The 72089-nt window shown below is 35.2% G+C and overlaps 3 protein-coding genes across 3 annotated transcripts; 1 reads left to right on the top strand and 2 right to left on the bottom strand.

The window, feature by feature from the left end:
• Positions 1 to 23079: 23079 nt before the first annotated feature.
• Positions 23080 to 26746, top strand: LOC133338078 (lipase 3). Its single transcript, XM_061546262.1, has 3 exons — positions 23080 to 23214; positions 25537 to 26265; positions 26351 to 26746. The coding sequence occupies exons 1-3, from the start codon at positions 23080 to 23082 to the stop codon at positions 26735 to 26737; spliced, it is 1251 nt and encodes a 416-aa protein (XP_061402246.1). The 3' UTR covers positions 26738 to 26746.
• Positions 26747 to 36000: 9254 nt separating this feature from the next.
• Positions 36001 to 37145, bottom strand: LOC133338077 (lipase 3-like). Its single transcript, XM_061546261.1, has one exon. The coding sequence runs from the start codon at positions 37087 to 37089 to the stop codon at positions 36001 to 36003; it is 1089 nt and encodes a 362-aa protein (XP_061402245.1). The 5' UTR covers positions 37090 to 37145.
• Positions 37146 to 51162: 14017 nt separating this feature from the next.
• LOC133338076 (lipase 3-like) lies at positions 51163 to 53571 on the bottom strand. The gene is made up of 4 exons (XM_061546260.1): positions 53467 to 53571; positions 52799 to 53389; positions 51628 to 51759; positions 51163 to 51558 (listed from the first exon to the last, which is right to left on the bottom strand). The coding sequence occupies exons 1-4, from the start codon at positions 53569 to 53571 to the stop codon at positions 51163 to 51165; spliced, it is 1224 nt and encodes a 407-aa protein (XP_061402244.1).
• Between the last annotated feature and the right edge of the window lie 18518 nt (positions 53572 to 72089).

The raw sequence follows: 72089 nt of genomic DNA, 5'->3' as shown, positions 1-72089 counted from the left end.
CGTCTTGAATCTAATTTCCAAAATGGATTAGTCCCAAGGCAATTTAAGTTGCGACAGTTGTCAATTTAATTGCCTAATGTAAATCAATGGATAAGTTCCGTTCCAGAACCTAAAAGAATCTACTAATTTTACAAGTTCTGCCACTTTTTACTCGAAAACCGTTCCTGAACCCACAAAACTAGTAAAACATTGAACCAAATTTGAGAGAACACAAAACAAAATGGCGTTATCTTTGTAAACATTTTACTCGAAAAAAATTTCCGAGTAAAAATGGTAAACAGGACTGCCAACTTCTTATTGGCTGTTATGTTGATTTTGAAGTATTGCCATCTAATTTTGGCATATTTACTAGCGTTCCCCAACTATTGAAATTAATTAGTGAAATGAAAAATTATGAAAATTAGTGATTTTAAAATGTCTCCCTTTTACTAGATTTACTATTAAAAAAGTCCTGGAACAGACCAATAATTACTTTATAATTTAACACTTCTAGTTTTCAGTCAAAATCGATCATACCCAAAAGCAGTTGAAATTTAGTTCAGTTAAAATAATACATCTGAGCATGGATACAAATAATAAACGCATCAATTGTCGACGTTTCAAATATACATTTGTTGCCAATGAAACAGAAGTTTCCGTAGAAAAATGTAGCAGCTGTATTTTGAGTAGAGTCTGTTCAAAAATATTAAAAACTTGTTTTTCCTCCCAATTTTGAGCTTTGAGCTTAGCAATGAAAAAGATTTGGCGCGTATTGTCAATGACTGGTTTGTTCCATTGTTCGTGTTTCAGTTCAGTGCATGGGGGAGAAGAGAACACGACATTCTAAGACTTTGTGTTGAGGATTTTTTTTTTTAAATTTTTTCTTATTCTTTGCGGCAGGTGCAATTTTGAGCCGAGGTCATATGAAATAACCAATTGAGGTTTTGTCTGCCATTTGGCGGGTTCAATGTTGCGCCATATTCGCATTTTGTTTCGAATGAGATTTTTGGTGTTGCCTTCTAAGCGATATCCTGAAATGTACTTTATGAAACAGGTGATTAATTCGACATTCATATAAATGTATGTTCAAGGACCTGGAAGAATGTAACTACTTGTCCGTCATTTTATCGACAAATAGTACAAGTTAGTAGTTTCTTCAAGTACGTGAACATACCAATACAAGGCTTGAAGCTAATTCCATGCCATGGTATAATGATATAAGGTAACAGCAAGTGCTGTTGCACAACAAACGATACAACAACCACATGGAAATTTGTTGTTGTAAGTTATACTATTGTCAACATCATTTGACAGAAAATTTAAGCAAACAAACAAATTATATTTATTTTGAAAATTAAATATTTTCGAATCCTCAAAATAAAATTTGAAAAACATGAATGAAAACCTATCAAATTTATATTAGGTGTGTCTGGTTACTTTTCCAGTAACATTTACTCAGTAAGTTCTAGTTCAGAGAGTAAGCCGCTTTTACTCTCTTTTGCGATAATACTGAGAAAAGTAAACAGACAACATTTAGTAAGATTCAGCAAATAAACAGGCGATTCAAGAAAACATTCTTATTTGCGCCAAAATAAACAAACAAACAAACAAAGGGCGAATACAACTATTTGTATTGCATTTAATATCAAAAATAAAATGAAATGAACAATTGATTTTGTATGTTTCCCCTGCATCAATACATTGCCCTGTTTCTGGAAGTTGCCTAAAAAATATATATGGTTAGTTTCTAATTTAATGAAATTTTCAATTTTCAAATTGATATCGACACTAGTATTACGTTGAAATCAAATCAGGTGGGATTTGCTGTTACCTTTCATAATTGTACCATGATTCCATGTATCGATACAGTCTTTTTACTCGATGTGATTTCTCTCCATAAAACATTAAAAAATTAAAACACACTTCATTTTATATTTCAATTTTTATTTACTTAATATTTCTTAAGATAGTTAACATAAACAACTTACAATCTAAAACACGTATGATATGTTGCTATAAATGGCCAATATTAAAGGATATTCTTAATAGGAGTTCATCTGATGAAACGGGTCTATTTTAATGGATGTGATAAATATGAGTATGTGTATAGGTGAGTATATATCGCTCTTTTGCTGTAAGACCGGCATAAATCAAAATTAGTGATGTTTGAGTTGATGATGCAGAATTTTTCGCCATTTCAGACTTCATGTTGTGTAAACAATTCGTATCAATATCTTGCATACACTACGATTAAGAAGATGTAGAATTTCCCCTGTTCTATGTAAGATGATAGGCAATTAATTGAATACTATAAACGATTTTTCTGCAAATTCGATTTTTGTTGACTTATGCCGGCCTTGCAGCAAATGAGCGAAATGTAGCGTAACAATGAATTTCTATGGCATAATTATTGAATGAGTGATAAAAGGTAGTTTTATTATGCATTCAAGTCTTATTCGGGGATTCCAGCACCTTATTGATACCAGTTGTTATATCAGTCAATATTCTCAAATGTGGTGGATAGTGATTTAATAACTGTCTTAGTTTTTGTTGCCAACCGCGTGGTTATTATCGATGCAGATGACAATATTTATCCCAACGTTTCAAATTAGTATTTACATAATAACAAAATTTAATGTCATTGCTTCAGCTACAAACATTCTTCGTTTTCTTCCAAAGCAATGGCCACCGATGCTGGCAATTCGACATCTAATAATTTAGCAAATGTTTCGGCATCTTCCTCGTCTAAATTGTCCTTGCCACAACTGCGTTCTTGCATTTCTATGTCCAAGGTACCATGCTGTCTTTGAAATGAGATAAGAAATATGGAAACCGATATTACGATGAAGAGAAATGCCGTTCCCGAACTTAGAATTATTATGGTGGTGGACCTGCTAGAGCCGTCATTTACGGAGACGGGCAAAGCTTTGCCTATACCTGCTGACTCATCAGCTAAATTCCCATTGAATGTCTGACCAGCGTCCTGAGGAGGATACGTTTCGAACATTGTTGCTACCGCATCATCGTCAATCAGTGCTGTGTTAACAGAGCGAGAACCTTTAATGGGTTTAAGATCATTAAAATCGTCGATGTCAGGAGTACCTTCCGTTGTGCTAGCGTAATAGGAATAATTTGTAGATTCCCCTTCTGGCAGATTGCTTGAGGTGACAGAACTAAATTCGGTTGTCGTAAATATATCACTAAGGTCGTCTATATTGAGGTAAGTTGTACTAGGTTTTAGCTCTTTGCCAGACTTCTTATGTTCAAGTGTAACATTTTCAACGTATACACTGGCTTCAGTATGATCACCCTCTTCAGAACCATCTTCCATTTGTGTACTTGCTTCTATTTCACTTTTAATTGATTTCACATCCTCGTTCTCTTCCTCATTGGTTGATTGAATCTCGGCATTATGAACATTGTATGCATTCTCGTGTAGACCAACATCAACAACTCCTTCCTTGTTCTTCTTATATTCCTGTGTAACAGGCAATTCCTCAACAATAACAATCGGATGTGGAACTTCAATAATAACATCAGACTCTTTCTCGGTGACTGTTTCCGATTGCATAGTAGTTTCAGGTACATTCACAAACATATCATTGTCGTCCAATACCTTCTTTATTACGACATGTTCTGTTTCGTCGGGCATTGCTGTAGTTTCTTCCTCAGCAATTATTCCCAAAGATGTCCTTTGAACAGCTTCTTCTACTTCCTTGAGAGTTTCATCCTCATTACTGGCCACAGTAGAAGATAGAGATTCGTCAAGGACTACAGATAGGGCTTCGTCATTTTCATCCAACTTTCCAATGACATGTTCATTCTCCAATAAAGCCATGTCGGAAGAAGTGGTGTCGTTGAATTCTAGAATTTCTCCACTTGTCTCCGGTAATAGTAAATTGGGACCTGCGCCATTTTCTGTTTTACTGGAATATTCCTGCTCACGATTTTCTTTTGTACTATCTTCGTATTCTATCGCATCATCTTCAGCAGTATTTTTATCTTTACCTTCGAGCGTAACCTTTGCTTCGTCTGCCTCTGTTAATATATCGTCATCATGTCGGGTGCCATATTCGGTTTCAAGTCTATCTGCAGCACTGGAGTTGGAGGCTGACTGCAGCGCTTCATTAGTTAACTCGTTTGAATTCTCTGACGACTTAAATCCGGATGTGTCTTCAACGGAGGCACCTTTTTCCAAATTTCGAGCTCCGCGAATATTGGTATCGTCAGATACTTGCATAGGTAAATCGGAATTTTGAGATAATTGACCTGAAACGAATGCCATTTACGTAACTACATAAATGTTAGAAAATTGATTGAATGTTTACCTTCGCTCAATACATAATCTTGGGTTTCGTCACTCTTTTGTGTTGTCGATTCTAGGTAATTGCGAATAGATTCTGAATCATTTAGATCTTGCCTTAGAGTTTCTCGAATTTCAGGCTCTGAAATGTCTTTCAATATTTCTAATAGGGGAGAAGGTTCCAATCCCTGCTCCAATTCCACTTCCGTTTTAACAGAATCTCTTATGAGCTGTTCCAAATTTATGGAGTCTGTAGACTTGGTCTCCGGTGGCACAACAACAGACGGTGACAGCGGTATGGTGTCGTTGTCTAAGAATATATCGTTATTTAAATCTGAATCATCAGCAGTTATAGAGGCTTCGGTCAAGTTTTGGTCATCTGCTGCAAAATCGAGTAAAAGTAAAACATATTATCATGTAAATAGAGATATGAAATATAATAATAAAAAATTAATATATACATCTGAATCGACTAAACAGTCTTGTAAATTTATATTGTGATTACAGTTATACGGCATTTACTTTCGAACTTTTTACAGGGTTAAACGGCATATACATTAGAACTTTTTATTGGGTTAACCTACTTTACGAGGATTTATTTGACATATATGCAAAGGAGTTGACAATTGAAATCGACTGAACAGTCTTGTGAATTTATATTGTGACTAGCTAAGTGCCCGCTACTTCGTATGCGGAAAGGGAATACAAAAAATATTTCATATGGTATCGTAAATACTGTAAATTTGTTGTACTATAGTTTGCGATTTAGTACTCTTCACACACATAAGCACTATTTTCCGAAATCTCTCTTACTTCCATTAAACAGATTAAAACCAGTAAGGAAAGTAGTAAAGTGCAAAATTTCGTGCAAGTCGAAAGATATATAGGGACTTTGGTACACCATTTACATTAAATCGGACGAAGTTATATATGAGAGCTATATCTAAACCGGAACAGATTTTCACGATGTTTAACACACATCGTTCTAGACGTAATTCAGCCCGCTGTGCCTAATTTCGTGTAAATCGAAGTTTGGTTCACTATTTACCTAAAATCGGACTAAAATATATATGGGAACTAACTATAAATTTGAACAGATTTTTCCCAATTTCAATAGGGTTCGTCCTTGGGCCAAATATGTGACGAATGCCAAATTTCATCCAATTCGGATCATAAATGCGACCTGTACTTTGTTTACAATTTAACATGGACAGACAGACGGACATGCATAAATCGACATAAAATGTGATTCTATGCATACAATGTGATTCCGTTGCCGAAATCGAAATTTAGTGCATTTGCTATTCTATTTACTATTCATACAAATCAATTCGAGTTTCCATAGTTATCTCTATAGCTAAATACTGCACTTCAACAGTAATCTAAATTCCAAATCGCAGGATCCAACCAAATCCAAATGGTTCAAAATATAGTACCATCATTTCTAAAACTACATCAATCTCACTCTCCAACAGTAATATTAAGCCCAAATTTAGTACTTTTCGTACTCATAAGTACGAATTTCCAAATATACCTCAATCCTTATTTCAAATAGTAATCGTAAGTCAAAATTTAAGAATTCCAGCTCTGTCTGTTCATCAAAAACCAAATTGTACCAGATTTGGTACCATTCTGTACTTTTCGTACCCATATTCCAAAATTTATCAAATCTACACTCCCACAGTAACCTAAGTTGCAACTTTCGGGATTCGAATTCTACCCCTTCACCAATGTCCAATTTGTACCAAATTTTGTGCTCTTCGTACCCATAAGTTCGAATTTCCAAAACTACCCCAAAACTACTCCAATAATAACCTTTAGTCCACATTTAAGGATTCCAGCTCTATCCGTTCACCATACTCCAACAGTAATTTTAATCATAAATTTCAGGATCCCATCCCCATCCGTTCACATGAATCCAAATTGTAGCATATTTAGTACCATTTTGTACTTTTCGTACTTTAAGTTTGAATTTTCTACTCTGTCTCAATCCTGTACCTTAACAGTAATTTTATTTTCAAATATAAGTTTTTATCTCAATCTAAATAAACTTAGTACCATTTAGTACACATAATCATGCATTTTCAAAACTACCTCCATATCTCAATTCTACACTCCACCCTTAAATTTGATTCAAAATTTTAGAGTTCCCGCTCACACAAAACGAATTGTACCCGAATTGTAATAGTACCATTTAGTGCTTCTTCTATCCAAGAGTACGAAATTCCAATACTACCTTAATTGTGATTTGTGGTTTGCATTCTAAATTTAAGTTTTCAATCTCTATCCATTCACTCTGATATAAACTGTACCAATTTTAGTACCATTTAGTACACGAAATGACAAATTTTCAAAACTACCGACATATTTCAATCCTGCACTCCAACAGTAATATTAATTTGATCAAAATTTCTGGATCTCAACTCTATCCATTGGTACCATTTAGTACTTTTTGTTTCTATAATTAAACTACGTCAATCCTACACTTCAAAAGTAATTTTAATTCCAAAATTCTGGAGTCCAACTCTATCCACATAATCAAGTTGTACCAAATATAGTACCATTTAGTACACATACGTACTATGCTTCCATACCTTATTTCTATATTTTAAAAGCAACCATTACTCCAAATTTTAGGTTTCCAGCTTTCTCCGTTCACCCGAATCCAAATTGTACCATATCTAGTGCCGTTTAGTACTTTTGGTACACACAAATACGAATTTCCACAGATGTCTCTATAGCTCAATCTTCAACAGTAATCAGATTTCCAAATTTCAGGTTTTAAGCTCATCCGTTTAAGCAAATTGTACTATATTTAGTACGATTTAGTACTTTTCGTACCAATAAGTGCGAATTTCTAAAACTACCTCAATTCTACACTGCAACTGTCATTTTAATTCCCAATTTCAAGAGTCCAGCTCTATATGTGAACCGAAATCCAACTTGCACCACATTTAGTACCATTAAGGGAACCCCCCCCATTCTCGATTTATTATTTTTAAGATTTTAAATGGGCTGGTAAATGAATACCAATGCTTGTTAAGGTTTGTAACTTGGCACATATGTATTTGAAGATTTAAAAAGGAAGAAAAATAATTTACCAAAATTTGTTGTTGTTGTTTTGTTGTTGTCCATATTTTCGATGGCGGGCATGATAACTCCTCACTGGAACATCGGAATCCGAAAATTCCAACTGTTTTAGAAAGAGGACATGTCTGGCTCTCGTATGAACTAGGATTATTGACTTCGCACAACAATTAACAAAATGGCGGAACTTTGAAAACAATTTTATGGAAAATCGCCTATTTTTTACCACAAACTAAGTTAAAAAATAAGGAAGATCTTCACCGATTAGCTTTATCCTAGTTCATACGAGAGCTACACACTCCCAGAGAAACGTGTCAAAATTTGAAACCGATTGGATTATTAGTTTTTGAGTTATCGTGCCCGCCATTCGTTTTGAGAAAAACGCGTTTAAAGTTTGAGAAGCCCTTTAGCCGTCACTTGATGCTAACACAATAAATCGGCTATATCTTTAAGAGTTCTTGAGATTTTCACTTGAAATTTTGTAGAGACATTCTAGAATTAGAGTAGATTCGAATTAAATCAAAAAAAAAATTTGACACCGAGAATGGGGAGGGGGGTCCCCTTAAGTACTTTTCGTACACAAAGGTACGATTTTTTAGTACCATTTAGTACTTTTTAAAAAACATAAGTACGAAAATCATAAACCATTTCTATACATAAACACCACTTCCCAACCTGTATTCCATATACAATTTCAAGATTTTAGCTATATATGTTCAATATATGTAGAATTAGAACTAAATTTAGTACTTTTAGTACACTTATGGGTCGAATTTCCAAAAACCCTTTTCTACATCTTTCTAACTTTCCATCAGTGACCCACATGCCCAAATTTCAGAATTCTAGCTCTTCCCGTTCGCCTAATACAAAGGGTACCATAGTTCGAATTTCCAAAAACCTAGCCTTATCTCACGCCTAACCACCAACAACAACCCTCACTGAAAATTTCAAGCTTCTAGCTTTAGCCGTTTGGTCTGGGCGATGATCTGTCAGTCAGTCAGTCACTCACTCACTTAACACTAATAGTACGTTTACATTTAACCGGATTTCGTTAACCCAGTGGGTTTCAATTGTCAATTCCTTTGAATATATGCCAAATAAATCCTCATAAAGTAGGTTAACCCGGTAAAAAGTTCTAATGTATATGCCGTTTAAGCTCTTTTATATATATATAGATTACAGTTATACGGCATTTACATTAGAACTTTTTACCGGGTTAAACGGAATATACATTAGAACATTTTACCGGGTTAACTATCTTTACGAGGATTTATTTGACATATATGCAAAGGAGTTGACAACTGAAATCCACTGGGTAATGAAATCCAGTTAATTGTAAACGTACTATTAACTTACCCAGTTTACCCAGTAGGTTTTAATTGTCAATTCCTTTACATATTTGTCAAATAAATCCTCATAAAGAAGGTTAACCATGCAAAAAAGTTCTAGTGTACATGTCGTTTTACATATATTCAAAGTAATGGACAATTTAAACCCACTGGGTTAACCAAATCCGGTACAATGTAAACGTAAACGCAACTGAATACAACAGAACTATTTCAAGGCAATAATTATGTTTCAGAATCAGCAATATGATTTTTGCTACAAATATTGTGATATGACATGATTTAATGGTATTACCATGGCCTTGTTGTCAACACGAATTCTACAAATTCGCCTCCCTGTTAACTTTATGAATAAACATTGGCAAGGCCTATATAAGGTCGGCCAGTAAGCGAATTCATAGACAAAACTTAAGTTTAACGCAAGGTAGATATACAAGGTAGCCGCATCGGTGAATTTCTACAACAAACATCGGTTGTTGTATTTTGATATGTCAAAAATATTTTGCCAAAACAAACAGATTGACTATATTTTTTACACTAATTCTTATAGAAAATGTTAATAAAAGTATTACCAAAAAGCTCTTCAAAATTCGGAGATTTTCATTTATAATTTTGTTTTTTTTTTTTAATTTTTATTTCAACATTTTTGACATTTATTTGCACCAACAGTTGTGCCGATGCGGCTACCTTATTAAATATACCATGGTTTAACGCAATTTTTTTTGCCGAGGCGAAAACTAATTGCTTCGCTTTTAAATAAAAATCACAACTCAGCTGAGCTTACTGTCCGACCTTATGACATAACTTATTTATGTAAAAAACAAAACCACGAACATAACATCAAGAATATACGATTTGTTCAATAAAATATTTTTACAAATGTTATAATTTTTCAATCTTATTCCTCGATTTTGTTTAGTTTGGTTGGAGATATGAATTCGACGTATTTGGGTAATATTTTCGTATAGAACATATTGCCGGTGTGGGGAGGTTGTATATTTTTGTACGCCTCGTCGAAATGTAGGTAACGCTGTGATAAAAACTTACCCTCATTGTCTAGCACTGGAGGGGTGGTTTGTGTAGCCAATACCTCTTTTTGGTCGTCTCCGTTATTATCGGCCTCGAGTTTATTGTTGGTGGAGTTTGTCTGTGCTAACTCAATATAGTTTTCTATAGGCACGGTGTTGCCATATGGTTCAGCATCAATGCTGAGCGTTGTGGTTGTTACCGGGATCGCAACTTCAGTGGTTGTTGTCTCCACAGTCTCTTCACACAAAATGTTGTTATCTAGATACATGGATGAAGTTATTTATTATTGTTATGTGTTCATATATATTCTTGTAAATATGTCTTATCTAAATTTATTTGCAAATATGGATTGGCGATATCCGTTTATCCGGATATCAATCCATATTAATCGGTTATCCTGGTTGCATTGCAGAAAAAATAAAAAATCCGAAATCCTATGCTAAACCGAAACTAAATCGAAAACATTTTGGTAATCAAGTTTTAGAGATATTTTTAATAAACTTAAAAAAATCCATTATTACATCATTTAGAAAATGTGCGGGTAATGTGGTCTATGTGAATTTATTTGAAAATGAATTAATTATAATATTTGTATTAACAAATAGTATAGTACTTAATTTCAAGTTAATATTTTACCAATTCATCCTTCAGTGATGCCGATAAAATTAGAGGACAGTCAATGATAGTTGACAGGATATAGTTAATTGTGTTTTCGTTTGTAGGGGACATTAAATGTCTTTAAAGTAATAATGATGGTCGGAACTTGCATCATAATCCTTAGAAAGTATAAGAAACCAATTACTATATGTCCTAATTGGTATACCAACACAAGCACATATGCATATCTAAGACGTCCATACAATTGATGAACGCGCTGTTTACTCGTTCCACACTCACGCAAGTACACAACACATTGCCTGTTCTATTTCACCGGGTAGACCTGCACACCATATTCAAGTTGCCACAATCTAAGAAGCGGAATGAACAGTGACCTTAATCGTAAAACATGTTTAAACGGGAATCTAAAAAAATGTGTGCATCAACTGCTCACTTTTGAGCGTGTTAATGGTAGGTGAAATTTTATTAGACGACATTGCAGGTACGCGCAGATCGAAAGGGCAACAACGCTGTGTAGAAATCTGGCATTTGGCGCTTTCGCGCAAGGTTGCGTTGTCTTCACCCACAATGCTATTTATGTTTTGTCTGTCTACGTCACTTGCATTTTAATTATTCCCCAAAACATTATTTACGATGTCGGGCCAAGGAGGGGCAGACACATTAATTGTATCAAGGTGTATTTAATAAGGTGTATGCATCAGCTACAACAAATAACATTTTACAAAAACAACATTGCTGTTATAGAAATTAAATTGTCATGTTGACAATTAGTTTTTGACAAAAATAAACAAAAACAATTATTAATTTTTGTCGAGAACTATTCTTTGAAGAATAATTAAGGAATTTGTATTTTCTTGGATTTTTGGCAATTTTAAGTTTAAGACCCGGCCACGAATTATTTTGAAATGTTTCCAACGTGTATCCCTTGGTTCCTGGTGATGTTGCTTATATTGTAAATTATTTTTTTTTCGAAGAATTGCCTTCAAATTTATATAGGCTACGTATGTGCAGCTAGGATTTATGAACAGATTTCAACACGGGATACAAAACATAAACTATTTGGATCAAATCAGCGAAAGGGTTTAAAACTGATTTAAGCCTAGGTTTCCTTTTCGTCCTCTCTATGAACATATTTTTTATCAAAATCCTAAATTTAAATTCAATTTTGTAAATGTTTTTGACAATTTACTTTACAAGCAGTAAAGAAAAAAGTTTAAAACCATATGATTGCCACTTACACCTTATTTAATACACCTTGAATTGTATTATACGCCCAATATTTTTAACAACTGTCAAATAAATATCGAATAGAATCATATGTCCTCAAAAAATGTCATTGGAATTTGTTATATACAAGGAATTTAGGTATCTAAATGAAACGAAATTGAAAAGTGAACTTCGTCGATTGGTACTTTTTGGACCAGTTTTGGGACCAAGATGACTTGTCGCGTTACTTGCCGTTAATCCAGATCAGTTTATTGATGTTTCAAAATGTTTTGCATTGCCAGATGTGAAAATGCAACCGCCATTCTGTGTTGATGGCATATGTCGGTATCAAGGTTGTTAAGGTGGGATTAACAAACACATTCATACACACATATCGCTATGCATGTATCCGGCAACCAAAGCAAGAAACACATCTCACACACTGTGTAGGGCATAAATTGTTACAACGTTGTGTGTGCTGCCATCGCCTCCTCGCCTATGCCATTCATTGTAGCTGAGGGAATTCAAAAAAAGAAATGGAAAACAATTCGAAGAATATATTTTAAGAACAGCATTAGTGCACACTCGACAACAATAACAACAAAGACAGCTCGGTGTGGAACGAATGCCATTCAAATAATCTTTAGAATTTCAATTTGGTGTTGTTTTCAATCGGCCAATGGGGAATGAAAAAAGGCCTACCATTCTTTTGTTTCTTCTATAGAGGGTTTCAGTGCGATGCCCAAATGGACGAGAAATGCAGGCGGCAGCAGTCACCACGTTAGACCAATGTGCTAGTGGTTGTGTTGTTTACACACAAACAACCATGTAACGAAGTAGTGCAGGAGCGGAGGAAGAGATAAAGTCTGTGAAAAGGGCGCTTTGTTTAATAAAGACAAATGGGGTATCGCGAATGGTTTATAACGTTACTTTTGTCCTCGTGTGTAATCGATTCTACTGAAATCCTTCAATTTTCTGTATTTGTTTGCTATCTCTATAAATAATCTAGAGTTTGCTATCCCAATTATGATGACTGATAGGGAACAACATCCATCGCTTATCTTTACATGTTGGGATGTCGAACCGAAAGATCGTATGTGGAAGTTGTCAGCAAAATTAGTTCTGCAGCTAGTAAACTGAAGCGCTACAACTCCATCAATGTAACAAGCATGGAATTTACGATGCACAAATGGTCGATGCACATATGTGTACCTGCGTGCTGGTGGAATGGGGAGCGCTTTATGGCCCACACCCTGAGGGTGGCTTTTAATACGACAATCCCGAGTTGCAGCACAATGAACATTACATTGAAACGCCAAAAGAAACCAAAACTCCCAGTAACATACACTTAAGTAGGCGATATGAACCAGCTTGTGATTATTTGGAAAACAAAATAATGAGTCATTAAAAAGTATGACAGGCTGAGTAAATCAACAATTGTGCATACCGACAACCGATTCTAGAGTTCTCCAGTATAGGCAGCTAAGGCTGCTATGAACAACAAAACTCGCAAACGATTAAGATGCAATATTTTCATAACTTTGACTACAAAACAAAACAAATAACTTTGACCTGCAAACAAAATTTTGTATTTTACGAAATTAATATTAAGTGTTTACGGATGTCACCAACTCCCATGCGATAAACTACAGTTCGGACGTTTTACCATTCACTTGTATGCGTCTCTTGGAACTTGGTTGATATTATTATCTTGGCGACATAATAATTTGTTTGACTAATAACAAATTTATAAATATTTATACGAATTTTCGCATTATGATTTACACTAATGAGGGAGATAAATATCTATGCTAAATAACAATCCAACATTTCAAAAAGGAGGAGAACCTACATGTATGCATTATAATTAAATGTTGGATACGCGGAAAAGTATTTGCAACGCTGCAACCAGCACACTCTAATACACTTCAATGGCAGATACTTACGAGATAGTAAAAGTGCCACAGCAACAAACACAACCAAAGATATCTCGTAAAATGATTTCTTGCGGCTTCTGGAGGTAAACCTGTGTCGCTGCTGATGGCGTTGATGTTCGTCTACGTTGTGAGCATGGCGATCTTGAGGCATGTTGCAGCTGCTCGCCATTTTCAGTAGCAGATTGGGTTGTCGCCTTTTATTCTTAACGTTTTGCTATAGCACAGAGCGTAATTGAATAGTCGGTTCAAATTTCACTCTATCGAATGGAACAAATTTCTGGTCAGAGACCTGCGAGTTATCATCGCCAACTGAATCCAAATGAACAAAAAACACCTGTAGCTTATGATAAATTAGCCATACAGTAGTGCTTCGAGTGCCGACAATAAGGCAGAACTACAAATCAATATTTTTTATTCACTCACGCACTCACGCATATCGATCGCGGAATGAGGGAAGTCGCGGAAGTCACTTTCGTTTCGTTGTTTGTTTTAGCCGTAATTTCTGTACTTAACACCACTTTTAAATTATTTGGAAATAATTAAATTGTTATTTGAATAATATTTTATTATCTGAATCACTATTTTATTTTTATTAAGAAAAAAAATAGTTGCAGTTAAATAATTTCTTTCGTGATGAACATGCGGCGGTTTAGAACTGACTGACTAAATATTTCTCAACTCCAGCCAAGAACTGCAAATGCGCCTAGTACGGAGTTTTGAAGCAGCATAAATTGTGTACACACACACACACACACACATACGTTTTGTTGGCCGATCATGTCTTCTTCTTATGCTGAACAGAGTTACCAGAGCAAATGAAATAAGTGATAGCAAATATTCGTTGGGCATAATTTGACCGTGGCATATTGTGTGCCATCGAACATTCATAATTCTATGACCATTAATGCTTAATTGACTTTGTATTTGATTTTCATCCGACCGACAAGTATACACCTATTATATAGAGGACTTGTAACTATGCCTATACATGAGAACTTGGAGAACTAAAGGGCATGAACAATAATTGACACAATTTTGTTGCTGTTGTTTTTTTTTTTTTTTTTGACAGCGGATATGAAGTCCTTTGGCATGGTATGAACTAGGATTATTAACTCACACAAAAAATAACATATAAAATTAGTTTTTTGGGAAATCTCCTACTTTTGTCGTAGATTGATGCAGACACAAATAAATGGGCTGTCTTAAAGAGCTGTTGAGATTTTCACTTGAAATTTCAAAGGTACGTTACTGAATTAGTGTATGTTTAAATTTAATAAATAAATAAAAAACTGTTCGCTATAAATGAAGTTTGTAATAACCGGTGTAATCGATGGCATTTTCATGCAACTTTATTTAGAAGTTTTCCTTAACAAATCCACTAAAACCTTGTTTTTATTATTCGTGATTTCGTTCGTCTAAATTATGGCGGCGACAGGTAATTTCTCCAAAAGACCAGCTGCAGATCATTTACCTTATTAAATCTGTCTTATGATATATATCAAACTTCGGCATATCTTCAAGAGTCTATGTAACTACTCTCTGGAGGTACATGAACGTTGTACACTAATCTGGCAACTCTTTTTTCCATTCTCTCAATTTCCTTTGTTCCACTCTTTTCCACAACAAAAGAAATTTCATTATGAATTTGTCATGTGTTGTTTTTGTTTAGGTCGTGAGAGTGCAGAGAGACCACATAGAAATGAGAGACCATAGCAATTGGTTATCGACTATCGGTATCTACTGGATATATTTCGACATCGTGTTTGCCACAGCTGTGGCTGTGTGTGCATAGTTGTGTCGTGAAACGCATTCATCATCACTGTGCCATCTCGCTGTGCGGGGCACATAATTATAAATATGTAGACAAGAAGGAAAATGGTAGGCCTACTGAATCTTTGAATAGCTAACAAAGACGTGCAGTAAAAGTGACGTTCACGTTCATTATATCAAAGACATACATACATATATAAATATGTAGATAATGACAATTCGAATGTTACAGGGTCAAAGGGACAACTTGTGGGAATCTGTTAGGAATATAGACCAATCTGGACATATTTTTATATTAAAATAGCACTATCAAGTGTCTCTCATTACAGAATTCATGACTATTTAGAACTATTGATACCAACAACTTCTACTTAGTTCTATTGAATTTTCGAATTTAGGCGACAAAAAGGCAATGCTATAATATTATTAACACTAGATTTGCTGAGTGAGCCAATTTGTCTCATTTCAAATTTGATCACTGTGTATCTTTTCAATTTTAATATTTATTTCATGGTATAATAATAGAAGGTAACAGCAAGTGTTGTTGTACAAAAAAAAAGATACAACAACCACATTGAAATTTGTTGTTGTAAGTTCTACTAGTGTCAACTCATTTGACAGAAAAATGTAAACAAACAAACAAATTATCATCAAATTATTTTTATTTTGAAAATGAAATATTTTCGAATCCTCAAAGTAAAAATTGAAAAACATGAATGAAAATCTATCAAATTTATATTTCTATCGCTTCCACATCTTTCCTATAATTGAGTCATCGCCATACATATGTGTAACACATATGAAAATGCTGGGAATAGCGAGTTTTTCCTTGAAGAAAGATTTGCTTCCTCAAACTTTCCCAGCAGACAGATTGAGTAAATTGAATACAGGAGCACATTTAATAAAGAACAATTTCAAATTGTATGCGTTCCCAATTTTCCTGTTGGGTGATTTTTAAAAACATAATTTGTCAAATTCATATTGACACTAGTATTACGTTGGAATCAAATCAGCTGGGATTTGCTGTTACCTTTTATATTTGTACCATGTATTTATTTTTAAAAATATAGCTTGGTTTTTAGTTAAATGTTTTTTGTTGTAAGGATTTGGCTTGGATTTCTCTAAATTTATAAATTTTGGACCGGGTTGGCAATCTTGAACTTAATGACTTGCTGCAGTAAAACAGTAATAAAATATTTAAAGCGAACTTAAATTATGTCATATATATATTCAGTGTAAAGTTTACATTACATTTAGTTAAAATTTATAAAAAAGCAAAAATAAAATTAACAATTTTATCAGGCTGGAAAGGAAACAGGGTTCAAAGCTGCCCCGCAAAACTAGGTATATACCATACAGCTGCAAATCTAGTGTTAAGAATGTTATATAAGTTCCGTTCCAGAACCCAAATCTACTAATTTTACAAGTTTTGAAATTGTTTACTCGAACCCCGTTCCTGAACCCACAAAACTGGTAAAACATTAAACCAAATTTCCGAGATCACATCATCATAAATCCAAACGGACGTAACTACAGAAAAATTCGAAATTGACTTTTAGTTTGATTATTGTTCGTCTAATTAAACTACATGTTTACACAACAATTTTGACATCAAACGTCAAAAACAGTGATCTAATTAAAAAAATCAAACGGTCGTAACTACAATAGTATGTTTTTATTAATGCAAACAGACGTAACTACACTCCTGTAAAGCTCACAATATTGAAGATAGAAATTCTGAATTTTGTACTACAATTGTGTTGTAGTTACGTCCTTTTGTTTCAGAAAATATCACCTTTAAAACCCAAAAAAATATTTTTTTCAAAAATAAATACGGCTTTATAGTGCGGTTAAACGCCTTGATATGCTCTCTGTCCAGAATTTTGCGACCGTCAGTGACCGTTCATAAACTTAAGAATTATTGTCAATAATATAAACATAGTCGTTGAAAATTGCTTTTAATATATAAAAAAAAATAATGAAATTGAATTTTTCTAACATTGGAAGATATTAGCCTCACCTTCAACTAAATTCTATTCTGCTATTCGTATTTTAAATACTGCCAAAAATTACATATTTATACATTTTGCATTCATTTTATTTGATTTTCAAAATCTGATTTCACATTTGTAATTAGTGGCCATAGGTCTACAAAACGTGTTCAAAACTAATCATATGTTCCCAAAACAAAATTGTCATTTCATTCATTTTACACGATGATTTCCTAATTTAGTAAAAGTGTAAAAATATGTCGAATAAACATAGCAACCTGTTGGATTGTAAATAAGACCTTATATTACACGTGATTTCAGTTTTTATTAATTTCGTCAAGTAATCATAGTTTTTTTCCAATTCAATTTTTTCTAGATTTTCTAGACGGGTTCCAACGTTTTTATATCGAAGACGTAAGCAGCAATTTATTTTCATATTGCTACCTCTAATCCCAGGCCAAAATGAAATAATTGAATGTCATATATAGAAAACATTTGTCAAAATGGTTTGGACAACTGAATGTTGTCAGAAAACAATGCAACTAGTAAAACGCCTTTAAAGTTTACGAAGCTCAATTGATGTCATCTGACGCTTCCACTATAAAAAGACGACACGTTCCATATCAAATATTTTGATAATTATAGGTTCGACTTAAAAGTGTACATATGTACATAGTAAATTGTCTACAATGCAAGTAGTAGTGGATTCATAATCTATGAATTCCCATTACATTATGCAACAAAATAGAACTCAATATGTAGAAGTTTTCAAATTGCAGGTTTTTCATGTTTTTCATTCAGTTTGATTTTCGGAGCCTCAGAAAATGCAGAACATAATTTATTTAATCTGAATAAAATTGACTATATAGTAAGGTAAAGAAAATACAAAAATTACAATGCATACAATTATGACGACCAATATAAATACATCAACAATCTAGATCTTGGAAATTTGGATTGAGGATCATTGATTTTTTGACATTCGAACTAAAGGTATCCGAAAAGTACTAAAATGTACTAAAGATGGTACAATATGTACTCATGTGTACGAAAAGCGCGATATGGTACTATGTTTGGTACTATTTTTACAAATGGAGCTGGAATCCTGAAATTTGAAATTAACATTAACGCCGGGGTGTAGGATTGGAATGTGCACGTAGTTTTGGAAATTTACTTATGTGTACGAAAAGTTCTGAATCGTACTATAATTGGTGCAATTTGGATTTGGTTGAACCAATACAGCTGGGATGCTGAAATTTGGAGTTATTATCATTGTTGGGGTGTAGGATTGGGGTATGTAGTTAATTTTGAAAATTCGTACTAATGTGTGCTATATGGTACCAATGAACCGATTGAGCAGGAATCCTGAAATTTGGAGTTAGGATCATTGTTGGTGTGCAGGATTGGGATATGTAGAAACTATTGAAAATTCCTACTAATGTGAACAGATAGAGCTGGAATCTGAAAATTTGATGTTAGGATCACTGTTGGTGTGTAGGATTGGGCTTTGTAGAAAGTTTTGGTAATTCGTACTTATGTGTATTAAATTTTGTACAATTTAAATTTTGGGTAAACCAATGCAGCTGGAATCCTGAAATTTAGAGTTAGGATTACTGTTGGGGTATAGGATTGGGATATGTAGATAATTTTGGAAACTTGCACTAATGTGTACCAAATGTGGATTTTGGTGAACCGATAGAGCTGGAGGACTGAAATTTGGAAATAAGGTTACTGTTGGAGTGTAGGATTGGGGTATGGATGCAGTTTTGGAAATGCATACTTACAGGTACTAAGTGAACTGATAGAGCTGGGGTGTTGGATTTGGGTATGTAGGAAGTTTTGGAAATGTCTACTAATTTGTACTAAATGTTACTAAATTTGGCACAATTTGGATTAAAATTGAACCGATAGAGCTGGAATCCTGAAATTGAGTAATAAGGTTTCCATTGGATTGCATGATGTAGGTAGTAATGGAAATTTGTACTTATGTGTTGTAAGTGGTACTAAATGTGATACAAATTGGATTTAGGTGAACCGATAGAATCCTGAAATTGGGATATGTGGGAAGTGTTGGAAATTCGTACTTATGATTGTTAAAGTAGGTAGTTATGGTAATTTATATTAATGATTACTAAATGATACTTAATTTGGGTGAAGCTAAGTTTTTTTTTTCCAAATAACACCAAATTTGGTATAGAGGTAGATTTCTGTTGCAATCAGATTTGGTGTGTAGGGTTGAACATAAGTACTAAATGGTTCTAAAATTTTAATAATGGTCGGTATTGGATTTTAAATACTTCCTACATTCGCTAACGAAGTATGCTAGTATGTGACAAATTATAATCCGCTGAAGCTAATGTTTGGAACTATTCTGTGCGATCATTACTCATTATTGTGTAATGAGCAAAATAGATATTTCGCCGTGTCGTGTTTTTAAGGAAAAAGTCATAAAGTCATAATATTATTGTAATGCAAATGACATTATTTTGTAATGCTTATGGGGGCCTTATAACTGAAAAAGGTAACGCAATTGTGTCACACCTTAGTACGTGCACAAACGTTTTAGTTCAATCGCACTGGACGCTGCTGCCGGCAACGAAGAAAGAAGAAATTTCACGAATTAATGTCATTCGTGTTCACAAATCAATTGGAGTCATGTCATGAATAATCAAGTTAGCCAAAAAGCCATTCTAAAGTGAAATTTTCAAATTATTAGCATTGTTTCTTCAGCGACAAACGAAAGCGAATTATTTATATTTTATGTTATTCAATTTTAATAATTGAAACATCGTTCGTTACCTTCTTGTTATGACCCGTTGTGGCCGTACTTGGCCCATTCTGAAACACATTTGCCATTGCCACAGTTAGTCAAATGAGCTTCTGCTTGGAATTTGTGTCTTTAACTTATAGCGTTTGTGTTCGATGGTTGCAGTGCGAGCCGAAGAGGGTTTCGTCTCCTCGTGCCCTGTGTATTAAACTATTTCCCTAAATTATAGGAATTGACAAAGACAACCATTTCGTTAACATATCGCCTAATAGTTATTTTCCTAATTGTGACGGGTGTCATTAAAAGTTCGTTAGGGCCAAGAGGGTTGTTTATATGCGCAGTAATAACCGATACCAAATTGGGAAGGTGTAATAAATTGACGTCGGTCGTTTAAAACATTACGAAGTCAATTAAGCCTTAGTCATTTCCAGTCGTCGGCGTCTCCTATTACGGAGACAGTGTTCTTTATTGAATACACCTCTGTATGGCTGTGCCTTGTATGATGCATATGGCGTCTTTGTTAAAAACAAATGCGCCCAATACTTCCAGTACTTATTTGTTTGTTTGTGACTGGAAAATGATGTCTAACTAAATGCGGCACGTACTACGGCCTTCTCAATTATATGATCAATTCTACTGAACACTTTAGTTAAGCGGCAGTCAGCATTCGCCATCAAATGACCTGCAACACTGGCAAACTCTTACGTACGCATGTGTAACAACGTACACACATATTATTTATGGTTATAGAAATGTATAAACAGCGAATGTTTACCTATTATTTGCTCATGACCTGTGATACCTCCATAAAACACATTATTTTTTACCTGTGTGTTCAACCCTTTTAAGGGCAAGGATCTTTCATAGAAGCACATTTAGGAGAAGACCATAGTGTTATTTATTAATTTATTCGACCTAAAACAAAGAAGGCAATAATTATTAAAACAATTATTACTAAAACAAACTACTAGATGCAAATAATAGGTACGAACAGGGGCACTGTTAGTGTACTTTCAGGAAAATTAAAGACGTACTAAGAGTTTTGATGGTCTTAGAAGTTTTACTCAGGAGTAGTTGCTGTTAATAGAAACCCCTATTATTAAATTTACCATAACATTTTTTCGCATTTTTTCTAAATGCTACATTTAAATATTTTTCTTCTCCAATCCTTCGTCCTCCATCTTTGAATTCGAGGCATATACTAATATGTGTTTGTAACATACAAAAGAAAAGAAGATAGACCCATAGCTACTTTAGACTCTAAAAATAAACAAACCAAAATATTTTATTTATCACCTAGAAAATTTGACTCTTTTAAACTTTATGTATTTAAAACTTTTCAAAATTGGGCACATATTTGCCCTCATTGGCTAAGGGTATAGCCAAATTCGTGTCAGACAATTTGGAGTCGATTTACAAATTTCCGTCCGTCAGTCTGGCCGAACGCATGTATTAACTGCTCTTCAAAACGTGGTTGATGCAAAATTTAATCTAAATATTATAAATGTCCCAAGAAGCAAAACTTTCAGCGGAGAGTGATATAAGCTAAAGATTGTTGGCAAGAAGAGGCAAATTAAAAATCGTTCATTTGATCTTAAAATTGATCCGAAATTCGGTAAATTGTCGGACGTTTTGACATTTTCTACAGTTCGAAGAAAGAATTTCCCGAATCATAATGTTTTCGAAATAAAGTTGTCATTCATTCAAAGGCGGCATTCCATTACATCGTTGCATCTACTGTCTCCATTGCTGCTGACACTGACAATGTAGGTTTATTACTTTCTTGTACATACATATTTATGTGTGTACTAGTTTCCAGTGAATCACAAGCCGTAATCGTTCCAAGCCGCGCCGGCATGTTTAACAAAGCAAACACTTTGACAAAGAAGCGTGTGGCAATGTTTGTTTACATTTGTGCTTTTGGACTTTTTAGCTGACACCGACTGTCGGACGACCGAATGCCGAACAATGTTCGCCGACAACAGGTTTTCGCCTGCCCACATGGATGCTCTGTCGGTTGCGAGAGGGTCAGACAAAATAGTAACATGCCGAAATCAGAAAACAGTTATCCGTTCATTCATTATTCGCACACAACATACACACACACGTGTTTGCCATACGACAAGTGAACAAGTAATAAGCAATTGGCCCTTACTGGCATCGAAGCTATGTATGACGAAAAAGCAATCACCGCATACAAACGCATGCCCATTGCCCGAAAACTTTAACAAGAGGAAGACGAAGCAATCGACTAACATCGTTGTGTAGTGGCGGCGGCGGTATTCGCTTTAGTACCAATGCCAGGTCTTGCCCAGTCAGTCGCTTATAGACTCTTGATCATACATTACCGTTCGCTTCTTAACTTGGCCCGAAAACCGAATAAGTCGTAAAAAGTTTCTACGGGATGCAAGTCAGTGTTGACGGAGCACGTGCAGGAAACACCGTCCGCTTATAAGGAACTACGATCATTACTAGTTTTGTAGTTGTTGTGAAAAGGTTCAGAAGGTGGAGGCAGTGGCGGTTTATCGTTGCTGATCCTCGTCCTCATCACTGCCGCCAGTGAAGAAGTCGTTGCTAAAAGAACCGGTTAAATGTGTTACATACGATCATTTCTGTATTTGTTGTAGCGATTTTCTCGTTGCTATAATCGTGATTGTTGCCTCAACTCGATGCAATTGTCGAGCCGTGCACGTATTGTTTCATAATCGAATAAAAATCGATGGTCGAATAAAAATTGCCGCAATGCAAACAAACCAAACTGAAATTCGAATGCCATGTTAATTTAGCGACAAAACAAACTAAAGATAGTACACAACAGGGAGGAGATGACCACTAACATAGTACATATGTACAAGCAAACAACGACGACACTACCCTACTTATCATCAATAGCAAAAATCGCACATAAATAAACGACTCGGAAGATAAATAAAAACATCTGGTTCCTTTATTGTGAAAGGTCAAAATAAACCAACGATACCAAAAATTCACCCACGCCATATCTATCAAACCTAACGAATTCTAAGTGAGCGGGGTTGGTAGGAGGATGCTGTTCTTTCGATGGCGACCATCTAAACAAAGCCTTATTACCCTTGTCATTGTCTGCAGCTGTGTTTGGCAGCCACTGGATGCAGTATTTTCTCCACATCGGCAGAATCGTGAGATCATCATAACAGATGCGGTAGGTTTTGAAAATGTCTAAATTATCATCTGCACATTGCCGTTACATGTACGAAGGCATGCATGCAGATTCATTTCCCTAATGCGATCGATTTATATGCAATTCATCAGGCGGAAGCCAATCGTGTAGCCAATATGTGTGTATGTGTGTGCGTGCGCGTTTACGTATGTACCCAAAAGTATTTCAATATGTGTGTATGTGTATTAAAAAACACACACACACAATTTAAGTCAATAATTGTGTAAGCTAATTGCCGCCAATTGTGTTCTTCATTCGATTTATTAATTGACTGTAATTACCGGCTCAGGGCGAATCGAAATAAAATCGAAATCGAAAAAAATATGGAAGGACAATTAGTCGTCTACATCATATTCTTCCTAATGCCCACAACCCAGCTTGAAGCGTGTGTCATTTTGGACAAAATTGTGTTCAACGAAAATATGAAATACAGTGGAATTCCGGTTTGACGATAATGCGATTTAACGATGGAGCAATTCAATTACATTGTGTACCTTATATAACAAAAACGAAAAGGCCTAGTTGTCCATTACACTCTTAGTTCGGCGAAAAACGCAGAGAAACATATAGAATCCGTCACAAACCCAGTTTTTTTGTTGTATTTCGGATTTCTTTCGAACTAATTTTACTTGTCATTCCATTTTTTGAAAAAAGTTTCCAGAAATAACAAGCGTTTACGCTGAGTAATAGAGTGCCCTTTAAAGAAATTATCTTTGGCGCATAAATCTTTGTCTGAATTGAAAATTGTAAAATCAGGATTCGATCTTCCGTTTTATTGCGTCATGACGCCTAACACAAATCTAGGCCAATTCAATGAGATTAATTTATAAAATAGATTTGTTTTGGAACGAAATTTCCCTTGAAGATTCCTGATTGGTTAGAATACTCGACGGACGTCATAGAATCGAATGTCATCCAACTTTCGAAATCGAAATAGTTGTGTGACAGCTTCAAGCAGAAGCTATACGCCAAAGCCTACAACAAGCTACTTCTTACTTTTTAAATTTTGTAAAAACTATTTAGTATTCTTTAAAAAAAAAACCAATAAAATCAAAAATGATATGCACATTTTTATAAAATACTAATAATAATCAATATTTATATATAAATTATAATATTGCTTTGTTCTGCGCTTTGGACATTCGCTATGACTATGAGAGCTGCCAATATATAAATCGTTATATCAAGATTTTTCTGTATAGAGCTTTAAGACACGTGCCCGTATTTAAGTAGCCAAATACGCTTTGTCCGTACGTATGTATGTCTGTCTGTAGTGTGGGCATAAATTCCGGAGTTAATTTTTACAACTGACACACACACCGACCAAGCGTCTAGCAAATGTTTTGGCAGGCGGCTCTCGTTCATATTTCAAGGTGTTTTTGTCGTCTAAATTACGTTTCGTTTGGACTTTGAGGCCATATGCCATATTGCAGTAGAACAGTCGAAGCCATTTAAATGCGACATATCGGATCAAATATTTGCCATGATTTAGCATTCACAGCTATAACGAAATCGAAATCCCTAAAGATGAAATACACAATACCTATATTTATATAATTTGGAAAGGAAATCAAATAGTTTATGTATTTCTGGTCGCACTATCAAAATCACGTTGTCCTGAGCTGACTGTACGTTTCGACACACTTTAGACATTAGGATGGTAAATTACAACCACCTGGTTTGTGTTATTGTTAATAAAATTGCACTGACAAATGTGTGCAACAAAGTGTGCATTGCAAAATGTGTCTATAAACGTCGATCAGTGGTTGGCATTAGTTCGTATGAAGACATACGGGCTTGACCCAAAAGTTCGCCATGAACATCATAACATGGTCTCCGATGTATATTTTGTTGGGACCACTCGGACCATGTCCAATACCTCTTTACCAAACTGGGTCGTACTGAGAAGGCATCCGATTAAGGAGAATAAATTGACTGATCGCTGTGTTGGTATTAGCCGCGATTTACTTTCGCCGTGCATGGATGCATGATTGGATACATATGTATGTACGTACGTATGTTCGCATGTTTATTTTGGCTGCCATTGAAATACAAATTCAATTTTTTGTGCTCAACAAACGTTGCTGGAGTTGTGAATGGACGTGAGTCACGTAAAAATCTCCAGTTGTCGTCAAATATGTCGCGCCGAGAGTATTTCACGGACACTTGTAACATGTACAGTGGCTGTGGCATACCAACACACGATTACTGCTATTTGTACACACCCATACACACAAACACGCTCATATTTTAAAGTGGGTCAAGTTTATTGAATACAAATTCAAATAACAATTCGGTTTACAGGTTAGGCGAATACGTCACGACGGCTTTCCGGTGGAACATCACAAAGTGCAGACAAGGGATGGGTATGTATTAACTATGCATCGTATTCCATTCCTCCAGCGGTTCTCGAATGGAAGGGCCCGCGTTTTAAGACGGCCAGTGGTTTTAATGCTGGCTGGCATATATGCTTCCTCGGATGCCTGGCTTTTGAATGGGCCGGAGAACTCGTTGCCCTATTTGCTTTCAAGGAATGGATTTGATGTGTGGCTCGGCAATAACAGGGGCAATGTTTACTCTCGCCACAACGTCTTCCTAAATGCAAGTGACCCTGCGTTTTGGAAATTTTCGTGGCATGAGATGAGTGTTTACGACATGACTGCCATGGTGGACTTCATTCGTGTGTACACCGGCGAGAAGCAAATGCACTTCGTTGGGATTTCGCAAGGCGGTACGGTTTTCCTAGTCCTGAACTCCATTATGCCACAATACAATGAGGCCTTTAAGACTGCCACACTGCTGGCCCCCGTAGCTTATGTGAGCAATACCAAAGGTGCGTTGGCAAAAGTCTTTGGTCCCCTGCTAGGAACGAGGAATTATGTGTCCAAGGTATTAGAAGGAGTGGAAATGGTGTCCACCAATAAGTATGTGAAGAAGCTTCTGTCAATGGCATGTTTGGAAAATGAACGACCTCTGGTGTGTGTTAGTCGCTTATGGCCAGCAGCAGGCTATGACACAGAACTCTTAAACAAGGTCAGTCGAACTTTAAGTATACGACATGGAACCAAGTCTCATCTATGAAAGTGTAATATCCCTTTTTTATTGATTTCATTTGCAGACACTCCTGCCTGATATAATGGCAAACTTTCCCGTCGGTGGATCCTTCAAACAGATCATGCACTATTTCCAAGGATATATGTCGAAAAAATTTCGGCAGTATGACTATGGGCCCGAGCAGAATTTTCTACGGTACAATCAACTGGAGCCTCCAGATTATTGCGTAGAAAATGTGGCAGTACCCACAACCATTTACTACGCTGAAAACGATTACATAGTTTCCGTAGAAGACATTTGGAGACTAATTCGTCGGCTCAAGTCCATTCAAGCCATCTATAAGCTACCACACAAAAAATGGAATCACTTTGACTTCATTTGTGGCCTGGGGGTGCGCCAAATAATATTTGACAATGTCGTCAATAACCTCCTGTCCTATGAGTACGGTTAGTTCCGCCAAAAGGAATTATATTATTTAGATATTTCAGAGACAGCAACAACCTCGATTATTTTATTTTGTAGTATATATCGATATTTTATGTGATAAATTACAATATGATATAGGTTTATATTTATCTATGTAATAGCTAATTTAAATCTAATGTCCATAAACAATGTTACAAAAATTTCATAATTATATTTATGTGGAAGTCGCGGTATGTATTTACCTTTAAGTACTTAAGCACGTCAATCCTAATCGCGGATCATTTAGAAAATATTACACAACAAGCTTAAAAGTCAAATTTAATCAGTTTTTGTTTTTCGACGTATAACATCATAATCAAAATGTTTATCTTTCTTAGATATTTAATGTGTCATGTTATCGTTTTATAGGCTTTTGCGCAAACAAACAACATCCAGTAAAAATGTGTACAAGGAATTGAGAAACGAAAGCACGACGAAGAATGTCGCGAGTTCATATGGGACTTTTCGGTTTACTCCTTCTAGTACCTCCCCCACAAAGGGTCAACATTTTGAAAACTTTACATCTCATATGAAGCAACCTTTCAAAAGAATTGAATGTCTGATTTGATCCAAACTGTACTACTTTTACGAAACATAAATTAGTCCCAAGGGATTGTATATTTTTTTGTTAGGAAAAATCTTACGGCTACGGCTACTTCAAATGTGAATTTTAAACACTATATCATAAGCGAATTTTGATTCATAATCTTTAAACCGCAATTCGTGCTGGTTTTATATGAAAATTGCAATTGCAGAAAAAATTGTATGCGTACGTCCCTGGAGGCTACACCTAAAGCGGGACCAATATTGATTACATCGTGTTGGAATTGCCGACATTTTTTTTTTTAAATAGATGATTGTCCTCTAAAAAGAGGAAACCGTAACCATTTGAGTATGGCGAATGGCATAATTGAAAATATTGAAATAAATTATAACATTGTAATATTAATTATGGGGTTAACGGGCGCAACAAATGACAAACTTTGCAAGTGTCAATTTATAATTTACCGTCATATTTTATTGAGTTTTCGTTTGGTGTGTGTGTATGTGTGTGTGTGTTTTTTTATACTTTAAAACAGTTTAAGATGGATTTCGAAAATATTATTGGCACGTTTATTAAAATAAACATTAATAACTCAATTGTAACTGCAAAATGGGAACAATAAGTATGGAAATAGTAGTTCTGATGGGAAGAAAATAGATGCACATTAAATAAATAGTTCATAATAGTGTACGAATTGTTCGTAGAAGACAAAATATATAATCGAAATGTAGCTCATCTGGTGGCTCAATATTCTTAACTGACACCAACGCTAGAAATATTGAAAGCGTAATGAGGAAAAGTGATACAAGAACACCAAAATTAGCTGTCAAAGCGATAAATAATCACGTTATAGATGTTGGGCTGTTCGTAGATGATTAATTCGAATTATAACAGTCAAGAAACATAAACCAACCATCGTTAAACGTCCCATCTTCGAAGTTGATTTTAGTTTGAAAGAAATATTACGATGTGCGTATTTTGTATCAAATCGGGCATTCCATACGGCTGTTTTTAGATTAACAAATTCATAAACCGACGAACTTGATTGGCAAAATATATATGGGCAATATTGCCAATTTTTTAACATAGCTGAAGCGGAGGTTCACCCCTTTATAACTCTGGAACTACTCAAGTAAACTGTTCATGATATTGACCTCCAAACTTTATTTTGGTGGAAGCTGTGTCTACTTTAATGTAAAAAAATGTGTAAAAACAGGTTGAGGCGAACCAGTTTTTTTATGTTCTCTATCGATTTGTGACTAAGCCACTCATTGCACGGTCTTCGTGTCAAAAGAAGACTAGAAGCCAACAAAATGGAGACTACGCCCCTTGTGTATCATTTTTCGAAATTTTAACTACATCTACCTTTAAATGATGCTGACATTTTGAAGCTCGATTTTGAGTGTTTTTTTAATTTTACTTCTAGCTTTAATACGCAAACAGGAATTTATGAAAATCGATTATAAGATTATTGTAGTTGCGAATCTGCGTAATTTGATATGTATTTTGTGTATGTAGTATGCACAGCTTCAGAGTAATACTCATCCGAAGGTGCGAATTTTGTGCGATGAAATTTCTAAACTATTTTTCGGGCCAAATTTTTAGATCTGTCAACTGAATGATATTGGCACCCGCGATCAATAAGGTTTTTTACGTTTCGGATGATATAAAATCTTCTTCGTGAAAATCCATCTACTAGAACGGCGGGAACTAACCTTCCAAAAACACGAAATTTGGCAAAAAATATTTTTGAAAATATCGCGGATTTAATTGCGTTTTCTGTGGATCATTTTCGTTTCAATAAATTACCTCATACGGATTTTGATCTTTTTCGAAAAGAGAACTTTAAAAACTTCAGCCGAAAGAGAGATGTACCCAATTTATCTCAAAAATAGATTGTGCTGGCACATCCATGGTTCTTAATGGACCACATTGAAATCGGTATAGATCGACGTATTTTTTTAGGGTGCACACTGAAATCGGATGGGCGTTAATGGCATATGGAGTTTTCGGAAATTATTCGCGTTTTACGATTTTTTGGGTACTTCAATGTAACGTGCGGCACATCTTAGCCGTCAAATGAAATTTCGCAAAATATATATGGATTGCAAGATAAACTTCAGTTCTTCCTGGAAACCGCATGCGCACCAAATGGTTTTGAGAATTACGCGATTAACACGCAATTTAAAATGTATATTTCATAATACACACTTAACTGAACCACATGATGGGGCAAACAATATTTCGTAGGAAAATACATGTAAATTTTCTCGGATAATTAAACCCTGTTAATTGATTTTACCGCTTAATTGGTTCAAAATTCATGTCATCAAAAATAAATTTCCTTTTACTTTTCACCGGTTAATTGCATAATAATAATTGACAAATAATCTGTAATTTTTTACATACATATTTGACATAATTTAATTCAAAACATATGTTTATTGCTAAGGAAAAACTGCGAGAAAGCGTAATTTGTATTTGACATTGGATTTTTTTAAATCATTAGTAGTTCCAATTATACGTGATTACTGTAATTGAACAAACTATTCAATTAAGCGGGTTCGGATAATTGGTTCCTCGGTTAATTGAATAAAAATTTGTGCAAATTTTGATGTGCAATTAACCGAAAAATACTGTATTTTTTATTTTAAGATTTATTCCTATTTTTAGAATTCTAAGATTTATCGGAAGGGTCTTGATATAATCCGCACTGCGTATACTTATACACAAAAAGTGATTATTATTATATATGTCAATTTTTGGGCGAAATTCGGGTAAAATAGCAGAATAACCCCAACATTTTTTTCTGAAATTTCTTGTATACAATTAAAAAATAAATATGATGACATTATTTTTTCGAACCAAAAACAAATATTTTTCCTCAATATCTTGTTTTGTTGTCGCTTTGATTTAGAAACCGCCACACGGACTTGTGTGATTTTGATATCATTTGATTCACCATCGTGTTTAGATTATGTAGATATTTTTAAATTAATTTTTAGGTGTGTGTATGTCATTAATATAATGAAAATATTGATGTAATCTGCTATATTTTTTACTTTTCTCATATTTCGCGAATATGTGCAACTTTATCGCGATTATTATAATATATTCATATTCTTATTTTACGGAGGAAGATATATATCAACGTTTTTAGTCAATATAACAAACGGAGCAATTTTAAGATTTTTTTCTTATGCCCAAAATTAAAACCTCGATAACTTTTGCGCGCATCAACCAAAAATTTGATTGCGAACGGTTTCGGAGTCAGAACATTTTTCTCTATATATGTACCAAAAATCATAGATGTTCCACAAAAACAAAAAAAGCTGATTTTTTGAAAATAGAATATTAAAAAATTGGCAATATTGCATATATATATATATATATAAGTATTTAGCTGTGCACCTCATGGTGAAGAGTATACCAAGTCCGGACCTGCAGTACTTTACGACGTTTTTATTCATATATTTTAGAATAAATTGTGATTCCAAAACAATATTTACTCTTTTCGATAATACTACCTGACCGGCAAACGTTATTTTGCCTTATGCAAGATTGTTATTAAGGTCCTCATTTAATTCAGACTCAAGTACATAAAAAATGTTTTAACCCGAAATATTAACTTATAGCAGTATATGTGATATTTAAATTTATCAATTGGTAGAACTCCACACCAAATATGTTTAAGTAGAAGGCCAAGGCCGCGCATACCTTGTTTTAAATGTAAATGTCAGTTTTATATGTTACCTACAAATCCTTACGAAATGTTACCTTCTAATCGGATTTGGGATATCCTCATATTTGAATTGTAATTAGTAGGAATCATTTGAATAAATTGCTGTTGAAAGTTAAATAGGTCCACATTTTTGTGTAGCTCCGTACTGTTACCCACACTTCAAGTTGCCCGCGAAAACATATTTTCCGAAAATATTACACTTTTTACAAATATGAAAATGAAAATGATTAAAAATATGAAAACGATTAGGATAGTGAGTACAAAAATGTCGATCCAACGAGTAGATTATTAAAGGAATAATTATTATAAGCTTATTACCCGCGAACACGGTTCTAGTACACCCTGGATATAACGAACAAATTTTTTTCATACGTCACTTATTTATTTTTAATCAATGTTGAAAAAAGTAAAATTTTGCAGGTTTATTTCTTAAAGGAACTCAAGCTCAACTCAACCTCGTATTCTTCACTTTTTACATAATACTACCTTAAACGTCCTACCTTTTCAATGTGTGAGATTTTACTGCGATTTACACCGCTTTTAAGACACTTTTACGCAATAAATCTTTCAGAATCATAATTTTGTCCATATTTCGTATTTCCTATATTGTATCCAGGTATAATATTACATAAAGGTATATACCCCACATAAAAGTACCGATTAGACATCTGCAAGAATGTACTCGTACAATGAATGCCCATCCACATTCATGGGTGTTAAGTTGTATTCAGAGTACACAACAACATTGAATGAGTGCAAATGAATTCAACCACCGAAGTTGTGTTGTTCTTCGTTGTGCTTTGTCCGATCAAACGATCAAACTCGAAAGCACAACATGCAGTATGATGGATTACAAGAACAAGTTACACAACATCAATGAGTCCAATGAGTGAACATCATGCATTGTATTTTGTATTCTCTGTTTTCATTCAACGACTTAACATTAATGGTGGGCATTCATTTGTACAGGTACATTCATGCAAATGTTTACCTTTTACACTCTTTAAAACTTTATCAGTGAGCAATAGTGAGAAATAATGTATTTTATTTTTTTTCTATTAAATGCAAGTAATTAAAAACTCTAGAAAAATAAGTAAAAGTTGAATGAAATGACGTAAGAAAAAACGTCGGAATCTTCCTTAAGGGATATACAAAAATAGACCTATGCAGAAAATTTTCCCAAATATTGAAAATTAGTGTACAAAGTTATATGAGGAGTACAAATAAATATTTGTGGAAATACATACGCATTTTTTTGGGACTTTAAGACTTTTCATTTGTTTTTCATATTTTCGTCGCCTTAGGTCATTTTCTTACAAATTGTCTCTCATTACATTCTTTAATTCCTGTAATAAATGTGTACTTTTGTTGATTTTTTACATGCTAATGTTATTAAGTAGAGTAGAGATTGTTTATTAAAAAATATGAATACAACCCCCGGGCCGCCCCCCTGCGTTCATCCCTGCCTCATAAATACCTAAAATACCAAACTACAGACAATTCGGCTGAAAATCATGTCCAAAATCCTAAATATGAAATGTTGACTTAAAGCCTTTACATGATGTTAAGTCAGTGACATGTGATAAATTGGACTTAGCGCCTTTACTCATTAATACAAAACAACAATAACAAAAGAGATAAATATATTTATTTAAATATATAGGGGAGAGGGGGGCACCTTTGAACACTTTTTGCTTTCAAGCCTTATAATTTTTTTTATTTTATAATTTTTAGTTTCGTATAAATTTTAACTAATAGGTACATATGTAACCTTTAAAATGAATATACATATGACATACTATAAGCTTGATAAATATATTTTATTACTGCCCCCCCCAGGGGGGGGGGGCAGTTTTGAACACTTTGATATGTATGTATGTATTCATATTCATGTATGTATGTATTCATATTCATATTCATGTATGTATGTATTTTATTCATACATATCAGAAATGCATTCATTCATTAAAAAATGTATAAAAAATTTTCAAAATTTAAAAAAATTAGATCAAAATTTATTAAAACATAAAATGACTGAAAAACAAAAATTAATATGGTGAAAAATACAGTTAATTTCGTAATCTTATTAGTCCATTTGAAATTTTGAGAAATCGAAGCCAAAATTTAAAAACTCCGTTTTTTACTCGAGTTTAATGGGCATGTTCAAAGGTGCCCCACCCATGGCATTTTACGGAAATTTATAATAACTTTTTTTGTAATAAATATATATGAAAGAAATTACATTAGTTATGTTTGAAATGATTGTTGGAATGCAAAAAATTTGTTTGACGAAAGAAAACTATCACAGAATTATTCCTGGGCCCTTACAACCAAATGAATAAAAGTTTACAATGACACTGCGAAAACATGGCCACCCATGTACATTTTGTCGACAACTCAAAAAGATAGCCAAAGTGGTTTACGCAGATAGAGAACAAAATTGCCATATACAAAAATGTAGTTGTGGGTCGGAAAAATTTTAAACCAAGATTTTATGAGCGCTGTTCAAAGGTGCCCCCCTCTCCCCTATATATATATATATATATATATACAGTAAAAACTCGCTAATCCGGATAATTGATTGCAGACCCCAATCCGGATTACCGAGATTTCCGGATTATCGAGTTTTATTAATTGGTTTAAATTTATATTAATTTGGTGATAATTTAATTATTTTTATGCTTTTATTAAAAATGAAAATTATTCATTTCAAAAATAAGAACTTTGAATATAATAGGTACCATTTTAAATTAAATTTGCAACGATTTTTTTATTAAAATAAAAAGTAACGTATTTTTACAATCCGGATTTTTGAGTCAAATAGGTCAATCAATCCGGATTATAGGATACGCAATGGGTTGTGAAATGAAGTCCGTATTACCGAATAATCCGGATTATCGAGGTCCGGATTATCAAGTTTATACTGTATATATATAAAAGCTATATCGAAATCTAAACCGATTTCATCGAAACTTGTCACAAGTTAAGTTGTACTAATTTCAGTATGTTTTATGCATATCGGCCACATTTTGAGATCTTGGTGCATCATTTACTTAAAATCGGACGAACATATATATGGGGGCTATATCTAAATCTGAACCGATTTTCAAGAAACTTAACACACATCATTCTAGACCTAATTCAGTACGCTATGCCAAATTTCGTGCAAATCGAAAGATATATAGGGAAAATTGGCTTTGCATATAAGGGGGCCAATATTGATTACTTCTCGGGAGGATATACTTAAATGTGGACTGAAAAAGGCCATTTTGGATCGTAACGGTTTAGTTTTGTATCTCGACACCCCCCGAAGGTAGTAATATTACAACAGAAGTACATACGGACTAACTAATAATGAGTCTTAACATATTATAGGTTATAAACTTACAATTTGTAGTACTGAATATCCCCCACACTATGGGGTATCCAATTCGAACCCAAATTAAAACGAATTTTTATATGTTTAAAAGTGCGTTTAAAAACATCTATATATTGAAAAAAGAGAAGTAGCGCTATATAGTGGATACATTACTCGATATTCATAAATGTTGCCCTTATTAAGAATATATATACTTTATATGGGCGGAAATTACTGTTTCGATGAGTTACAAACGAAAAAAAAAAACATAACTTACCCTTCATAATTTTGTAGTTTGTATAAAAACCATAGTATTTCTTCATTTAATTCGGGTAATTCGAATACTACTGTATAATTCGACACACTCATTGTGTAAAACATGTTCGTGTACGAACTTGCCGCATTTGTTCAAACTTTGTGTGTTACAACATACATTCATACCGAAGTAAACATACACAATGAATACCAGTTCGTCGAGTCTGAAACGTGGATTGTATGAATCAAACGAATGTACAACAAATTCGAAACTCTCATACCTAAAGCAATTCATGTTTGTTGTACCCTCATTCATTGCACTTCATTTCAAACAAATTTATAGAATAGAAGTCATTACTTTGAGTGAGTGACTCATGGGTGGTGTTTTTGTGCATTCATGCAGATGTCTAGTACCGATTAATCTTTACTTTCATTCCCGTTTTTTTTATTTAAGGAAATTGTCACATATAGTCATACCTTGAATTGTTTCACACAAAATAACTTAATGTGCGTATGTTACCATATAGGTCTCTGTTTTCAGATTTATATATTTTATAGCTTATACGCGGCAACTTTTCCGCCGGAAATATGTCCAAAAAGAACTACGAAGTGATAAAATCATAAAAGTTCGATATAAAATGTGTGGAAATGCATATATACTTCAAAGTATACTTTGCAAAATGTTCACTTCACTTACACACAAGGGAAGAAATTTTGAGGCAAATCGGCCCAGCCGTATCTTCAAAATATGTTTTGAAAGGTTTTCGCACATTTTTCTCAAAATTTGTTTTGTAAAAGCCTTCACACTTTATTTACTGACAACTAAACAAAATTTTGAATGCAGTCGGCCAGCCGTTCTCAATTGCTATAATTTTCTACAATATATATATATATATACATGCTAATCTAAATATATATAGATTTTGCCTTCAAAATAAACAAAACAAATTACATTACCAGATTTCAAAAATCTTTATTCAAATATGGACTTATACATGTTAAGCCAGCGATATTTTTTCTAAAGAGAATGTTTTTTATATAAATTCTCATCAATAAATTTGTGCACCCATGTACTTGGTTCTACCATTTTTGGTCGCGGTCGTCCCACTGTGCGACGTTACTGGTTGCCACCTGTTACCCTCTGATACAATATTCAAATCGGATTTTTTTTTAGATGTATTGGAGATAATTTTGCAGGTGGAGACATCGAAAAAAGTTTATGATCGCTGGTATAATTAGGGCTGTTCCTATTAGCAAGACCAACCTAATCTAAAATATTTTGCATTATTGGTGATAAGATTATTTGCACTTTAATTATTTTAAATTATACTTTATGATGGTCTTTCTTTATCAGCTTCGATCGGACGTGTATACTAAATTTTCGTAAGCATTGCATGCCAGGATAATTGGCATGTTGACGAGCTCCTTGACCCTTATATGCCAGGTAAATTCACCATGAGTAATTGTGTCACCGGGAAAATGGTTCATGATGGGCATCTTAGGCAACTTCGAGGCCAGATACTCGACATCGATTACATCAGCCAATGTATCCGCATCGCTGTAGTAGAAGAAAAGTTCCGCTGTTATTTTGCTGACATCATAGTCCGGAGGTGTATCTTGGCCATATATTTTTCGGTTTTGCGCAGTACCATAATCCAATTGGCAGAAACACCCACTCTCATATTCCTGCATGTAATGTAAGACCTGAGTGGATGAGGCACCGGCTGGATGTGTTTCACTTAGCTGCCCTGATACGGTTTTATTCATGTTACCCGAATCAGTGTCTCCATTAAAAAGATAATATATGTTACTGCACATGAACTCCACGACCGGGTGGTTGGTGCATAATATGTTGTAGAGCTCTTGGAAGAATGTCGACTGCATTACTTCCGTGGTATCCAGTAGCCGCGTAAGAGTGTTCGGGCGACCAATGAAACGCCTGGTATACTTGGCCAACAGAGTTTTCATGTTGCTCATGAATGCCACCGGGGCCAACATATGGGCAGTTTTTATTTTCTCATTGTATTCTGGTCTCTCCGCCATCAGTACAAAGAATACAGTTGTACCTTGGGAGTGGCCTGCATAGTGCACAGCCTTTTCGCCGGTGGTATCTAGAATGTAGTCGATCATTGCTGCTATGTCGAGGACTCCAATTTCATGCCAACTAAATCTCCAGAAATAAGGATGATTTGTTGAGAGACGTGTATTGTTGCGCGAATAGGTATTTCCGCGGGCATTGCCCATCCAAACGTCGTACCCAGCATCGGCCAGAAGGTAGGCCAGCGCATCATTCGGCCCACTAAGAATCCAAGCGTCCGAGCAGGAGGTCAGGCCATGTTGCAACAAAATAGCTGGTCGATATTCGTGTTCGTTTTGAAGTTTGTGCGAATAGGGTATGCGGAACATACCGATTATATAATTGTCCTCCGTCTCGACCATATGAACCTCGGCCGGATAGCCATGCTCTTTTACTCGATCAGCCTAAATAAGGATAATGAATTGACAATGTATTAAGAATACCTATCCCAACTACTCACCGTATTTCGCAGTATTTTCTCCTCTGCATCGCCAATTATCGGATGACCGACTGCAGTTTGAAGTAACAAAACTACGAGCAGTCCGCAATAGAAGTTCATTGTTAGTTAGTCCACGAATATTAAGCGTATGGACGTCTAATGCTGCTGCTATAAATACAATTTGCCTATCAAGTACATAGAATAAATTAGCAATAATTGATAATCCGCTTCTGTGTACATATGAATGCATGTGAGAGTATACTCATACACCTCAAGTAGATAAAACACTTGATCGCCCCCAAGACCTATATTGTTAATATCAGATTGCTTCAAGTAACAATCTATATACTTATAACACAGTGCAACAATTTAAGTTTCATAAAATCATAGGTTCTGTTTTCTAAATGGGGTCTCCATTATATCTGGATATTTTTAAACATAGCTGAAGTCGAGGTTCACCCCCTTAAAAATTCGGCAATTATTAAAGTATATGAAAAAATTGAATAGTTTCGGATTTATTGATCTGTCGTTGCAAACATTTCATGATATTGACTTCCAAAGTTTATTTTCGTGGAAGCTGTGTCTACTTTAATGTAAAACCAATAAGGAAAGTATTAAATTCGGACCTGGGCGACCGTATGATACCCTTCACCCTCTGGACATTTACGACATATGTATCCTGACAGATGTCACATTTATAAAAAAAAACATTGACATGAAATTTAACGATTTTAAATACAGTATAAACTCGATAATCCGGACCTCGCTAATCCGGATTATTCGGTAATCCGGACTGCATTTCACAATTCATTGCGTTCCCTATAATCCGGATTGTTTGCAACTTGATAATCCGGATTGTGTTCAAACATTATATATTTTGGTTTTTTTATTGAAGTCGTAGCAAATGAAACACTTGTTTCAGCATGTGGGAATTATAAAACCGTTTTTCTGCCACCAAACACGACAAGCCTTGTACAACCAATGGATCAAAATCCAATAAGAGTGACAAAAATGTACTATAAAAAGTCACTGTTGTGTGAAATTATAAATGCTGATAACGAAGATTACACGCAATTTTTGAAGAATTTCAATATTAAAATGCGCTGCATTTTGTTAAAAAAACTCTTGGGGGAAAGTGAGTGAGAGGTTACTAAGATCCAGCTGGAAAAATCTGTTCAAGGAAGAATGGGATTCTGAAGATAATTTACCGTTGTCTGTGCTGCAGGAAAGACCTAATTCTGATGAAAATATTGAGGAGACCAATATGACCTTTATATCACAACTAATTCAAAACTCGTTTCAAATAAACATTAACAACGAAGAAGTTGAGGCATGGATTAACGATAATAACTCGACAGTGTTAGATATTCAAATTTCTTTAGAGGATGAAGAGGCTGATTCTTTAATTGAAACTCAACTGGTGAAAGCAAAAGATGCTGTTCAAAGTTAAGAAACGTCAATAAAATGGGCTGAAGAAAATAATGTCGGTATAGAAAAAGCTTTTGTTCTTCATGAATTGCGGGTACAGGCATTAGAAAAATGTTTATCTAATTCGCGGCAAACAACTGTACTTGATTACTATGCCAAAAAAATTAATACCAATTTATGTTAACTTTGAAATATATATTTAATTTGCCTGTACTTATTATAGTTTTGAAATGAAGTTCTTTTTTATTAAAAACCAAAAACTATTTAAAATAACACTAATTTAATACATATTTAAAACATTTGAAAAAAAAACTCGATAATCCGGAAATCTCTGTAATCCGGATTTGGGTCTGCAATCAATTATCCGGATTAACGAGTTTTTACTGTATGTGAATTTTGTCTATATGTAAACCGACTAAGATCTATTGATCTGCAACTTATGCTGTATTTCATTTCATCCGGGCAGATTTAGAGCCGTGTTTGTGCAATGCACTATAGGTAATTTGCTCTGTTTTTGAGGCAAAAATTAATAACAGCTGTATAAAACGATTTTTTGATTCGAACAACGGTTATAAACAATTTCATTAAACACAACAAACGATTAAAAACGATTAGGGTAGTAAGTTAAAAAATTTCGACCCTGCGATTTTTAGAGGAATGAATACTTAGGAATGAATAATTATTACAATGTTGTATGTTTTTGCAGAATGCATTTATAACGATTAATTCAGTACCCAGTTATACTACTTGAAGCTATTAATATGTAAAAGTGAAATAAAAACATGCTTACTACAGGCGAACACGATTATTGTAAACACTGGATATACCGAACAACGTTTTTTTCATATGTAACTTTTTTATTTGTAATCAATGCTGAAAACAGTAAATTTTTGATGATTTATATTCTAAGGGGAACTCAAGACCCTCATTTCGCCTTCTCCACTTTTTAGATTTTTTTCTGATAATATTTCCTTTGTAATCAAAATTCGAGTGTATTCTTTATTTCGCGGAAAAGTTCTATCTTCCTATGACATTTGGAACATCTTGACAAATGCATGCAAAATAACCTAATTTTTTTTTTAAATTTACGTATGTTCGTCCATATTGTTGTTATTGCCATCTTTACTTTCGGGGATGTTGTAAACAACAATATGTTATTTGCTTTTATTTCTTTCGTCAAACCAAATATCGAAAATTTTATTGCTTTTTATTCAGAAGTTCCCTACAAAAAATTGATATTGTTACGTTCTTGGATTTTACTTAATCCCGTGTAGACGTTGTTTTATTTCCCAATACAGTTCGTACTAAATAAAACGCGGGTTCTTTCTGATTACGAATATTACAATGATTTTATTGACACAACTTTACTTTACTTGACGGTTTCAATTCGCGATCTGATTCACCTTCCCTTCCCATTTCCCCTATTTATATGAGTCTTGCCTGTCCCTACAGAAGTTTCTAGACGATCTGGTAACACCTAGATTACGGACAATCTACCAATGCAACAAACACATACAAACTTACACTGAGTGAACAATAACAACAACACATATACTGGCGAGGGAGTAACAAAGAAAGAGGAATTAAGCGATCATCAATGATGACGTTTACCAAGAATTGTACGTCAATAACAAAATAGACAATGAAAGAGGAAATGGAAGGATGTAGAAAAATCTATACAGTAGTTGTTGTGAAGTTATTCGAATAAACTGCGTAGTAGAAATTTACGTTACAATTCAAATTCTTAAATTAATGGAATTCATCTAAATTAACTTAAATCTAAAGTTATATTCGTAACAATGCCCCACGAACAGGCTCGTCCCGAATAGGCACAGTTCCAGTTCCGTAGGGGGCCAGCCGCTCCAAATGTACAACTTTCATCGTCGCATCCAGAGGAGCGACAGTCCCAGGTATTTGCCGCTCGATCGTACCTTGCCTTCATGCGGTTGCTAACCATTTTTATTCGATGGCGAACTGCATCGTGGACTTTACTAAAAGAGTTTTGACTGTCTTCATCTCGGTTCACATCGTCGTTTGGGGTAGCACAGAATATCAAATCGCCAGGTAGCTTTAATTCATTTCCGAACAGAACTTTTGCTGGGGTCCGGGATGTGGAATCATGAATGGCCGATCTATAAGCCAGTAAAAACTTTGGAAAATGCTCATCCCAGTCTCGTTGGCCACTGTCCATCACTTTCCGTAGATGTTCTTCCAGGGTGCGATTGAATCTTTCCACCATGCCATCTGATTGTGGATGTAGGGGCGTCGTTCTGGTTTTGTTGATTCCGTAGGAGTCACACATTTCCTTGAAGATCGCTAATTCAAAATTCCTACCTTGATCGGAATGAACCTCAGATGGAACACCATAGCGACAAATCCAATTTTTGCTGAACACATCCACAATTGTCCTGGCTTCTTGATTTGGGATAGCATAAACCTCTGGTCATTTGCTGAAGTAATCCATGACCACTAAGACATACCGGTTCCCAGAGTCGCTTATTGGGAACGGTCCAGCTCCATCCATTGCGATTCTTTCAAAAGGGGCTCCTGAATTATACTGCTGCATGTAGCCTCGACTCTTCCGTGTTGGACTTTTAGCTCTTATGCACCTTTCACAATTGGCAATCCAGTCGGCAATGGATTTTTGACAGCCGACCCAGTAGAATCTCTGTTTTACCTTTTCAGCGGTTTTTGCTATGCCAAGATGTCCTCCACTTGGCCCATCGTGAAACTCCGACAAGACATCTTTTATTTTGGAGTCTGGGACGACGATCAAGTTCCGGTGAGATTTACCATCCTCACTTTCCCATTTGCGATATAAGCAACCATCTATTATAAGTAGACTGTCCCACTGGGCCCAATAGGATTTTCGGAGGTAATTTCTTTGCGACTAAGTCGCTTGCCCGTTTCTATGGCCGAAATTATTTTGCCCAGAATGGGATCTCTTCGTTGTTCCGTCGATCAATCTTCACCCGACTCAAACTGCAATAGTCGGACATCAACGATATTCTCTTTATTCTCAGCCTTTGAGCAATGCCTGCATTCTACCTTGCATGGCCGACGAGGCAGGGCATCAGCATTACCGTGTTTTCCGCCTTTTCTGTGCTCTATTCTGAAGTCATAACTCTGGAGCCTCTCGATCCAACGGGCTAATTGACCTTCCGGATTCTTAAACTGCAGCAACCATTGGAGAGCAGCGTGGTCGGTCCTCAGCAGGAAATACTGGCCATATAGGTATTTGTGGTAGTGTTTAACGCTCTCAAGGACTTCGGCTTCGGACTCTCAGGCTTCGACAATGTCCGGCTGTAGTACCCGATGACTTTTTCCTGTCCGTCGTTTTCCTGGGAAAGGACGCCACCGATGCCGCACGCACTTGCGTCTGTGTCCAGAGCAAACCTACCGCCAGGTATAGGGTATGCCAAAATGGGGGCTCTGCATACCAGGTCTTTGAGCTTTCTGAATGCCTATTCTTGGTCGTTGCCCCACTGAAACTTCTGGTCTTTTTGCGTCAAGCGGCGATGTTGGCAAAATTTGGGACAAATCGACGGTAGTAGGTGCAGAGACCCAGAAAGCTTCGCAGCTCATGGAGATTTCGGGGCTGCGGCCAATCTCTGACGGCCTGAATTTTCTCATTATCCGTCGCTTATTGGGAACGGTCCAGCTCCATCCATTGCGATTCTTTCAAAAGGGGCTCCTGAATTATACTGCTGCATGTAGCCTCGACTCTTCCGTGTTGGACTTTTAGCTCTTATGCACCTTTCACAATTGGCAATCCAGTCGGCAATGGATTTTTGACAGCCGACCCAGTAGAATCTCTGTTTTACCTTTTCAGCGGTTTTTGCTATGCCAAGATGTCCTCCACTTGGCCCATCGTGAAACTCCGACAAGACATCTTTTATTTTGGAGTCTGGGACGACGATCAAGTTCCGGTGAGATTTACCATCCTCACTTTCCCATTTGCGATATAAGCAACCATCTATTATAAGTAGACTGTCCCACTGGGCCCAATAGGATTTTCGGAGGTAATTTCTTTGCGACTAAGTCGCTTGCCCGTTTCTATGGCCGAAATTATTTTGCCCAGAATGGGATCTCTTCGTTGTTCCGTCGATCAATCTTCACCCGACTCAAACTGCAATAGTCGGACATCAACGATATTCTCTTTATTCTCAGCCTTTGAGCAATGCCTGCATTCTACCTTGCATGGCCGACGAGGCAGGGCATCAGCATTACCGTGTTTTCCGCCTTTTCTGTGCTCTATTCTGAAGTCATAACTCTGGAGCCTCTCGATCCAACGGGCTAATTGACCTTCCGGATTCTTAAACTGCAGCAACCATTGGAGAGCAGCGTGGTCGGTCCTCAGCAGGAAATACTGGCCATATAGGTATTTGTGGTAGTGTTTAACGCTCTCAAGGACTTCGGCTTCGGACTCTCAGGCTTCGACAATGTCCGGCTGTAGTACCCGATGACTTTTTCCTGTCCGTCGTTTTCCTGGGAAAGGACGCCACCGATGCCGCACGCACTTGCGTCTGTGTCCAGAGCAAACCTGCCGCCAGGTATAGGGTATGCCAAAATGGGGGCTCTGCATACCAGGTCTTTGAGCTTTCTGAATGCCTATTCTTGGTCGTTGCCCCACTGAAACTTCTGGTCTTTTTGCGTCAAGCGGCGATGTTGGCAAAATTTGGGACAAATCGACGGTAGTAGGTGCAGAGACCCAGAAAGCTTCGCAGCTCATGGAGATTTCGGGGCTGCGGCCAATCTCTGACGGCCTGAATTTTCTCATTATCCGTCGATATGCCTTCCGGCGTCACGTGGTGCCCCAGGAACTTCACCTCTCGTTGGAAGAGACTGCACTTCTTTGGGTTTAACTTGAGGCCTGAAGACGAAAACTGCTGTAGAACATCCTTTAAGTTCTTGATGTGTTCGTCGAAGTTGCGTCCCATGACTATGATGTCATCCAGGTATATGAGGCACGACTTCCACTGCAGCCCTTTTAACACACGCTCCATCAGCCTTTCAAATGTAGCCGGGGCGTTGCAGAGTCCGAAGTGCATGACATTGAACTGCCAGAGACCCCCATTAACGCCAAACGCTGTTTTCTCCTTATCTTTCTCGGCGATCTCTACCCAGTACCCACTCTGCAGGTCGAGGGTGGAGAACCATGACGTCCCGGCTAATGTGTCCAATGTGTCGTCGATTCTTGGGAGCGGATAGCTGTCTTTCTTGGTGACATCATTCAACTTTCTCTAGTCCACACAAAATCGGGTGCTTCCGTCTTTCTTCTTGACCAAGACCACTGGGGAGCACCATGGACTTGACGATGGTTCTATTACACCACTCTTTTCCATTTCACTTATCAGCTTCTGGACCTCGTCTCTTTTTGCTAGGGGAACACTTCTTGGAGGCTGTTTAATGGATCTCGCGTCTGCTGTATCGGGTGCTTCCGTCTTTCTTCTTGACCAAGACCACTGGGGAGCACCATGGACTTGACGATGGTTCTATTACACCACTCTTTTCCATTTCACTTATCAGCTTCTGGACCTCGTCTCTTTTTGCTAGGGGAACACTTCTTGGAGGCTGTTTAATGGATCTCGCGTCTGCTGTATGGATTTCATGCTTCACCACTGATGTCCTTCCTTGGTGCTCTGTTGTCAACGCAAAGGTAGAGGCATATTTCCATAATAGCTGCTTAGCCTTGTTCCTCTCGGAAGGTGATAATTGGTGTGTCCACTCTTTTATGTAGCCGTCGAGGTGCTTCTTCTCCATTGTTGCTGGCTTTTCGGTGCTAGTTTCCAAATTAATTACAGCTTCAGCTGGTGTGCATTGTCCAACATTGGAAAATTGGCAAATTTGCACTAGCTTGTTTGACAGGTTCAAAACTCTAACAGGAATCAATCTGTCCTTGTTGCTTTTCACCAGGGCATTCGCTATTAGTATGTTACTGTTTATGTTTTCTGCTGGTTCCACCACCCACAACTTCTCGGCTCTACAATCTCCATTCATTGGTACCCATATTATTGCTTCGGCACAGGGCGGTATTATCTCTGGATGGTCCGTAGTCAGACGTCTAATGGGTGTACTTTCATCGTAGCCCACGTTTAACGGAATTTCGACGTTATCCAGATTGATACCAAAGGCAATCATAAAATCTGCGCCTATTATCACTTCGTCTACGATATCGGCAACTATAAACTAGCAATTCTCCGATTTATTGGCAATAGTTAGTCTCAGGGTAATCTTGCCGTGTACTGCCGCGGGCTCCCCCTTTGCTGTGCGCAGTCTGACTCCATTAAGTTGCGTTATTTTTCCCTTTACCAAATCTGATCTTATGATGGACTTTGATGCGCCAGTATCTAACGTCAGAACTCGCTTGTCACCATTGATGTACCCAGTTGTTGTTAGGTTGTGACTTTTCTGTTGTACTATTGGTATGGAGATTGTGGGGCCATCGTCGATGGGAGCCAGTTTATGCCCCGCTGGACTGGCTCGATTTAGTTTAACGGTGCCTCATTGGTGGACTGTTGAGCCATTCTTCTACCATCTTTCGTTGGAGGTGGTGACAATGACCTGGATCGTTTGCACTTAGCTCTGCATTTGCGCGCAATATGACCTGCTTTATCGCAGTTGTAGCATCTAATCCTGGGCTTAGTCATCCCTACTAACTTTGTTTCTTCTTTTACCTGCCTCATGGCGTCCTTGATCGAGTTAACGAGAGATTTGGGTTCGCAACATTCGGTCTCCAGTTGGCGAATCTTGTGGGTCTGGGGCTTAACAATTATTCTTGCCGTCTCTTGGGCAAGGGCAAACGTCACGGTTTCAGCAAATGACGCTTTTGGCGACGCATATGTTGCACATTTAAGGGGACCCCCCCCCCATTCTCGGGGTCAAATTTTTTTTTGATTTAATTCGAATCTACACTAATTCAAGAATGTCCTTACAAAATTTCAAGTGAAAATCTCAAGAACTTTTGAAGATATAGCCGATTTATTGTGTCAGCATCAAGTGACGGCTAAAGGGCTTCTCAAACTTTAAACGCGTTTTTCTCTTTTGCGAATGGCGGGCACGATAACTCAAAAACTAATAACCCAATCGATTCCAAATTTTGACACGTTTCTCTGTGAGTGTATCGCTATCATATGAACTAGGATAAAGCCAATCGGTGAAGATCTTCCTTATTTTTTACCTTGGTTTTTGGTCAAAAATCGGCGATTTTCCAAAAATATTTTTTCAAAGGTCCGCCATTTTGTTAATTTTAGAGCGAAGCCAATAATCCTAGTTCATACGAGAGCCAGACATGTACTCTTTCTAAAACCGTTGGAATTTTCGGATTCCGATGTTCCAGTGAGGAGTTATCATGCCCGCCATCAAAAATAAGGACTTTTCTTTAATCACCAAAAACAACAACAAGACAACAACAAAATTTGTTTGTAAATTATTTTTCTTCCTCTTTAAATCTTCAAATATATATGTGCAAAGTTACAAACCTTAACAAGCATTGGTATTCATTTACCAGCCCATTTAAAATCTTAAAAATAAAGAATTGAGAATGGGGGGGGTTCCCTTAATCTCAGGGTCACGTATGCCATTCACAAAGGTTTCGATTTTCATACGGTCCAACAATGGGTGATTCTCTCCTGGATAAGTCATTAGCACCAAACGTTCCACCTCAGCTGCAAAGTCTTGTAACGTCTCGTTTGCCCTCTGTACTCTTCCCCTTAGTTCCATAAGGTAGATGTTTTGTTTATGTTCGCCACCGTACTTACGTTCCAGTGCAGCAATAACATCTTCATAGTTGTTTCTAGAAGCGACAGGAATACTCTGTATAACATCAGCAGCACTGCCCTTCAATGCCAGAAGTAGTGCAACCGCTTTGTCGCTGTCGTTCCACGAAATTCTAGAAGCCACTGTCTCGAACTGTAATTTGAAAACATTGAATGACGTAGAGCCGTCGAATACAGGAGGTTTGATTTTTAGTGTGTTATCAGGAACTCGCACCGGACTACCTTTGATTTCTAGTTCCGAAATTTTCTTCTCCAGATTCGTAAACCTGTGGTCTTGGGCCAGAAATTTCTCGTCAACCGACTGTACTTTCTTATCCAACTCTTTAATTTGGACCTCCACGGTTTCCACTCTCATTCCAATAACTTCTGTAATGTACTCGAGTTTCTCGTTCATTATTCTCGAATTTTCTTCGAACATTCGTCTCGATTTTTCTTCTGACTTTCTGGAATTCTCTTCGAACATCCGTCTCGTGTTTCTGGAATTCTCTTCGAACATTTTAGCCAGCATTTCTCTGAAATCGTCACCCCTGGCAGCTACTGACGAGACTTCATCCTTACTGTCAAACTCATATGTATCGATGTTCATACCACGGCGCTCGAACTCATCCAACAGACGTTTTTGTAGTTCAGCCTTGTTGCCAGTAGAGGACAATTCCAATTTATTGAGCTCCTTCTTCAAGTCGTCCACTCGTAGAACTTCATCGTAGTACTATCGTAATCTCACTTCCGACACCAATTGTTACGTTCTTGGATTTTAGTTAATCCCGTGTAGTCGTTGTTTTATTTCCCGATACAATTCGTACCAAATAAAACGCGGGTTCTTTCTGATTACGATTATTACAATGATTTTATTCACACAACTTTACTTTGCACTTTACTTTACTCGACGGTTTCAATTCGCGATCTGATTCACAACTGACTCACTGTCTTTCCATTTCCTCTATTTATATGAGCCCTGCCTGTCCCTACAGAAGTTTCTAGACGATCTGGTAACACCTAGATTACGCACAATCTACCAATGCAACAAACACATACAAACTTACACTGAGTGAACAATAACAACAACACATATACAGGCGAGGGAGTAACAAAGGAAGAGGAATTAAGCGATCATCAATGATGACGTTTACCAAGAATTGTACGTCAATAACAAAATAGACAATGAAAGAGGAAATGGAAGGATGTAGAAAAATCTATACAGTAGTTGTTGTTGTGAAGTTATTCGAATAAACTGCGTAGTAGAAATTTACGTTACAATTCAAATTCTTAAATTAACGGAATTCATCTAAATTAACATAAATCTAAAGTTATATTCGTAACATAATGTCATGAAAAACGCAAAAAATCGTAACTTCATTAATATATTTCAGTTATCAAAAGATCAGACAAATTCAAACATTTAAGTAAAAGTCTATCTAAAATAACTTATGTGTAAAAAATTTACACATTTATTTTATTATATAGTCAACTATGTAAATTTTGAAGCGCTACACAAACTTATTAACATATAATATATGTTAAGGGAACCCCCCTCCCCCCATTCACGATTTTTTATTTTTAAGATTTTAAATGGGCTGGTAAATGAATACTAATGCTTGTTAAGGTTTGTAACTTTGCACATATGTATATATTTGAAGATTTAAAAAGGACAAAAAAATAATTTACAAAAATTTGTTGTTGTTATTTTTTGTGATCAAAGAAGTCCTTATTTTTGATGGCGGGCATGATAACTCCTCACTGGAACATCGGAATCGTGAAATTCCAACGGTGTTAGAAAGAGTACATGTCTGGCTCTCGTATGAACTAGGATTGTTGACTTCGCGCAAAAATTAACAAAATGGCGAACAAAATTGGAAAATCGCCACCGCCAATATCTCCATGTTTAATTTTTATGTTCATGCTTTGTATTTAGCGGTGTTAAAAGTTTAAAAATACGACTTAATTTTTAAAATTTGTTATTTCTTTTATTTTATTTTCAAAGTTTTGCATAAAAAAATGTCAAAATTACCTACAGTGTAATGGGACAAGCTTATGTAAAACTATTTAAAGTAAACTTGATACATGCTATTCGATGTGCCTCTAATCTGATCTAATCTCACTCGGACATTGGATGAGTATTTGGTGCAAAATTAACCTGAAGTCGGTCGAAAATACAAATCGGAGCATTGTCTGGAACTGCACCAATTTTTACAAATCTTAATCTGGATCGATTTCAGCAAAACTTCAAACCCGTTGGCTATACTAACATCAGTACGTTTTGCAAAATGTTGTGCCTTTGGTGACTAAAATATGTATGGGAACTATATCTGAACCAATACTTGACAATTGTGACATACACAATTTTTTGACAATTCTTAAGTGTTTGGTGCACCATTTACTTGAAATCGAACGAAAATATATATGGGAGCTATTTCTAAACCTGAACCGATTTCTATAAATCTTTGCATACGCCTATCTGTACTTAATTGAGAACGCTTTGCAAAATTTCGTCTTGGTCGGGAGTTTGATGCACCGTTTATATGAAATCGGACGAAACTATATAAAAGAGCTATATCTAAATCTGAACCGATTTCAATAAAATATAATGGACGTCAACCTATAGTCATTTCAATACGATGTCCAAAAGTATGTCTCAATCATACAAACATTGGGAGTTTGGTGCACCATTAGCATAAAATCGAACGAAACTATATATGGGAGCTATATCTAAATCTGAACCGGTTTTCTCCAAAATTTGCAACTTGTACTTTATGTACAATAAAATTACGGGTATACAAATAGGTATGATAAAGAATTATCGGTGTATACATGTGGTGTATTTTTGTATAGTACACTTAAGTCTGTTTTTACACGGTAGATTGGTTCCAGAAGAAGCCGTGTAAAAAAGACATTGATCTTATACATAAAGGGAATTCCCCTAAATTAGTGCTATTCACATTTGCTTTGACCAGTAAAAATTGTTTGTACGCGCTAAAGTGGAATTCATTTAAATCTGGTTTCAGACTTTTTTCTTTCATAAATACTTTTTTGTGATATGAACATACTTCGCAAAAATTAAATTTGACAAAAAAAAAATAAGTACATAAAATTTCAAATCGTGCTAAATGGAATAAAATCGTCAAAAAATATATATGTATATATATTAAATTTTGAAACCATGTTATATCAAAACCGTGTAAAAACAGACTTAGGTGTAGTTTATATGTTTTGTGGAATAAAACCCTCGGCATCGGGAAGTATACCTGTATACAAAATGTATGGTCGAGTCGAGTATGGTTATAGCGAACAAGTAGGGACCAAACAAATTAGTTCGTTATAGAAGAAGCTCGTTATATACAAGGTAAGGCAAAACATAGGCATAGCGGAAATAATATATAAACTGGTAGGTTTTGTGTCCATTTTGACAACTCTTAAACTGCTTATATTTTTCATTGATGAACCTGACATTACAACTGGCATTCTTGTAAAGATTGACAGTGTTCACATAAAAAAATTAAGTTTTATGAGGATTGTCATCGTTCAACATTAAGTATATTTGGAGCAAGTTCGTTATATCCAAATTAAAATATATGAAACTCAAAGTTGTAATGTTCTTAAAAATCTTGTAAGTCATGATTTAGATTAGGCGAGTTTACTTGCGGCAAGTCTTTGTTTGTAGGAGAGAGGGGCAAGGGGAATAGAAATGGAAAAAAATGCTTGTACCGACAATTTTCTGGCAATTCGTTTTGTGTATTTCGTATTTGTTGACATTTATATATATTTAAATGTGAAAAAACAACAAATAGAAAAATATTTTGGAAACCGAATTGCCTTGTATAGACGCATGAAGCAAGTTTAAAAGAGAGCGATAAAAATCGCCGCAAGTAAACTCGCCTAATATAAATTAGGACTAATAGTCCAAATGTGCTTCACAAGACGATATAAATTAAAATTGAATTAAATGTTGACAAAATATGAATATTTTCGTTTTGACGTCTAATATAAATTTGAATGTAGGTAGAGGTTTCAAAATATGATTTGACAGCAAAATTGATACTCAGCTGTCCATACTGTCCGACCTTATATAGGCCTTGCTATAGCCTACCATGAATAATTGTACAATATGAGTGTTAACAAAGGTGGACAAGGTCTAAAGTTTTGAAATTAGACTATCACGCGACATGAGAGTCGAGGACAATTGAGTTCCTGCATTAGAAAAATTAAAACTTGCCTTTGTGATGCAGGCGTTAGGACAATTTTGAAACAAATTATAAAATTCGCGAATGAAAATAATAATTTAATTTCTTTTTCATGCTATAATTTTTCGATTTTTTATGCTTAATCCATTTTATGGTAAACATGGTTCGTTATTTTTGAAAATGTAACCAAAAAGCTCTGACTTCAAATATACATGACTTTAGAAATCACTGCAAATAATGGCAAAACTCTGCGAATTGTGTGAACAATTTGAACTCTTTTAAAATTTCAAAATTGTTACCTGTTACTTCACGTATTCAAATTCAATTATGGGAAATACAACTCATTAAAGGAGTTTTATTTTTTTCGTCAGAGTATGAAATCAAGAATATTAGTTAGAGAATCATCCCTTTGCCTATAAGGTCGCAGATTATATAAGGTCGCAGATTATTTTTGACGAAAAGAATGAAAGTCCTGAAATGATTTATATTTTCGGCGGAAGAAGTAACACTCCTCCGTTAAAAAATAAATAATGAAAGTGTTTTTTTATTTATATTTTTTTATTTTATAAAATAACAAACAAGTCGTGTTTTTATTGTTTTTGTTGTCAAATTTTACACGTTATCAGACGTTTCATAAGACTTGCAGAACTGAATTACGGGATCATTGATAGTTTCTTTGACTTGGTTAGCAAAAATGAAATCTAAATGGCCCCATTTAGGATCATCTATCAATTTGAAGTATTTCAGGTTGACCAAGTGATCGGGTAAACGTTGAATATCCAAGTAGGTTGCAGATCCGTCGGCCATACCATAGTAGATGTACATATCGGCAGATATATTGTCGAGGGGATAATTTGGTGGCTCCGATTGACCATATACTTTCATATTTTTTGTGGGGCCATAATCAAACTGCCGGAACTCATTGCTAACGTATTCTTGAATGTAGTGGATGCCTTGGTTGGACGAGATACCTGCTGGATGTGTTTCGACGAGCTCCGGTAGTATTGTCTAAACGAGAGCAAAAAATTCCGATAGTCAGATTCTAAGCAACACGTATTTCACAAAGTAAGCACTTACGTAGTTCAGATTGGTGTTGTCAGTGCCGGCCCACATGAGGAACAACACGTTGCAGTATTTAGCAAACATGGGATCGCCACCACATGCAGTATCGAGCAATCGCTGGACGTAGTAATTATGGGGAATGAATTCCTGTAAACGTAAAAATACAAATATATGAATATCAAAATTAAGTTTTGAAAAATAAAGCAGGACCCCCACTCATTCTCAAGTTCTAATTTGGACTAGAAAGAAAAAAAATTGTTGTTTTTTGTAATTACAGAAGTCCTTCCTTTCGAGGGTGGCAAGATTGCCGATCGCTCGAAAATTGGCAAAATGGCGGACCTAGGAAAATGATTAATTAATAATTTTGTTGGAAAATCACCTATTAGATTTGGTTTGAACTTATTTCATACGATTGCTATGTAGGAACCGATTGGATTAAAAGATTTTGAGTTATCTTGTCCGCCAATCTTGTTTCGAGAAAAAACGCGTTTAAAGTTTGATAAACACTCTCACTGCCTCAGGTCGCTAACACAATAAATCGCCTATATATTCATGAGTGTTGAGATTTTCACTTAAAGTATTAATGAGAAATTCTTGAGAAGTTGCAGGTCATATTGAATAAAAATAAAAAAATCGATTTTTTTGAAATCGCGAATGTAAGGGGGTCCCTTTAAATAGCTGTTTAAGATCATAGCAAAATATAATTAAATTCGAAATAATACAGTATGTCTGCTACAAAAAATACAACTCAAGAACAACCACATAAAAACTTCATACGGGAGGAAATTTAAAGAATAATTTCGATTTTTATGCGTACCAAATTTTCCTGTTGGGTAATTAAAAAAACACATAATTTATATGTTCCCGCAATGCAAGAATGTACCACTTTTTACTCAGATAACAAATTTTCCTTTGTGATATCGAAAAAATAGTAAAAACTATTAGATTCTTGCTGAACCGGAACAGACTTAATTGACACGCTTATTAATTGTGTTGGAATCAAATCAGACGTTTTCTTCAGTGTCATACTAATGTCAGTTTTTCCCACAAGAATTTCCCGTATAATGCGACCACATACAAAAATATGTATTGAGGATTCTATGAAGTATGTAATCGGTCGGTTGCTATATCCTGGCGTGCAGTAATTTGTACCATGATTGCAACTACCGTGTTGAGATATACTCACCTGAGAACCTAATATATCGGATCCGATTCCGGGGGTTCCAATATAAGGGGCCAATCCAACGACCATTCCGTCTGTAACATTGCCCATGAATATGGGTGGAGCTAACATGTGTGCTGTCTTAATTTTCTCGTTGTATTCCGGTCTCATACTGGTCATGACAAAGAAAACCGTTGTGCCTTGCGAATGACCCGCGTAATGTATTTTGGACTCGCCTGTTTCCTCCAAAATATAATCAATCATTGCTGGGATATCAGTGTAGCCAATTTCATGCCAGCTGAATTCCCAGAAGTACGGATGATTTATAGAAATCTTGGTATTGTTTCGCGAATATATGTTTCCACGAGCATTACCCAGCCACACATCGAAGCCACTATCGGCAAAGTTATATGCCAATGCGTTATCCGGTCCATTGAGCAAGAAACAATCCGAACAAGAGAACAGGCCATGTTGTAATAAGACGACTGGCTTTTTGGTGTTCTGGTTTTGCAATTTATGTGAGTAAGGTATGCGGAAAAGGTTTAAAACATAACCATCAGGAGTTTCGACGTAGTGCGACTCAGCCGGATATCCATGTTCCCTAATGCGATCAGCCTGAAATACATTCAACACAGGGAATATTAATCAGTGCGCGTAAATGTTTGTCACTCTTTTTGAAACGTGTCACTTACAGACGTCTTGACGGGTTTAAACGGTATGTCGATGTAGGGATTAACTTGCACCTCAGCTGCTGCTGTAGCCAGCACCAAACCCAAGATCAACAGTTTTGGCAACATATTCGTTTCGTCGTTAAACATAAACTGATGAAGTCGAACTGAGAATGCTACTTATCAATGTTTCGAGGGCCCAGCAGTGTGCAGCGTGGATAATCTTATCAGAAGATAATGTTTATATTTACTACTCAATATTAAACCGACCGTGAGGGGTATATGTTTTATTGTATAATCGATCAATATTATCGCCCGAATATATAATTCGGTATGTGAAACAGATTTATGACATGAGAAAATATTCTTTTTTACGAAAAACAGATTTACGCAAATTCTGCTGATGCATCATTTATATTTAGTGTATCGAACAACTAGGCTATGGTTCCGATATGGTTTAACAACCGACATTACACTAGAGGGCGCATAAATGCAATTTAGTCAGCAATTGACATGCAATTTTTGAAATTCCTTCCAGTGTTGTAATGTATTTGTATGTGTATAAAAATGTAAATTTTATGAGATGTACCAATTTTGGACATTGCTTTTGTTTGTGGCAGATTGATATTTTTTATGGATTTTTTACGATTTATATTTTGATGTTCACCAACAACACATTTCGGGGGGATGAATGTCCTTGGTGAGTATATGAAAACCCCAAAAGTTCAATGCGCAAATACTAGCCCTACTAGGAGCGCGTTTAGACTAGACGATTTCAAATGTCAATTCCATGGCGTATACGTCACCTTAATCCTATTCACAAATACTGTGGATTATGTTCGACTTGTATGCTATGGAATAGACATTGGAGATCGAGTGGATTTCGTAACTCTAAACACACTTTTTGGCAAGATCGACTTCACTGCGTCTGTTTTGTTAATGATAACTTCCGAGCAAACTGTGATAGGATGCTCCAATATATCTATCAACATACACTTTACAGGATATCAGTGTCCACCATGGCCCAATTAACAGGTCGTGTAAGAGGCGAAATGATTTCGCCCGAAGTGTCAAAATTTGACTTAATCGTGTGAAGGCGTAAACAACAAATTTGACAGTTTCAGGGATTTTCTACCAAAATGCCCGATAAAATTCGCCTCTTACACGACCATTTAATAGGACTATGGTATCCACCTACTTTTAAAATGGCATCACAGGTTCATTACATTTTTACATATGAGCTACAAACAGCAATTGTTTACGTTGTGCAAGGGCGCAATCAAAACTGGGCAACTATCACCAATAAAGATAGTATAGATTATCTAATCTCATGTTCGCAGAGTTTTTTAAAAAGTACCCCCACAACGAGTCAACATGACAGGCTCGATCGTAAATAAATTAACATTTATTTATTTGAAACTAGCTGAACAGCCGGCCAAATGTTAATTTATTTATTCCAATATTCGATATTTTAAATCACTTATACAGTAAAATCTCACTAATCCGCACAATTGACTCCAATACTGATATTTCCGCTTGATCACATTTTTAAATTGATTTAAAATTAATTTTTTATGAATTTACTGATTACTTCAATATCTTTATAAAACAAATAATAATTATAAAACAATAAATATAAAACAAATTAAATTAATATTATTTAAATATAAGGAAACAAGATAGACACTTGGTTCCTTTTGAGAATATGCATAGAATCACTTTTTAAGTCGATTTATGCATGTCCGTAAACAAAGTACAGGTCGCATTTATGATCCGAAATTGGATGAAATTTGCCACAGCTCATTTATTTCGCCCAAGGACGAACCCTATTGAATTTGGGAAAAATCCGTTCAGATTTAGATATAGCTACCATATATCTTTTCGTCCGATTTTCCCTATATATATATCTCCTCCGATTTGCACTAAATTTGGCACAACGTACTGAAATGAGTATAGAATGATGAGTGGTAAGTTTCGGGAAAATCGGTTCGGATATATATATATATATATATATTCGTCGGATTTTATGTAAATGTTGCACCAAAGTCCCTATATATTCTTGGATTTGCACGAAATTTGGTATATCGTACTGAATTAAGTCTAGAACGATCTGTGTTAAATTTCGTAAAAATCGGTTCAGATTTAGATATATCTTCCATATATATTTTAGTCCGATTTTATGTAAATGGTGCACCAATGTATCTATATATCCTTCGATTTGCACGAAATTTGGCATAGGGTGTTGAATGAAGTCTAGAGTGATGTGTGTAATTTTCGTGAAAATCTGTTCAGATTTCGATATAGCTCCCACATATACATATATATTCTTCCGATATTACCTAAATAGTGCATGGGTGTCTGATTGAAATTATATTGTTAACAGTACAGCCTACCGAATAGCGTGTATCAACTTAGCTATAAATCGTTTTCCATAAATTTGTCCCATGATACGCAGACAACTATAAATCTGCCCGAATGAAATTAAATTTATTATAGATTGCAGAAAGACATGAGAATGAATGTAAGGATGCACATGCAATTGTAAGGATACTATGTAATATATACCCAAAGTGGTGAAGGGTATCATATAGTCGGCTCAATCCGACTTTACTATTTCCTTACAGGTTTCAGTTTTAAGTCGGGTGTTTTATTCACTTAAATAAAACAAAAACTCATTTTGAAATAATAATATATAGAAAAGGATTTTTTTTGTAAAATTTGTTTGAGTTCAGAATAGATATTATTATAACTAAAATAAACAATAGTTAAGAATATTAATTTGTTTTTTTTTATACAAAGTCCTTTATTTGGGCTCTCTAGTACAATCCATATTTTACTGTGTGTTTTGATTTGCAAAAATAATAATTAGTAATTTGCTTCACGGTATTTCTATATATAAATTATAATGAAAAATTTACAAAAACATTATTTTTGCCTTGGGATATTATAAAAATATAGTTAAGGTTAAAAATAAGTAATAAATAATAAGTTTAATCATATAGCCACCAAAATCTTTTTGGTTTTGGTTTTTGAGATATGGAAAAATCGTTATTAGATGCGTTAGTGTCAAATCTGAGATCAATTGCATGATTTGAACAATCTATAGCTATAGAAAATTATAATATATCGAAAAAAGAAATTAATAAATACATTTACATGAATGACTCTTCACCCTTAAAAGGCATAAAACTCAAAAATTCAGCGTGAGCCCGGCTGGGATTTGAACCCTTTTTCCCATGACATCTGGTGATTCTTGTCCGACGCCTTAGCGTTCAAAACCACCTCCTTATCTTCCTACGGTCGCACAATATGCAGTTGTATATCATTGAAGAAAAAATTATGTAGTCTGTATGGAAAAAAGTCCGTCACTACAAGAAAAATATACTCTGAAAAGGAATGTCCTGGTGTGATGCCAAATGTCCGAACCTTGACACGGTTGAATTTAATTCGTAGATGCAATTTCGCATAGTGGTGGGAATGTAGTATCTCTCTGGCTTTCCTTTTCATTGCAACTTCGATCATGTAGCTCATCTCGAAAAATAAATTAATAAATACATTTATGTGAATGTTCGTTCCTTCGCCCTAAAAGGCATAACACTTGGAGATTGTCTTAATTTTTTCGATTTTGAAAAATATAAAAATGGCTAGAAATAAATACAGTACACCTATAAAACAAATTATCAGTGATTATGGAAATAATTATCACAGAAAGTAATTTCGGAGAAATATTCAAAACTTTAAACCCACTAATACTTATTTTTGGAGGAGTTGAGCACGTGTCTATAATCGAGTGAACCGTTTGATAAGAATATTTGGTATTCAACAAGAATACCAAAACACACCACAATACCGACCTGAAAAAGTGGACCAATATTGACCATTTTTGGTAAGAAGACTTGTCACAAATTACACATAACAGCCATTTAGACTGGAAAACGCGTCAAAAATCTCCAAAATATAGGACATTTTGAGGTTCTTTTATAAAATGTGAACCGATATATCCCATATTAAATGCCAAACCTCCTGGAAATATAACAACAGACAGTCGGACGTAATTAAATCGACATTCCGAGTACCGTTGAATATTTCGAGGTGTTGCAAACGGAATGACATATTTAATTTACACCCCACATTAGGCGCAGGTTACAACACGTTAAACTGCTTTTTTGTCATTTCGCGTAGCCAGTGTTGGTATCTGTTCATAGGAGAAAGTCTTAAATACACGGCCGAAGGCCGCCCACTCAAAAAACTATTCTATTTTAATATTATTATTCTGTCACGCAGCCATTGTTGATATCTGTCTTAAATCCCCAGCCGAAAGCCGTCCACCCATGAACTATTCTATTTAAAAGGAGATTCTGTCGTGTAGACGGAGTTGGTATCTGTCCATAGGAAAAAATATATTTTTTTATTTTTTTTTTCCTTAGTGTTGGCGGTTTATTTGGGATACCATTTGTATTTTGTTTTTGCAAAATAGTCAGGCTGAATCCCAGTTTGTTGTTTTTATAAAAAAACAACTATTTATTAGTGGGGAATGTATGGCATTGTTTTCTTCCTTATATATAATATGAGTAGATGATTAAGTTAAAAAATATATTTTTTAATATATATCATGTGTTCGCATGTTAAATTGGTATATGTGTATTAGAAAATATATGGAAAGGCATTACTAATCGTGAAAAGGTATTAAAACTAAAGACAATATTTTAAATTCATTAAGGTCACAAAAATGTATAACTTCATTACTCTTAATAATCTGTATTTGAAATCTAACCTTTTATTTTTAGATTTTTTAGTTATGTGAGCAGCATTTACTTTAGATTTATGTATAGACATAAGAGCGTGGGTTTGCATTTGATTTTTCACATATCACCATAAATAGGGTAAAAATGTCTACCTCAGGAAAAAATTCGAAAAATCTGTTTGTTTTTACCAGAATTTCAATTTCAATTTATTTCATAAACGAGAATCTAGCCCAAAGGGCCAAAAGCGATTCAAAAAACAACAAAATATAAACTACTCCAAAAGCTTCAAACTAACAGTGTATTAGCTTAATGTTATCTTAACGACTATTCAGTTGGAGGGGTTCAGAACCATTGTACTTCAAAAACATTTTTATTATTATTATTCCATTATTTGATGCAGCGACCTATCACATAGGGCAAAGGACTTCAATATTATATCTACTCTCAACCACTAAATTCAATTTACAGGTTCAAATATCTTATTATTATATCACAATTATCAATTAAAAAAAATAAAAAAATATAATATATTATAGTTAAATTTATTTAAATGTTGAAGTCAGTTATGCAATAAAAACACAAACAAATAAGCAAAACCTATGAATTTAAGATGAATTGAGTTTGAAGTAATCGTATAAATGAGTTCGATAACATTTTAAGGAAGAGTTAAATGTTTTAAGAGAAGGCGGTAAGGTGTTAAAAATTCTAGAAATTCGTACAAAAAAGGCTTTTTCCAATAAAGGACACAAACGCGGAACAAGTATTTGTATGTTTCTAACAGATCTAGAAAACATAAACAAATCAACTACAGAGGAAGGAGTCTGCAACTTAAATACCTTATAGAACAACAACATTGACCTTAAACTCACAAAACTTTCAAAGGTACAACCGAGGAACTCTTTAACGTAAGGAGAAATGTGATCACGACGTTTAACACAATATACATATCGCATAACCCTATGGAACAATAGTTTAATTTTACGTAAAACATATCCACAACAACCCCCAAAAATCTCAATACAATACAAAAAATTTGGCATAATCAATGCATGGGCCAATTGAATTCTAATGCTCTTAGGAGGAGCCATATCCAAAGAGTACAACTTTCTTAAAATAAAGTTTACCTTGGACACCAAAGAATTAACATGCACATCAAACACCAAACTACTATCAAGAAACAAACCAAGACATTTCATAGAGCTTACAACATTTATAGAATTATTATAAATGGAAACATTTACTGAATTCTCTTGCAAGTTCCCAAAAAACATAACTTTACTCTTACGTGTATTAATTGAGAGTCCTTTTGCAGATAACCACGTTACTAACACATTGATATTAAAATGTATAGAGGACTGCAAAACATCTAAAAACACATATTCTCCTTTAAACAAAATCTGCAAGTCATCAGCAAATGCAAATGACATGCAGCTCCTACTACTAATACAACTTAGCAAATCATTAACATACATAACAAACAATAGAGGCCCAAGTACAGACCCCTGGGGTACACCACTACTCACAGGGAGCATTCCAGAAACAACATTCCTACAACAAACATACTGCTTCCTTCCAAACAAATACGACGAAATAAGCTTACAAGCTGAGGACGAAAAATTGAACAAACGATGCAATTTTCTTATTAAATTAGCGTGATTAATTTTGTCAAAGGCTTTCTCTAAGTCTACTGACAACAACACACAACAACCTCCCGTACCAACAGTCTTCCTTATATTGTCAGTCAATCCAACGAGAAGAGATGCAGTGCCGCGATTACTCCTAAACCCATACTGGCTCTCATGTAATAGAGAATTTTCACCAATATAAACTAGCATTTGATCTTTCATGACATACTCAACCATTTTAGAAAGAATCGGCATTATAGATATAGGCCTATATTCACTAGAATCACCATTCTTTTTTTGAATTGGCACTATTTTTGCAATTTTCCACATCTCTGGAAACACAGACATTGTTAACATAGAATTGACAACGTGCAACAAAAATTGACCAACAAGGGGGAAAACAAGTTTTAGAAATTTTAGCTGAAATCCATCATAACCAGAATAATCAATTGCACGAAAGGAAAAACCATCAAAAGCATCAACAGGAATACAAGAAACATCAAAAACATCTACGGATTGATTCGAAACAAAAGCTGAATTCAGAGCCTCAACATCAACATTCCCGACTTCTCTGTCATCAGTACACAAACCGTTTTTATTTAAAATTGACCACACTTCCTTTGTGGATTTATTAGCAAACATATCCCTATGAGCAATAAATTTTAGTTTTCTTATAGTTTTTTTTGGCTCGGTTACGACAGCGACAAAACAATTTTCAACACTTTTGTCCCGAAGATAGGACCTATAAGAAATGTCACGAAGAGACAAGTGATACCGAATTTCAGCAGACTTAAACCAGTCATCTTTATTAATTTTACAAAATCTCCTTTTGACAGGAACTACACTATACAAGTGCCGAAGACCACAGTTCAATATATCAAGCTGGGCATCAACATCTGCCACAGAATAAAGCTCACCAAAGTTATATGTATTAAAGGCGCTGGAAAGCGCCACAGGATCAACAGAACTGAAATCTGCATATTCATAAAAACTCTGCACACAAAAACTGGGAACATTAATTGATAGAAAGATGAACGAGTGATCAGAAATACCAGGGCACAAAAACTGATTTGAACATACTACCAAACTCAGACACGACACAAAAAAATAATCCAACAAAGAAGTAGAGGTATGCGCAATATCGACGTGTGTGGGATTGAGTTGTGGACAACAGATAAATTTAATCTGCTACAAATTTCCCTTACAACTAAACTTCGCTGCAGATCAAACATATTATTATTGAAATCTCCCATAATAATAACATTTGAGTACCTAACAACAAGATCAGAAATTTCATTTTCAAAAGCCACAATATCGCCATGTGGCAAATAAACCACACCAACAAGAAACACACAATTGCTTACAATTACCTCGCAGAAAATATATTCAACAACTCCATAAGAACTTCCTCTGCACACAAATTTATGTTTAATATTCTGAGAAACATACATTACAACACCACCTCCTCTGTTACAAGGACGATCACTCCTATAACAAAAATAACTTGGTATTTGTATAGCTTCTGTGGAAACAATAGGCTTTAACCAAGTTTCTGCCACGCCAAAAATGCCAAGATTATTACCCTCTAAAATATTTCTCAATTCATGGATTTTAAAAGTATTCTTACTCAAATTATAACTTCTGAGATTTACATGACCTACTTTAAGATTGTTTCTAAAATTGCATAACTGACTTCTAAGAAAACTATTATCGCTAACAATATTACCTAAACTCGGACGTAATTAAATCGACATTCCGAGTACCGTTGAATATTTCGAGGTGTTGCAAACGGAATGACATATTTAATTTACACCCCACATTAGGCGCAGGTTACAACACGTTAAACTGCTTTTTTGTCATTTCGCGTAGCCAGTGTTGGTATCTGTTCATAGGAGAAAGTCTTAAATACACGGCCGAAGGCCGCCCACTCAAAAAACTATTCTATTTTAATATTATTATTCTGTCACGCAGCCATTGTTGATATCTGTCTTAAATCCCCAGCCGAAAGCCGTCCACCCATGAACTATTCTATTTAAAAGGAGATTCTGTCGTGTAGACGGAGTTGGTATCTGTCCATAGGAAAAAATATATTTTTTTATTTTTTTTTTCCTTAGTGTTGGCGGTTTATTTGGGATACCATTTGTATTTTGTTTTTGCAAAATAGTCAGGCTGAATCCCAGTTTGTTGTTTTTATAAAAAAACAACTATTTATTAGTGGGGAATGTATGGCATTGTTTTCTTCCTTATATATAATATGAGTAGATGATTAAGTTAAAAAATATATTTTTTAATATATATCATGTGTTCGCATGTTAAATTGGTATATGTGTATTAGAAAATATATGGAAAGGCATTACTAATCGTGAAAAGGTATTAAAACTAAAGACAATATTTTAAATTCATTAAGGTCACAAAAATGTATAACTTCATTACTCTTAATAATCTGTATTTGAAATCTAACCTTTTATTTTTAGATTTTTTAGTTATGTGAGCAGCATTTACTTTAGATTTATGTATAGACATAAGAGCGTGGGTTTGCATTTGATTTTTCACATATCACCATAAATAGGGAAAAATGTCTACCTCAGGAAAAAATTCGAAAAATCTGTTTGTTTTTACCAGAATTCAATTTCAATTTATTTCATAAACGAGAATCTAGCCCAAAGGGCCAAGAGCGATTCAAAAAACAACAAAAAATAAACTACTCCAAAAGCTTAAAACTAACAGTGTATTAGCTTAATGATATCTTAACGTCTATTCAGTTGGAGGGGTTCAGAACCACTGTACTTCAAAAACATTTTTTATTATTACTATATTATTCCATTATTTGATGTAGCGACCTATCACATAGGGCAAGGGACTTCAATAATATATCTACTCTCAACCACTAATTACAATTTACAGGTTTAAATATCTTATTATTATATCACAATTATCAATATAAAATATATAATTTATTATAGTTATATTTATTTAAATGTTGAAATCAGTTATGCAATAAAAACACAAACAAATAAACAAAACCCATGAATTTAATATGAATTGAGGTTGAAGTAATCGTATAAATGAGTTCGATAACATTTTAAGGAAGAGTTAAATGTTTTATGAGAAGGCGGTAAGGTGTTAAAAATTCTAGAAATTCGTACAAAAAAGGCTTTTTCCAATAAAGGACACAAACGCGGAACAAGTATTTGTATGTTTCTAACAGATCTAGAAAACATAAACAAATCAACTACAGAGGAAGGAGTCTGCAACTTAAATACCTTATAGATCAACAACATTGACCTTAAACTCACAAAACTTGCAAAGGTACAACCGAGGAACTCTTTAACGTAAGGAGAAATGTGATCACGACGTTTAACACAATATACATATCGCATAACCCTATGGAACAAGAGTTTAATTTTACGTAAAACATATCCACAACAACCCCCAAAAATCTCAATACAATACAAAAAATTTGGCATAATCAATGCATGGGCCAATTGAATTCTAATGCTCTTAGGTGGAGCCATATCCAAAGAGTACAACTTTCTTAAAATAAAGTTTACCTTGGACACCAAAGAATTAACATGCACATCAAACACCAAACTACTATCAAGAAACAAACCAAGACATTTCATAGAGCTTACAACATTTATAGAATTATTATAAATGGAAACATTTACTGAATTCTCTTGCAAGTTCCCAAAAAAACATAACTTTACTCTTTTGTGTATTAATTGAGAGTCCGTTTGCAGATAACCACGTTACTAACACATTGATATTAAAATGTATAGAGGACCGCAAAACATCTAAAAACTCATATTCTCCTTTAAACAAAATCTGCAAGTCATCAGCAAATGCAAATGACATGCAGCTCCTACTACTAATACAACTTAGCAAATCATTAACATACATAACAAACAATAGAGGCCCAAGTACAGACCCCTGGGGTACACCACTACTCACAGGGAGCATTCCAGAAACAACATTCCTACAACAAACATACTGCTTCCTTCCAAACAAATACGACGAAATAAGCTTACAAGCTGAGGACGAAAAATTGACAGTCAACAGTCTTCCTTATATTATCAGTCAATCCAACAAGAAGAGATGCAGTGTCGCGATTACTCCTAAATCCATACTGGCTCTCATTTAATAGAGAATTTTCACCAATATAAACTAGCATTTGATTTTTCATGACATACTCAACCATTTTAGAAAGAATCGGCATTATAGATATAGGCCTATATTCACTAAAATCACCATTCTTTTTTTGAATAGGCACTATTTTTGCAATTTTCTACATCTCTGGAAACACAGACATTGTTAACATAGAATTGACAACGTGCAACAAAAATTGAACAAAAGGGGAAACACAAGCTTTAGAAACTTTAGCTGAAAGCCATCATAACCAACTGCGGGGGACTTGATTTTATTGAAAGCATCAACAATCTCAGCATAATCAATTGCACGAAAGGAAATACCATCAAAAGCATCAACAGGAATACAAGAAACATCAAAAACATCTACGGATTGATTCGAAACAAAAGCTGAATTCAGAGCCTCAACATCAACATTCCAGACTTCTCTGTCATCAGTACACAAACCGTTTTTATTTAAAATTGACCACACTTCCTTTGTGGTTACGACAGCGACAAAACAATTTCCAATTCTCAACACTTTTGTCCCGAAGATAGGACCTATAAGAAATGTCACGAAGAGACAAGTGATATCGAATTTCAGCAGACTTAAACCAGTCATCTTTATTAATTTTACAAAATCTCCTTTTAACAGGAACTACACTATACAAGTGCCGAAGACCACAGTTTAATATATCAAGCTGGGCATCAACATCTGCCACAGAATAAAGCTCTCCAAAGTTGTATGTATCAAAGGCGCTGGAAAGCGCCACAGGATTAACAGAACTGAAATCTGCATATTCATAAAAACTCTGCACACAAAAACTGGGAACATTAATTGATAGAAAGATGAACGAGTGGTCAGAAATAACAGGACACAAAAACTGATTTGAACATGCTACCAAACTCAGACACGACACAAAAAAATAATCCAACAAAGAAGTAGAGGTATGCGCAATATCGACTTGTGTGGGCATTGAGTTGTGGACAACAGATAAATTTAATCTGCTACAAATTTCCCTTACAACTAACTTTCGCTGCAGATCAAACATATTATTATTGAAATCTCCTATAACAATAACATTTGAGTACCTAACAACAAGATCAGAAATTTCATTTTCAAAAGCCACAATATCGCCATGTGGCAAATAAACCACGCCAACAAGAAACACACAATTGCTTACAATTACCTCGCAGAAAACATATTCAACAACACCATAAGAACTTCCTCTGCACACAAATTTATGTTAAATATTCTGAGAAACATACATTACAACACCACCTCCTCTATTACAAGGACGATCACTTCTATAACAAAAATAACTTGGTATTTGTATAGCTTCTGTGGAAACAATAGGCTTTAACCAAGTTTCAGTCACGCCAAAAATCAAAAATCACCAAGATTAGTACCCTCTAAAATATTTCTCAATTCATGGATTTTAAAAGTATTCTTACTCAAATTATAACTTCTGAGATTTACATGACCTACATTAAGATTGTTTTTAAAATTGCATAACTGACTTCTAAGAAAACTATTATTGCTAACAATATTACCTAAACTAGTTGAAAAATTCATTATCTGATCGTATAATTTAAATGAGCGTAAGAAACAAAATTAAATCCAGGGAAAAGAATAAAATTAATAAATAATAAATAATTCAACTACTCACACAACCTTCACTTATGAACTACCAGCAATACTATCTGCACTTAACCGTGAAACAGCAGATAAATCCAAACCGCATGAGGCAGCACTAGCAACATTAGCTACACCAGCAGAGACATCATCACCATTATCATTCAACATACTAGTGCACTGATTTATATCAAGCTCACCCTCTCTTCCATCACGGAAGACAACCAACGCTTTAGGGTTATCCTCACTCTTCAGCTTGAACTTTTTGATTTTATTATTTCTCCACAACTTGCGACAGAGATACATTAATTTTGAAGCTGTACGATTATGATGGTCATTCAGGTACACTCTACTTCTTACAGCCACACCAGTGATATCACCAAGCATTAGAGGATGACGTCGCTTTTGGTAACTAGCCATTAAACTGTCTCTAACCAGAATGGAATTAAACTTAACCAGCACGGATTTACCCTTTGAGATGTAGCAGCAATGGTTTATGTCGCCAGGGTTCAAATCAATATCGTATATAGCTGCGATTTTCATTATCGGGTCTCTCAATCTCTTGATCCCATCAGGCAAACCACTGACAATTATGTTTGACCTATTGAGACGCCTAGTTAGTATATCGGCTTCAATTACAGACTCTTGCTAAGTCTGCTCGAAAATCTTAACTGCAGCCTGGCAACTCCGCACTGATTCCTCCATTAGTTGAAACTTACTGTCAACCTCAGAACGTATCGTCTTGACCACATCCTTAATTTTCAGCATAAAGCTTTCAAATTGCTTCTCCAAACATAGCTTATATAATTCAAACTCTTGCCTCAGCGTTTCATAAACATCTCCAGTACCGCTTTGTGTATCAGTACCTGCATGACTAAAAGCAGTAGCATCAACGGTATTATCAGTCTTCTTCTTAACACAGGTTGGGCATTTGAATAAAAACATCATTGTTTTTCTGTTCCTGTATAAGAAACTGTGTTGCTCTTTAGTCACATTAACACAGTTAATATGAAAAAACATTCCACAGATACAGCATCCAACACTGTTCTGGTTGTTCTTGACAACACTACTACAAGTTGGGCACGTATATGTTTTTGTTGTAGTTGGCATGGTTTCAGGATTGGATTCAGATAACGTTCCAGATATATTATCGAACACAGATGACAACCGCAACGACATCAGCTGCAACACAACAAGGGGGATCAGCTACAGCAACACAACAACAAAGCAAATGAAACGATAAACCACTACAGCAGTCACCAACTACTCCACTTGCTTGTAAACAAATTTACACCAACGCAAAGAGTACACAGCTCAATATCAATCAGTATAAATACAGCATTTATTCCAGAAACACTTCGCGGCAATTTGATGTTGTATTCTTCTTCTTCCAATCAGCTATTGTTTTATTTAATTTACAATTTGGTATTGTAAATCATTCCTCCAACACACAATTGATGGTCGCAATAAAATCAATTTATTAACGCAAAAAACAACTTAATTTGCACTGCTATGCAAAAATTATTTATTAAATTTTATAATTTCCCGGGAGCAAAAATTTTTACTGACACATCCTATAGGGCTCGCAAATTCGTTTCAAATTACGCAACACTAAAATCTACCGCCAATAATCTTAACCTTATTTCTGCTCAAAATCATGGAACGGTAAATAGCAAAACACCCAACGGATGATCAGTGGAAATCGCTTTACACGAGGTAGTAAAACACATTGAGGACACCTTCGAAAAGGAACTGAGAACTTCGCCTGCCAGATACCGACATACAGGCGAAGGTTTAAGCTATAACGAATTGTCTAAACTGGTAAGTTTTATCTTTGGTCAGGATACAATAAATACAGTGACAGATAGTAAACATGTCATAAAAGCAATAACTTCCGAAATAGTTAAAAACAGTTCTGAAATGTATAAAATCCATAAAAAATTCTCAATAAATATACCAACAAATAATAACATTCAATTTATTATTACTTTTTTCTGGGAACATTAAAAGCATTTACTTTAACTTCTGTAGCACTTAAACCGATCCACGTAATTCACGAATATACTAAGCCTGTTTATTTTTGTCTATTTTGCCCAATTCGTTAATAGGTGTAAACTATGGGTTTTATATCTATGTGATGTAACGAAAACTATAATACAAGAAGTTAAATGTAAGGGTACAATGCAATTGTTATTGTACATCGCTTTTTCAAAAAAAGGAAGTTACAAAAATTACACTTTTCTCTGTCACACAATACGTCTAGAAATTCAATAACGAGGGGACTGGACAGAACACTAAATGAAGATAAGACTAAGCAAATCTTAAAGCTTAACAAAAAAGTAATTAGCAGACTAACAGGACATTTCAGCGGACAGGCACTGTCACAAGTGTAGCAGCAAGTGTATAGCGTGTGGGGAAGACAGTGAAATGCTGGAACATTTCTTACACCACTGCCCAGCCTTTGCAAGCCATCGAACACAATTCTTGGGCAATGATGCTATTCACGAACTGACCGACATGAAATGAAAAGTCTGGAGGACTTCACTAAGAACACAGAATTCATTGAAGTATAAGAAGTTCAGTTTTGTGATATTTTCTTTAAAATCACTGGCTTAAGTCTATATGTAGTAGGATTTGTCCATTCGATTTTACACGTTTGTAGAAATAAGTTACAATGTTTTACAATAGTCTTTTTTGTATAAATTAATAATAATGTGTTAAATTAAAAAATATTATAGTGTATTAATTTGTTGAAATTAATATCTCTCTTACCCTTCTTTCAACTTTGACTCCCAAATTTTCTTCAATTAAATCATAATCATCGTCCTCTAATCTATCATCTAGATCGTCATCATCATGTTTTTTACGTTTCTTAGAAGCATTTGAAGTATCGGAATCTTCTCCATCTGTTCCATCTTCCTCAATCGGATTGTCGTCGATTAAGTCTTTCAATTCCTCACGTAGTCTTTCTTCATCATCTGCAATAAAAAAAATTGGGGGATAGTTAACAAAATATTGATAATTTATTATAATTACAATTACACAAATTCCACAACTGTAAAGTACTACAGGCACAAATCAATGGCAGAGTGTTTTTGTTTGCTGGAAAGCAATAACAATTAATGTTCACCTATTTTTTTCGTTTGTTCCCACGCCTCTCTTACCCGGCCCTGGCGACCGAGGGGTTCACTTCCCCATGCGTAGGGAAGGCGTACACTCACCACAGTCCGCAAAACTCCGAGTTAATTACTTACAACTTTATCAGCTACAGAGAATTCCTCAGGCAATAATGTGTATTCACAATAATTACATTGATAATATAACTACACAAACTTAAGAACAATTGTTATTCCTTTTTTGCCTGTTAGGGCGATGATCATTGTTGAGCTAAATGATCGAAGTTTTGCAATGAAAAGGAAGTGATTCGACGCTGTGTGACTTCACAAAGGTCTTAAGTAGATAATTTGTATTTATACTGGATGTAATTTCGAAATTACAAATTTATCAAAGTTCGACAATTGTCTCAACTCCAGAAGCAGCCCTTTACAAAGTAGATTTTTGTTGTAGAGATGGATTTATGCGACGCCTTAGAAGTATGTTGATGGTTTAGAACGCTAAATGGTCTGGCAACATTCATCCGGGATTCAAATCCTATCCGGACTGGTAAAATTTCCCAGGTAACACTTATCATTTAAGAAATAAATTTCGATTTATCACTACTTTTATTTATCACTATGTAATACGTAATTATAATATATTCCACTGAAATCGTTTATAACGACATATCGGCTATAACAACGAAATCCAAATGTACCAAATTTCGGCCTTTATAGTACACAGAAAAAGCTTATATGTATTCGATTTTTCCTATCAATTTTAATGAAGAAATCTACGAACTAAAATATTTCTCACAAAATGCCGAAAACACCATTTTCGAAGATCGTGTTATGTTTTATTACTTTGTTCTGAATTATTTAATGTCTATTAAGCACCAAATCTCTAATCGGGCAAAGTAACTAAAATCAGACTATATCTGAAACATTGGCTGAAACTTGAACGTGTTCTAATTAGGAATCGAAACCTGCAATATTTGTGAAAAAATGTCAATACATATACATACGTTGTTACGTTTAGGATATACCAAAATGTCTATTTAAACAACAATTTAGCTAGCTTTGGAAGGTATTATTGAAAATTTTCTTAAACTCGGGAAGTATATAAGTTACCGAAATAAACATTCGTCGCTGAGAAATGCTTGGTTAGCATTTTCCCACAATAAATGACTGTAAGTGCATCGTCGGCACATTTTGAAAAAGCACCACCATGAAATGAAAGACAAAACTAAGACTCGGCAGTCTTCCATCGAAACTCAAACTTAAAACAAGCAGCACCAACAAGTAAAGGAACTTGAGCAGCAACAATAACAACAACAATCAAGGTTATTCTAATAATAATAATGTTAATAACTAATACTTAAGAAACAACAATTAATATTATTCTAATAATTTTAGTGAAACACTTAATACTTAATAAATAATAATTAAATAAAGATAATTAAGAAATCAAAACAAATAACTGGCGCCCAACGATCAATAGAATCCATGTAAGTAGAGTAATCATTCCTCAAGAAAAAAAAACTTAAAAAAAAGTGACCGAATTATGAACACGGAACAAATCAAACAAATTGTGGTGCTGCTGTAAGTGCAGCAATCCAAGGGCAGCGTGCCATTATAGACTCGGAAAATAAGGCGTTAAAAGATCAAATTAGTGAACTGACGAGGAAAATATGTGTTATGCAAACTCCGTCGTCATCCGTAGAGACGTACGAAGAAATTAAAATCACCAGCTCGATCGGTACGGATGACCTCGATGCTGTGAAATCTCTTCCAGAGATTAATGGAACAAGGGAAAAGTACGTATCATGGCGGGCCGCAGCAAAAGCTGCGCATATGATTCATGAAAATACCGTGAGGACGGCAAGGTATTATCAGGCTGTTCTGATAATAAAAAATAAAATTGTTGGCAATGCTAATGACGTCTTAGCATCATTCAACACAGTTTTAAATTTTAAAGCAATAATTGCACGTCTTGATTTTACTTACGCTGATAAAAGACCCATATATTTAATCGAACAAGAACTGCCCACATTAAGACAGGGGGAATTGTCAATTTCAGAATTTTATAGTGAAGTAGAAAAAAGAGTGGCTATGTTAGTGAATAAAACTACAATGACATACGGGGACAATACGCAACTGACTATTAACCTTAATACAAAATACAGACAAGATGGTCTGCGCATTTTTATTTCAGGATTAAAAAAAAAACACCTTGTGACATTCTGTTTTCGTCTCGTCCCGAGGACATGGCCACAGCCTTGGCCCTCGCACAAGAAGTTGAGGCAAATCATCAACGATATGTCTTTGCAAATAGCTTCGCCAAGAGAAATGAGATGAAGGATAGCGAGAGTCAACCGTATAGACTTTCTTCGAAAACTCAAGGTACGGTGAATAATCAGCAAAAATCAGAACCCATGGATATAGATCCATCTTCATCAAAATTTAGATACAGCCAATGTTCAAACTCTCAAGCTCCTTATGTGACACCGAAACCTGATAGTTCTAACAAGGTGTTATACGGAGGCGACGAGTCAAGAAACATTAATAATTTACCACCAAAAGCTGAAAACGTTATCTAGATTCTGGTAGATTTTCTAATGGCAATGTTCAAAAATGGCAGAATTGAACCATATTGAAGAAACTCGTTGCAATAATGAAACTTGCGATAGAAATAATGAAGTATTCGCAGATGAGAATAGGAAACTAGACGAGGACACTTATGAGGTGTTGGCATGTGAGGCTGACGAAGACATCGAAGAGCTTAATTTTTTAGGCAAGGGTCCCTGCTTCCTTGGATCCCAAGGGTGATTGCAGGCAAAACAAGAAAATTTTTAATAGATACTGGCACCTCCAAAAACTACATTAAGCCATTCAACGGACTCCAGGGAGTGACATCAGTTAATCGACCATTTTTGGTAAAATCAATTCATAATACAAACAGAATTAAGGAGAAAGTCCGAACAAACATATTTGGAATATTTACTGATTTTTTTGTTCTTCCTAGTTTGGAGACGTTTGATGGGATAATCGGACTCGACCTTTTAAAAACTTTGAACGCATCAATAGACCTGGGAAAATCGAAATTTTTTATGCAAATAACGTCGAACCACTTTACTATGATTCATGTAAAGATGTTAATTATTTAGAACTAAATTCTTTAGCAGTTCCATTAGGTTAGAGGAAAATTTGATATGATTCAAAGAAATATTAAAGCTTTTGCCCATCCTGACGAAGCACTTGCTTATAATACTAATGTAATTGCTAATATTACCCATTGGGTGTAAGTGATTTTGTCAAAAACGAAGTTGAGAATTTACTAGCCAACGGTATTGTTAGACCGTCACGATCCCCTTACAACAACCCAATATGGGTGGTTGATAAAAAAGGAGTAGACGAATTTG

This window comes from Musca vetustissima, unplaced genomic scaffold (assembly GCF_032173495.1).
Source record: "Musca vetustissima isolate MV318-11 ecotype Yass unplaced genomic scaffold, APGP_CSIRO_Mvet_v1 utg25302, whole genome shotgun sequence".
Taxonomy (NCBI): Eukaryota; Metazoa; Arthropoda; class Insecta; order Diptera; family Muscidae; genus Musca; species Musca vetustissima.
Note: the sequence above shows the minus strand (reverse complement) of the source record. Positions and strands in the feature narration are given on the sequence as shown.

Coding starts and splice junctions, on each gene's coding strand:
- LOC133338076 (XM_061546260.1), bottom strand. CDS start 53,571: ATGTTGCCAAAACTGTTGATCTTGGGTTTGGTGCTGGCTACAGCAGCA. Junction 53,390..53,466: donor TTAAACCCGTCAAGACGTCT/GTAAGTGACACG, acceptor AATGTATTTCAG/GCTGATCGCATTAGGGAACA. Junction 51,760..52,798: donor CCGATATATTAGGTTCTCAG/GTGAGTATATCT, acceptor TTACGTTTACAG/GAATTCATTCCCCATAATTA.
- LOC133338078 (XM_061546262.1), top strand. CDS start 23,080: ATGCTGTTCTTTCGATGGCGACCATCTAAACAAAGCCTTATTACCCTT. Junction 23,215..25,536: donor AGATCATCATAACAGATGCG/GTAGGTTTTGAA, acceptor TTCGGTTTACAG/GTTAGGCGAATACGTCACGA. Junction 26,266..26,350: donor ACACAGAACTCTTAAACAAG/GTCAGTCGAACT, acceptor TTTCATTTGCAG/ACACTCCTGCCTGATATAAT.
- LOC133338077 (XM_061546261.1), bottom strand. CDS start 37,089: ATGGTCGAGACGGAGGACAATTATATAATCGGTATGTTCCGCATACCC.